We start from the raw sequence: 72,089 nt of genomic DNA, 5'->3' as shown, positions 1-72,089 counted from the left end.
TCTAGGGCACACACTTTCGCAGCATCAGGCATTGGTATCTCTGACCTTTGCCTCTCGCTAAGCCTGCCTTCGGGACAGTCCATACTATACGGTCCCTCAGTGTCCTCGATGTCCAGTATTTCTGCCTTTTGTGGGGGTATTCCCTGCTGTCTCGCCCCGGTCCTCAGAATAGCGGCCCACGCAAAAACCTGCCACATCTTGGTGCACTTTCTCCCACTCCGCTTAGCCTTCTTCTCTCCAGCAGCTGCAGTCCCACTTATACTGCACTGCTGTTCCTGTAGCTGCTGCACTCTCTGTTCCTTATTCTGTCCTCCTGGGTGTTGCTGCTGGGCCCACTCTTCTTAGAAGAACGTTGTGGGGCACAAGTAAACTGAAACAGGAAGACCTAACTGTCTTATCCCCATCGTGCCCATCCTACAATTATCTATTCCTTATCCTATATCTATAATGCCCCCTTTCTAGTGGGGGTCACTAGTTCCCCAATGTTATAGTGGCCCAGGGCACTTGCCAACAGTGTGCAAATACATGTGAACAATCAAATATATATATATATATATATATATATATATATATATGTGCAGCGCCCCAGAGTCCTGGTCGTTGCAGTACTGTGGCTCTGCCACTAAGGGGGGCTATGGTACGTCTGATGGCACTGAAGGGGTTCATCTGATCAGGTATCACAGACACCAATACATTTCACCGCCGGGCCTCCAGGGGGAGCTAAGGGTTCTATTCATTAGGCCACTCCCCACCACTGTGGGTAAACTGGGGGTCAGGCAGGAAGTTAGACAGAAAGCTGACTGGGTTGGAACCAGACAACACCTTGTGGCAGAGGGTGTTGCGGGAGAAGATTCGGTAGGGTCTCTGTCAGGGGTGGGATCCTGACAGAGGCTTGGCAACTTGAGCGAACGTAACGGGACCGTGCCTGCTCAGTATAGCGGCGGTGCCCAAGAAGGGATTGGAAGCGAGATAGATTGTGCTGAGTGAGAAACGAGATCAAAGCAACAAGGAGAACACCAGTAGGTGTCGTGCTGTAAGACCGAGGCAACATCCTACTGAGGCGCACAACCGGCGGCTGGAATGCCGAGGGAGTATTACAATATCAGCTTCAAGCAATACTCTAAACCAACGGCAGGACAGTCAGTCTAAGGCGGGCTGTCTCAACTAAATCACCTATGCAGTCTTGGGGGGCAACTTGTGGAGAGGGGCGACTCTAGGGTCCCGGAAGAGCTCCGAGCCTACCCGTCATACGGGTGCCGTTCCAACCGTAACATCAGGGAGGGACGGAGGATTAGCAGAACATCATCTAATCGAGTTGTGAGGGAACTTAAGAAACGGACACAACAGTTGTGGGGACTTTTCGTAAGCACAGCAGGGAAGGACAGCAACACATAGCGCTAGGAGGTAGGCGCAGATTTCCACCTGTTAAGAGAACTCTGGAGGTGCCATTGGACCGGCCGGACTTGCGCAGCCTGGTTATCCGGATTCCGGACTGAGGACCCAGAGATCTTCAGTAAAGAGGTAAAGAGACTGCAACCTGGTGTCCTCGTTATTTACTGCACCGCACCACTACAGCAACACCACTATCCACATCTATCATTCACTGTACGCCCCTCGGCAGGGTCACGGATCAGGCCTAGCCACCGTGACAACCCCAGAGCAGAGACTCAGAGGCCCGGTACCGGGTACCCCTCGACCCTGCGGCAGTGGGGGCGCTACATATATATATATATATATATATATATATATATATATATATATATATATATATATATATATATAGTTAGAGCAATACACATAAGGTGTAGCAATACTCTTATACACAGTGGTACTACACTTTATGTGTAGCAGTAACACCGGGTATGAACACATTAATGAAATACAATATACACTGCTCAAAAAAATAAAGGCAACACTTAAACAACAGAATATAACTCCAAGCAAATCAAAGTTCTGTGAAATCAAACTGTCCACTTAGGAAGCAACACTGATTGACAATTAATTTCACATGCTGTTGTGCAAATGGAATAGACAACAGATGGAAATTATTGGCAATTATCAAGACCCTCTCAATAAAGGAGTGGTTCTGCAGGTGGGGACCACAGACCACATCTCAATACCAATGCTTTCTGGCTGATGTTTTGGTCACTTTTGAATGTTGATTGTGCTTTCACACTCGTGATAGCATGAGACGGACTCCACAACCCAAACGAGTGGCTCAGGTAGTGCAGCTCATCCAGGATTGCACATCAATGTGAGCTGGGGCAAGGTTTGCTGTGTCTGTCAGCGTAGTGTCCAGAGGCTGGAGGCACTACCAGGAGACAGACCAGTACACCAGGAGATGTAGAGGGTGCCGTAGGAGTGCAACAACCCAGCAGCAGGACCGCTACCTCAGCCTTTGTGCAAGGAGGAACAGGAAGAGCACTGCCAGAGCCCTGCAAAATGACCTCCAGCAGGCCACAAATGTGCATGTGTCTGCACAAATGGTTAAAAACTGACTCCATGAGGACGGTCTGAGTGCCAGACATCCACCGATGGGGATTGTGCTCACAGTCCAACACCGTGCAGGACACTTGGCATTTGCCACAGAAAACCAAGATTGGGATTGGCAAATTCGCCACTGGCGCCCTGTGCTCTTCACAGATGAAAGCAGGTTCACACTCAGCACATGTGACAGACGTGACAGAGTCTGGAGGCGCCGTGGAGAGCGATCTGCTGCCTGCAACATCCTTCAGCATGATCGGTGGGTTAGTATTTGTGTGGGGTGGCATTTCTTTGGAGGGCCGCACAGCCCCCCATGTGCTCGCCAGAGGTAGCCTGACTGCCATTAGCTACCAAGATGAGATCCTCTGACCCCTTGTGAGCCCATATGCTGGTGCGGTTGGCCCTGGGTTCCTCCTAATGCAGGACAATGCCAGACCTTATGTGGCTGTAGTGTGTCAGCAGTTCCTGCAAGATGAAGGCATTCAAGCCATGGACTGGCCCGCCCATTCCCCAGACCTGAATCCGATTCACCACATCTGGGACATCATGTCTCGCTCCATCCACCAACGTCAGGTTGCACCACAGACTGTCCAGGAGATGGCAGATGCTTTAGTCCAGTTCTGGGAGGAGATCCCTCAGGAGACCATCCGCCGCCTCTTCAGGTGCATGCCAGGCATTGTGCAGTAGGGAAGTCATACAGGCACGTAGAGGCCACACACACTACTGAGAATCTTTTCCTTGTCATGAGGCATTTCCACTGAAGTTGGATCAGCCTGTAATTTGATTTTCCACTTTGATTTTGAGTATCATTCCAAATCCAGACCTCCGTGGGATATTAGTTGCGATTTACATTGATAATTGTTATGTTTTATTGTATTGAACACATTCCACTATGCAATGAATACAAATTTGAAACAGGAATATTTCATTCAGAGATATCTAGGATGTGGGATTTTAGTGTTCCCTTTATTTTTTTGAGCAGTGTATATAAACGGGGGTTGGTGAGAAGAAGGAACAATATAAATACCTCATCCCCTACATAACCTTAAATGCTATGTTGCCAAGTAGCTACAAGTAGGTTCTCGGCTGGAAATGAACTTACCACAACGTCATGTAGCATTGTCGTTGGGTGTACGGAAGCTGAATTGGACTATTAAAACAGGCATTTAAAAGTTACGATGTGTTCTTTTATAAAAGATATAAAAAAAATAACAAAAAAGATTGGATAAGAAAAGCTAGGAAGGTTCATGTCCCAACAGTTAAGGCCCTGCTACAAGCTGCGGTATTCCAGTGTAAAGTACAAGTCTAATATTGGAACATGAAACTCGGCTTCTTCCTAGAGGCCAATGTACATTGTGCCTGGACTGTGTCCTGACACATCTCACCAAAGACACTCGGCTTCTTCAAAGGCAAAGAAACATATGTAATGACATAACCCAGGCACATACTTCTTGGGCGGCTATAGAGAGGCCCAGGTTTTCTGATGAAATAGGGGCACAATCCAGGTGCATAGTACAGGGGCCCCTAGGAGGAAGCCCGGTGTCATGGTGAAACCTTCATGGGAACACAGACCCTGCACATAGCACAGGGAGAGTTCAGCTCACAGAAAGTCAGGGATTAGTTCATATTGCCAGTATGGTGAAATATTTCTACTGGGTAACGATGGTCGAAAGACAATAGAGGACGACGCGTCACTGACAGCTGAGTGAGCTGCTCATTGTGTGACCATGTGCAGAGCTGACCTGATGTACAAGCACATAACACAATGGTGGGTCGTGCTGCTCCGTCTGTCAGATGAGGGGAATTCACTTTTGTTCAGTCACATAATAAATGATATCTGGGCGTAATAACTTCCAGGTGCAGTGTGTGATGTGCCGATACATTTTGGCAGATTGCTTCTACACAAGTGCTGAACACTTCGGACCCAATAGACTGCGCATCATGCTATGGGGGTGTTTTTCAGCTGCAGGGACAGGATGACTAGTTGCCATTGAAGGAAACATGAATGCGGCCAAGTACAGAGATATCCTGGATGAAAACCTCTTCCAGAATGCTCTGCACCTCAGACTTGGCCGAAGGTTCACCTTCCAACAAGACAGTGACCCTAAGCACACAGCTAAAATAACAAAGGAGTGGCTTCAGAACAACTCTGTGACCATTCTTGACCGGCCCAGCCAGAGCCCTGACCTAAACCCAATGGAGCATCTCTGGAGAGACCTGAAAATGGCTGTCCACCAACGTTCACCATCCAACCTGACGGAACTGGAGAGGATCTGCAAGGAAGAATGGCCGAGGATCCCCAAATCCAGGGGTGAAAAACTTGTTGCATCATAAGAAGACTCATTGCTGTACTAGCTCAAAAGGTGCTTCTGCTCAATACTGAGCCAAGGGGCTGAAGACTTATGACCATGTGATATTTCAGTTTTTCTTTTTTAATAAGTTTGCAAAAATTTCTACATTTCTGGGTTTTTTTCAGTCAACTTTTTTGAATTTACCAAATGGCTGCAATGAAGCAAAGAGTGAAAATTGTAAAGGGGTCTGAATACTTTCTGTACCCACTGTATAAGAAAAGATGGAAGTGCCACCATAGTGATGTCTGCCGGCACCTTCATAATGATTCCACTACCCCCATAGACTGCATGGATGAGGATGTGAGCGTTGTGTAGGAGAGGAGTGTTAGAGCAGATCTCTAGTTATAAGAACAGATAGTTCCATGACAGTGACGTGTCCTGGAACCTCCATAATGACATAGGCTTGAGAAAGGTCTGCATCCAGGACCGAAACGTTGCCACATGGGCGAATAAAGAGCACCTTATTACTGCCTTATGGAGTGCTGCTTCAACTTTTTTTTTACTCTATTTACAAGGCTTGGTACATGCCTATGAGACTCTGAACCCAATTTTTTTGTTGTTGTGCTGTGCTTTATCTCTTTTTCTAGTTATAAGAAATAGTGATGAGTGAACGTGCTCGCCACTACTCATTACTCGCCCGAGTATCACTATGCTCATGTACTTGGTGAGCAGCGAGCATTTCCAGGATTATTCGGCGGTAACTGCAGTCTCCACCCAGCGTTTTTGGCGGACTTTAGAGACCCAATCACGCTGCAGGGATTGTCTGCCAGGCCACGAAACGCTGCAGCCATCTTTGTTGTGGTCGTGCAGTGATTGGCTGGGCCGCACAGCATCATCCTGAGTATAAGAGACCTGGCGCCGCCCTGCTCGCCGCATTCATCTCCGGATTCAGCAAGAGTAGGGAGAGCTGCTGCCGAGATAGGGTCAGAATCGTGGTTTTTAGAGGTAGTGTAGGTCTGCAACTCTTAAATCCACAACTCCTGAGAAACCAACAGTCCGGGCTAATTCGTGGGTCCCGATATTGCAGCACTAGGTAGGTAGGCAGGGCACAGCATATCCACATCAGTGCAAGGCCTGCAGGCACTGTATGTGCGTCCATTGGTCCCACTGCATCCCTCCCAAAGCTCCATAACTGCCTGCTGCTGCTGCAGCTTCTTTACTATGTACCTAGTTGGATTTTTTTTTCCTAAAAATTCACCCCCCCCAAAAAAAGCATACAGTCTGTTCTGTCAGACTGAGGCCTATTTAAAAATCATAGTTTGTCAGGCATATGTAGCATAGTTGTGTGTGCTAGCCTTGTGCCACTGTTTTTTTTTTTTTGATGTTTTAAATTCACCAAAAAAGGCCTCATATATCAGCGGGCTCCAAGTTTTGGCATTTTAGGCCGTTTTGCCACTTTTTTTGCTGTCTGTTACTCTAATTATATACAACACTAATTAGCATAAAAAAATATAAAAAGGCCACAGATTTGCCAGTGTGGTATTTCCGTGACAGCCCTCATATATCTGCGTGCTCCAAGTTTGGGCATTATAGGCCGGTGTACCCCTTTTTTTGCTGTCTGTTACTCTACTTATATACAGCACTATTTTGCATAAATTAACTTCACAAAAAAGCCCCCCAAAATTGAATACAGTCTGTTAGGTCAGGCTGAGGCCTGCCTGGTGTTCGGGTTTGAAAAATCGTAGATTTGCAGGCATACTGATCAGATATTATTTCACTACTAATAAAGACATTTGTGTTGAGCATTTGAAATAGTGCAGTAGTCCATTTAAAATGGGCAAGGCAAAGGGCAAGGGACGGGGAAGTGGACGTGATGATGGTGCTGGCATAGGACAAGGCTGTGGCCAAGGTGAAAGTGGGCAACAAAAAAGACCCACATCTTCTCGCTCGACCTTCCTGTCCCAGTTTCTAGGTGACCGCAGTACACCACTATTGAAGCCAGAGCAGTGTAAAACGGTTGTTGGTTGGATAGCGGATAATGCTTCCAGGCACTTAGTCACCACCACCATCACCATGTCTTCCACATGGTCAAGTCTGAGTAGCCGTGAGTGTAACCCGGATATTGCTCACCCTGATCCTCCTTCCTCTCACCATGCTGAGTGCCCGGAGACAACTGATCCCACACTTGGACACTCTGAAGAGCTGTTCAGTTTTCCATTTCAAGATTCAGAACTCTCGGCCGGTCAGCTTGTGGGGACAGATGAGATCGCATGTAGAGATGCCCAAAGCATTGACCAGCCCCGGTCACATGAAGGTGATGTGGGAAAGTGTCAGAAGAGGTGGACGATGATGAGACACAATTGCCAGAAAGTCAGGAGGAGGAGCAGGGTGCAGATGTGGAAGACGGTGTGGTGGATGACTATGTGACTGACCCAACCTGGCAGGAGGACATCCAGAGCAAGGGCAGCAGTACACATGGGGAAGGAGGCATATCACCCCAACAGGCAGGAAGAAGCAGTGTGGTGGCCACAGACAGAGGGCGTGCATCAGTTCCCCGTAACACCAACGGAGGATTGCTGGTCCTACGTCAATCAGGGTTGCCTCCACAGTCTACAGCTCCTGCACCTCCTCCTTCTCTTTATCCTCCATCTGTGAAATCAACACATCAGTCAGAAGCTGGAATCACTGCAGGACTGCCTCAGCCAAGCGGCAACAGGCTGTGCTGAAGCTAATCTGCATAGGTGACAAACCGCACAATGCAGAAGAGTTGTGAACAGCGCTGAAAGAGCAGTCAGATGTTTGGATGACACCGCTGAACCTATAGCCAGGCATGGTCGTGTGTGACAATGGCCATTACCTGGTGGCAGCTCTGACGCAAGGTGAGCTCACACACGTACCTTGCTTGGCCCATGTGCTTAACCTCGTGGTTTAACGTTTTCTGAAAAGCTACCCAGATCTGCCGGATCTGCTAGTGAAAGTATGCCATCTGTCTGCCCATTTTAGAAAGTCAGCTACAGCTTCAGCCGCCCTTGCCGTGCTTCAGCAGCTTTTGTAGCTTCCAGCTCACCGGCTGGTGTATGATGTCCCCACGAGCTGGAACTCTACACTGCATATGTTGGAAAGGATTTCTGAGCAGAAAAGTGCCGTTGTTGTCTACCAACATCAACAAGGCCTCAGGAGTGGACATGTATGTCCGACATATGTACCATCCTCCAAAACTTTGAGTACTGCACCAAGATGGTGAGCGGCGATAACGCCATAATTAGCATCACCATTCCGCTTCTCAGAATTCTGAAAACCTCTCTGCTCACAATTAGAGGATGCATTGCAGGCAGAGCAGGAGGACATGGAGGAAGGAACCATACAGGGGGATTACACTCAGCCCAGGCTCATGTCTTCTCAATGTGGATTGGTAGTCAATGAGGAGGAGGAAGAACAGGGCTAATTTCATGCGCTATAGATGGTACTACAAACACAGCTGTCATACCGTCTGTGCATTGGGGATGGCCTAAGGACAGGGAGGAGGAGGAGGAGGAGGACAGCATGGCCAGTCATCCTGTTGGTGAGGACATGGAAGTCTTTCCTGTTAGCAGTCTGGCATGCGTGGCTGACTTTATGTTGTGCTGCGTTTCACGTGACCCTCGCTGTTGTGAGCTCCGTTTTCAGGCTCCCTCTGGTGGTCACAGATGGTATTGTGTGACTTTGGTTTTTTGGCTCCCCCTGGTGGTTTGGTTTATTATCCTGCGGGTCTGCTGGATCAGCTGCCTCGTTATTCACCTGGGAGGCTCCTATTTAGCTCTGCTTCACTTCCACTTGTTGCCGGCTGTCAATGTATTCAGTGCTATTCTGATTACTCCTGATTATCTCGTTTTCTGCCTCTTCAGGATAAGCTAAGTTCTGTTTGAATATTTTTTGCTCATCTGCCTGCAATATGATTTCTGTGTATGATGAGTCTAGTTCAGCTTGCTAATATGTGATTTCTTTTTGCTGGTAAGCTCTGGGGTACAGAGTTGCTTCCCCCGCACCGTTAGATGGTGCGGGGGCTCGAGCAATCTCTGCGTGGATATTTTAAATAGGGTTTTTTTATTGACCGCACAGTTCCCTTCCTATTTTCTGCTATCTAGTATTAGCGGGCCTCATTTGCTAAATCTGATTTCATCTCTGCGTTTGTGCTTTCCCCTTAACTCACCGTTAATATTTGTGGGGGGCTATTCTATATCTTTGGGGTCATTCCACTGAGGCAGGAGAGGACTTTCTTTCCCTCCAGGAATAGTCAGTTTCTCAGGCCGTGAAGAGACGTCTAGGATTTTTAGGTAACGTTCCACGGCTGCCTATAGTTGTGTGCGGATAGGATCAGGTTGCGGTCAATCTAGTTACCACTTCCCCAGAGCTAGTAGTCTGTTCAGTTACTTAGCTAGTCCGACCTGCGATCCTTGCCACTAGGATCATAACAGTACAGCCGGCCGGTAAAGTGTTAATTGCATGGCAGAAGCAGGAGAAAAGAAGCTTGGAGATATATATTTTTTTTTTTGCTGCCGTGTGTCTAGCTGCTGTGTGTCTGGCTTCTCTCCTCCTCTTAATCTTGGTGTGGCTCTGAGTTCAGCTGCTGATATGGATATCCAGAGTTTAGCCTCCAGTGTAGATCATCTTGCTGCAAGGGTACAAAGTATTCAGGATTTTGTTGTGCACAGTCCTATGTCAGAGCCTAGAATACCTATTCCGGAGTTGTTTTCTGGAGATAGATCTAGGTTCCTGAATTTTCAGAACAATTGCAAGTTGTTTCTTTCTTTGAAACCTCGTTCCTGTTCAGCAAATTAAGATTATTATTTCTTTCTTGCGTGGCGATCCTCAAGATTGGGCTTTTGCATTGGCTCCAGGGGATCCTGCATTGCTCAGTGTGGATGCGTTTTTTCTGGCCCTTGGATTGCTTTATGAGGAACCTAATCTTGAGAACCAGGCTGAAAAAGCATTGTTGGCCCTCTCTCAGGGGCAAGATGATGCAGAGGTGTACTGCCAGAAATTTCGGAAATGGTCGGTGCTTACTCAATGGAATGAGTGTGCCCTGGCTGCAAATTTCAGAAAAGGTCTTTCTGAAGCCATTAAGAATGTCATGGTGGGGTTCCCTACGCCTGCAGGTCTGAATGAGTCAATGACTCTGGCCATTCAGATTGATCGGCGTTTGCGGGAGCGCAAACCTGCGCACCATTTGGCGGTGTCTTCTGAACAGACACCTGAGTCTATGCAATGTGATAGAATTCTGACCAGAAGTGAACGGCAAAATTATAGACGGCAAAATGGGTTGTGCTTTTACTGTGGTGACTCAGCTCATGTTATCTCAGCATGCTCTAAGCGCACAAAAAAGATTGATAAATCTGTCACCATCGGTACTTTACAGCCTAAGTTTATTTTGTCTGTTACCCTGATTTGTTCCCTGTCATCTTACCCGGTTATGGCTTTTGTGGATTCAGGTGCTGCCCTGAGTCTGATGGATTTGTCATTTGCCAGGCACTGTGGTTTTGTTTTGGAGCCTTTAAAATTCCCTATTCCACTAAGGGGAATAGATGCTACACCATTGGCTACGAATAAACCTCAGTACTGGACACAAGTGACCATGTGCATGACTCCTGTTCATCAGGAGGTGATTCGCTTTCTTGTATTGCATAATTTGCATGATGTTGTCGTGTTGGGTCTGCCATGGTTGCAGACTCATAATCCAGTCCTGGATTGGAAAGCAATGTCTGTGTCAAGTTGGGGTTGTCAGGGAATTCATGGCGACGCTCCTGTGGTGTCAATTGCTTCATCCACTCCTTCTGAGGTCCCTGCGTTTTTGTCAGATTACCAGGATGTATTTGATGAGCCCAAACTCAGTTCTCTACCTCCTCATAGGGATTGTGATTGTGCTATAAATTTGATTCCTGGTAGTAAGTTTCCTAAGGGACGACTTTTCAATTTGTCAGTGCCGGAGCATGCTGCTATGCGGAGTTATATAAAGGAGTCTTTGGAGAAAGGACTTATTCGCCCCTCCTCCTCCCCTCTTGGTGCGGGGTTCTTTTTTGTGGCTAAGAAGGATGGTTCCTTGAGACCTTGTATTGATTATCGCCTTCTAAACAAAATCACGGTCAAATTTCAGTATCCTTTGCCATTGTTATCTGATCTGTTTGCTCGCATTAGGGGGTCTAGTTGGTTCACCAAGATAGATCTTCGTGGTGCGTATAACCTTGTGCGTATTAAGCAGGGTGATGAATGGAAAACTGCATTTAATACGCCCGAAGGCCATTTTGAGTACTTGGTGATGCCTTTTGGACTTTCTAACGCTCCTTCTGTCTTTCAGTCCTTTATGCACGACATCTTCCACGAATATCTGGATAAATTTATGATTGTGTATCTGGATGATATTCTGATTTTTTCGGATGATTGGGAGTCCCATGTTAAGCAGGTCAGGATGGTGTTTCAGATCCTGCGTGCCAATGCTTTATTTGTGAAGGGCTCAAAATGTCTTTTTGGAGTCCAGAAGGTCTCTTTTTTGGGTTTCATTTTTTCTCCTTCTGCTATTGAGATGGACCCAGTCAAGGTTCAGGCTATTCATGACTGACCTCAGCCTACATCTGTTAAGAGTCTTCAGAGGTTCTTGGGTTTTGCTAATTTTTACCGTCGCTTCATCGCTAATTTTTCTGGTGTTGTTAAGCCATTGACGGATTTGACCAAGAAGGGTTCTGATGTTACTAATTGGTCTCCTGCGGCTGTGGAGGCCTTTCGGGAGCTGAAGCGCCGGTTTTCTTCGGCTCCGGTCTTATGTCAGCCAGACGTCTCCCTTCCTTTCCAGGTCGAGGTTGATGCTTCTGAGATTGGAGCGGGGGCTGTTTTGTCGCAGAGAAGCTCTGATGGCTCTGTGATGAAGCCATGTGCTTTCTTTTCAAGAAAGTTTTCGCCTGCCGAGCGGAATTATGATGTTGGTAATCGGGAGTTGTTGGCTATGAAGTGGGCATTTGAGGAGTGGCGACATTGGCTCGAGGGAGCTAAGCATCGTGTGGTGGTCTTGACTGATCACAAGAATTTGATTTATCTCGAGTCGGCCAAGCGGCTGAATCCTAGACAGGTTCGTTGGTCATTGTTTTTCTCTCGTTTTGATTTCGTGGTCTCATACCTGCCTGGTTCGAAGAATGTGAAGGCTGATGCTCTTTCTAGGAGTTTTGTGCCTGACTCTCCTGGTGATTCAGAGCCAGCTGGTATCCTCAGAGAAGGGGTGATTTTGTCTGCCATCTCCCCAGATTTGCGCGAGTGCTGCAGGAGTTTCAGGCGGATAGACCTGACCGTTGTCCACCAGAGAGACTGTTTGTCCCGGATAGATGGACCAGCAGAGTTATTTCCGAGGTTCATTCTTCGGTGTTGGCAGGCCATCCTGGGATTTTTGGTACCAGAGATTTGGTGGCTAGGTCCTTCTGGTGGCCTTCCTTGTCGCGGGATGTGCGTTCCTTTGTGCAGTCTTGTGGAATTTGTGCTCGGGCTAAGCCTTGCTGTTCTCGTGCCAGTGGCTTGTTGTTACCTTTGCCTGTCCCGAAGAGGCCTTGGATGCACATTTCCATGGATTTTATTTCAGATCTCCCTGTCTCTCAGAGAATGTCGGTCATTTGGGTGGTGTGTGATCGTTTTTCTAAAATGGTCCATTTGGTGCCCTTGCCTAAGTTGCCTTCCTCCTCCGAGTTGGTTCCTCTGTTTTTTCAAAATGTGGTTCGTTTGCACGGGATCCCTGAAAATATTGTTTCCGACAGAGGATCCCAGTTTGTGTCTAGATTTTGGCGGACCTTTTGTGCTAAGATGGGCATTGATTTGTCTTTTTCGTCGGCCTTCCATCCTCAGACGAATGGCCAAACCGAGCGCACTAATCAGACTTTGGAAACCTATTTAAGATGTTTTGTTTCTGCTGATCAGGACGACTGGGTGACTTTTTTGCCATTGGCCGAGTTTGCCCTTAATAATCGGGCTAGTTCTGCTACTTTGGTTTTGCCTTTTTTTTGTAATTCAGGGTTTCATCCTCGTTTTTCCTCGGGTCAGGTGGAGCCTTCTGACTGTCCTGGAGTGGATGTGGTGGTGGATAGGTTGCATCAGATTTGGAATCATGTGGTGGACAATTTGAAGCTGTCACAAGAGAAGGCTCAGCGCTTTGCCAACCGCCGTCGCTGTGTGGGTCCCCGACTTCGCGTTGGGGACTTGGTGTGGTTGTCTTCTCGCTTTGTTCCTATGAAGGTCTCCTCTCCTAAGTTTAAGCCTTGGTTTATCGGTCCTTATAAGATTTTGGAAGTCCTTAACCCTGTGTCATTTCGTTTGGACCTCCCGGCATCGTTTGCTATTCATAATGTGTTCCATCGGTCGTTGTTGCGGAGGTATGTGGTGCCTGTGGTTCCTTCGGTTGAGCCTCCTGCCCCTGTGCTGGTTGAGGGAGAATTGGAATACGTGGTGGAGAAGATCTTGGATTCTCGTATTTCTAGACGGAGGCTTCAGTATTTGGTTAAGTGGAAAGGCTATGGTCAGGAGGATAATTCCTGGGTTGTCGCCTCTGATGTTCATGCGGCCGATTTGGTTCGTGCCTTCCATGTGGCTCACCCTGATCGCCCTGGGGGTTTTGATGAGGGTTCGGTGACCCCTCCTCAAGGGGGGGGTACTGTTGTGAACTCCGTTTTCAGGCTCCCTCTGGTGGTCACAGATGTTATTGTGTGACTTTGGTTTTTTGGCTCCCCCTGGTGGTTTGGTTTATTATCCTGCGGGTCTGGCTGGATCAGCTGCCTCGTTATTCACCAGGGAGGCTCTTATTTAGCTCTGCTTCACTTCCACTTGTTGCCGGCTGTCAATGTATTCAGTGCTATTCTGATTACTCCTGATTATCTCGTTTTCTGCCTCTTCAGGATAAGCTAAGTTCTGTTTGAATATTTTTTGCTCATCTGCCTGCAATATGATTTCTGTGTATGATGAGTCTAGTCCAGCTTGCTAATATGTGATTTCTTTTTGCTGGTAAGCTCTGGGGTACGGAGTTGCTTCCCCCGCACCGTTAGTTGGTCCGGGGGCTCGAGCAATCTCTGCGTGGATATTTTGAATAGGGTTTTTTATTGACCGCACAGTTCCCTTCCTATTTTCTGCTATCTAGTATTAGCGGGCCTCATTTGCTAAGTCTGATTTCATCTCTGCGTTTGTGCTTTCCCCTTAACTCACCGTTAATATTTGTGGGGGGCTATTCTATATCTTTGGGGTCATTCCACTGAGGCAGGAGAGGACTTTCTTTCCCTCCAGGAATAGTCAGTTTCTCAGGCCGTGAAGAGACGTCTAGGATTTTTAGGTAACGTTCCACGGCTGCCTATAGTTGCGTGCGGATAGGATCAGGTTGCGGTCAATCTAGTTACCACTTCCCCAGAGCTAGTAGTCTGTTCAGTTACTTAGCTAGTCCGACCTGCGATCCTTGCCACTAGGATCATAACACCTCGCATTATAAAAATTTTGGGTGATACTCATTACTGGTTGGTGACACTTCTAGACCCATGCTACAAAGAGAACTTTCAATCTCTTCTGCCAGAGGCAGAGAGGTGTACTAAAATGTTGCAGTACCAGAGGGCCCTTGTAGCGGAATTACTTAGAAAATTCCCATGTGAGAACGCTGACAGCAGACGTCAGAATTTGTTGTACAACCAAGGAGTCCAAGCGAGAGAGACAGAAGTACAGTCCAGCTCAGGCAGGGGAACAATGGCAAAGTTCTGGGACAGTTTTCTCAGACCCTCCCATCGTGACGGCACAGAAGCAAGGGGTGCTGTCACAAGAAGTGCAATGTTTGGGAAGATGGTGAGGGAGTACCTTGCAGATCGTACAAACGTCCTCTGTGATTCCTCTGTGCCTTTTAATTATTGGGTATCCAATCTGGACACGTGGCATGAACTGGCTCTCTACGCCTTGGAGGTCCTAGCCTGCCCTGCTGCTAGTGTTCTGTCTGAGCGGGTTTTTAGTGCCTCTGGTGGAATTATAACAGATAAGCGCATCCGCCTGTCAACTGAAAAGGCTGACTCTTATAAAAATGAACATGGGCTGGATGGGAAAGACTTCTGTACACCACCAAGTGAAAACAGCGAAACATAACCTCAAATACATTGTCTTTTTTGTGGAGGTGTATTCTCATGCACCTCTTCACAACCACACATGGGTATACGCTTCCAGATTTGGTCTCTTTGCTGTTATCCTCATCCTCATCATCCAGAACCACTAGATGACCAGGGTGAACGTGCTCTGTACAGTGCATTTTGGGCAAGGGGGCTGTGATGGCACTCTTTTATTTTGTAAAAAAAGGACCCCACATTGGGGAGTTGGGCATGAATTGGGAATTGGGCACACACCACATGGCTAGCTAGGGTTGTTAAATGTTACAATGACATTTCCTAGTGAACGCATTTGTAGTGGTTGAAAGCAATGTAAAGTTGAAAAACGCTTCAAAAACACTGCATCTGAAGTAAGCCCAAGTGGGGGAGGAAATTTTCGTTCTGGGGTTAAATATTTGGCCTTACAGGCAAGTCATTAACCTGCAAAGGATGTACCTTAACATATTTCCCAGCAAAATCCGTTTTGGTTTCATTTAATGTGCTTTTGGTGGCACCGGGAAAAATGGCATGAATCTCAGAAAAAAAAGTTTACAGCTGTGAACTAGGAGTCAGGAATGCTTCCAGGGGTGATCACCATGATGTCCATGTGTCATTTGAGCAGTGTTTCCATCATTTTGAGATGTTTTTAGACCTTAAAAGGACCCCCGGGGCATTGCGGTAAAAATACTCTGGTCTCCCATAGACTTACATTGGGCTCGTTGTTCTGGCCGAGTACCCGAGTATTCCAATCTGCTCGACCCGAACAATGAGCACCCGAGCATTTTAGTGCTCGCTCATCTCTAATAAGGGCAGATAGTTCCATTATAGTGACGTCTGCCGAAACCTCCATAATGACTCCACTACCCCAATACACTGTGAGTATGAGGACGTGAGCATCGTGTCGGAGAGGAGTGTTACAGCAGATCTCTAGTTATAAGGGCAGATAGTTTCAACATAGTGACGTCTGCCGACACCTCCATAATGACTCCACTACCCCAATAGACTGTGAGGAAGAGGACGTGAGCGTCGTGTTGGAGAGGAGTGTTACAGCAGGTCTCTAGTTATAAGGACAGATAATTCCACCGTAGTGATGTCTGTTGGCACCTCCATAATGACTCCACTACCCCAATGGAATTACAGCCGGCTGAGGAGCACTCAGGGGGCTCCATATCTTCCAGAGCTCATTAGTGGGGGTCACGCTGCTCTTTTCTCCTGGATTAGGTGATCAGACTCTAGAAGATAACTCTGTCACTCTTTATCACTCAGGTTTTACATCTGTAACAATTATATGTTAATTAACTCCTTATTTTCCCTGTCCCTAATTAAAGTGTCGTCGCTTTTCGCCATGTGCACTGGATGTGATCAGTAATCATACTGCGAGACAAGCCTCATAACTTCTGTGACAAGGTAATTTGGAGTGATGAGACCAAAACTAACCTTTTTGCAACAACCATAAACGTTACGTTTGGAAAGAAGTCAACAAGGCCTATGATGAAAGGAACACCATTCCTACTGTAAAGTATGGAGGTGGTTCACTGATGTTTTGGTGATGGCACAGGAAACTTGGTAAATGTTGAAAGAAAGATGACTGCAGCACGTTATCAGAAAATACTGGAGGCAAATTTGCACTCATCAGCCCAGAAGCTGCACATGGGATGTACTTAGATGTTCCAACATGACAATGATCCAAAACACAAGGCCAATCAACCTGTCATTGGCTACAGCAGAACAAAGTGAAGGTTCTGGAGTGGCCATCTCAGTCTCCTGACCTCTATATCATTGCGCCACTCTGGGGAGATCTCAAGCACGCAGTTCATGCTAGACAGCCCAGGAATTTACAGGAACTGGAGGCTTTTTTGCCAAGAAGAGTGGGCAGCTTTACCATCTGAGAAAATTGTCATTGTTGTTAGGCTGCCGTCACACTAGCAGTATTTGGTCAGTATTTTACATCAGTATTTGTAAGCCAAAACCATTTATCACCATTTATCACCCACTCCTGGTTTTGGCTTACAAATACTGATGTAAAATACTTACCAAATACTGAGAGTGTGACGGCAGCCTTAGAAGGGGCAATACACGGTATTAAGGAATGGGGTATGTGAACTTTTGATCAGGGTCATTTAGATGTTTTGAGTTGTCATTATGATTTAAAAAGAGAAAACACAATAGTTTGACAATAAATGGCTTCACCCAACCACTGACCATGAGTGGAGAATAAGCTTTGGTGTTATCATTCAAATTCTCTGAAAAAAGGCCAAGAAAGCAAAAATTCTGCCGAGTTATGTAAACTTTTGAGCTCAACTGTAGTTCTTGAACTGTGGAGCTAAAAAAACTCAGTTTTCAAAGCACCTGCTGGCCCTCTGAAAATGTGAAGTGAAAGCTGCATAATGACATGGTGGTGGACATGGTGGTGGTGGTAAGCAAAGCCAAAAATTCAAATGGGCATGTTTTAGCTGGCATTGTAACGCTATGGGAAACATGTATTCCACTATCTTTACAAAAATTTTATTTGTACCTAATTATTTTTATTTTCTCAAGAGTAAGAGTAGAAAATTAATTGCAACATTTGTTGTGCAATTTCTCCTGAGTCCGCCAATACCACATATGTGCGGAAAACTACTGTTTGGGTGCACAGCAGGGCTTGGAAGGTAAGAAGCGCCATTTGACTTTTTCAATGGAAAATTGACTGGAATCGAGAGTGGATGACATGTCGCAGTTGGGGACCCCCTGATGTCCCAAAACAGAAACTCACAGTAAGTGACCCCATTTTGGATACTACACCCCTCAAGGAACTTATCTAGATGTGTGCTGAGCACCTTAAACCCCAAGCTGTTTCACAGAAGTGTATACCGTAGAGCTACAAAAATGATCTTTTAGTCCCCAATATTTTATTTTCACAAGAGTAAAAAGAGAAAGTGGATCCCTAAAATTGTTAAGTAATTTCTCATGAGAAGACAGATACCCCAAATGAGGGGAAAAACCACTGATTGAGTGTACAGCTGGGCTTGAAAGGGAAGGAGCACTGTTTGACTTTTGAACTCAAAATTAGCTAGAATTGAGAGCGGATGTCATCAAATCTTTGGATTGCCCCTGATGTGCCTAAACAATAGAAAACCCCCAAAGTGACCTCATTTCGGAGACTAAAATCCCCGAGGAACTTATCAAGATGTATGGTGAGCACCTTTAACCCCCAGGTGCTTCACAAATATTTATAATGTTGACCCATGAAAATAAAAAAATCACTAAATTTCCACAAAAATTTTCTTTTAGCCCCAATTTTTCATTTTCCCAGCAGTAGATAATTGACCCCAAAATTTGTTGATTAATTTCTCCTAAGTACCCTGTTACCTGAATTGTGTTGGAAAACTATTATTTGAACACACGGCAGAGCTCGTAAAGGAAGCAGTGATGTTTGGAACACAGACTTTGATGGAATGATCTACGGGAAACATGCCCTATTTGCAGAGCCCACGATGGGCCTAAACAGTAGAAACCCCCCAGAAATTACCCCATTTTGGAAACTAGACCAACCCCCCAAGGAATTTATGTAGATGTGTGGTGAGCAGCATGAACCCCTAGGCGATCACAGAAATTTATAATGTTGAGCCGTGAAAAAAAAAATCACTTTTTTTCCACAAAAATGTTGTCTTAGCTCCAATTTTTGTTTATTTTCACAAGGGTAACAAGGGAGAATGGACCCTAAAATTAGTTTATTAGTTGTTTGATTTCTCTTGTTTTAGTAATGTCATTATAGTCCGGATCAGCCCACAACTGCCACTTGATCAACAGCAACTAAGAGTATCGTCTGCTGCTACAATATTTTTTCCTGAAATCATGTGGATCATCTGAAATTGTAGGCCGGACAACTGAGACATGTTTTCTTCTGTCTAGTCTGCATCAATGTGGGATAGCTGCGGAGACACCATCACGTGTTTCTCAACGCAAGCAGTGAATAGCCAGGCCTTTCTCCGGGAAGGAACAACCACGGGAAGGGCAGCATCCAATACAGGAAAACCACCTATGCCAAGCATGGTATCCATCCACAGACAGCTGTTTCGGGGTGTTTGCCCCTCATCAGTGTGGAGTAGGAATCTGGCTATTAGGAGCAGTGCCTAGTAAAAGGCTGTAAAGGCACAGATGATTGGCCTCGGGGAGACCAAAACATCCAACACCGCGGAGACACCATCACGTGTTTCTCAACGCAGTGATCCAGAACACTGCCCCCATCCCTTATGGGAAATATGCAAATGCATGTAGGATAGCTGCGGAGACACCATCACGTGTTTCTCAACGCAAGCAGTGAATAGCCAGGCCTTTCTCCGGGAAGGAACAACCACGGGAAGGGCAGCATCCAATACAGGAAACCCACCTATGCCAAGCATGGTATCCATCCACAGACAGCTGTTTCGGGGTGTTTGCCCCTCATCAGTGTGGAGTAGGAATCTGGCTATTAGGAGCAGTGCCTAGTAAAAGGCTGTAAAGGCACAGATGATTGGCCTCGGGGAGACCAAAACATCCAACACCGCGGAGACACCATCACGTGTTTCTCAACGCAGTGATCCAGAACACTGCCCCCATCCCTTATGGGAAATATGCAAATGCATGTGGGATAGCTACGGAGACACCATCACGTGTTTCTCAATGCAAGCAGTGAATAGCCAGGCCTTTCTCTGGGAAGGAACAACCACGGGAAGGGCAGCATCCAATACAGGAAAACCACCTATGCCAAGCATGGTATCCATCCACAGACAGCTGTTTCGGGGTGTCTCCGCAGTGTTCGATGTTTTGGTCTCCCCGAGGCCAATCATCTGTGCCTTTACAGCCTTTTACTAGGCACTGCTCCTAATAGCCAGGCCTTTCTCCGGGAAGGAACAACCACGGGAAGGGCAGCATCCAATACAGGAAAACCACCTATGCCAAGCATGGTATCCATCCACAGACAGCTGTTTCGGGGTGTTTGCCCCTCATCAGTGTGGAGTAGGAATCTGGCTATTAGGAGCAGTGCCTAGTAAAAGGCTGTAAAGGCACAGATGATTGGCCTCGGGGAGACCAAAACATCCAACACCGCGGAGACACCATCACGTGTTTCTCAACGCAGTGATCCAGAACACTGCCCCCATCCCTTATGGGAAATATGCAAATGCATGTGGGATAGTTGCGGAGACACCATCACGTGTTTCTCAATGCAAGCAGTGAATAGCCAGGCCTTTCTCCGGGAAGGAACAACCACGGGAAGGGCAGCATCCAATACAGGAAAACCACCTATGCCAAGCATGGTATCCATCCACAGACAGCTGTTTCGGGGTGTTTGCCCCTCATCAGTGTGGAGTAGGAATCTGGCTATTAGGAGCAGTGCCTAGTAAAAGGCTGTAAAGGAACAGATGATTGGCCTCGGGGAGACCAAAACATCCAACACCGCGGAGACACCATCACGTGTTTCTCAACGCAGTGATCCAGAACACTGCCCCCATCCCTTATGGGAAATATGCAAATGCATGTCTCCAAACTCCAGAATTAGTTTTTTTTGGTCGCCGTGACATTCCATTAAATGCAATAATGGGCGATCAAAAGAACATATCTGCTCCAAAATGGTATCATTAAAAACATCAGCTTGGCGCACAGAAAATAAGCCCTCACCCGACCCCAGATCACGAAAAATGAAGACGCTACAGGTATCGGAAAATTGCACAATTTTTTTTAGCAAAGTTTGGAATTTTTTTTTCACCACTTACATAAAAAACAACAGACATATTTGGTGTCTATGACCTCGTAATGACCTGGAGAATCATAATGGCAGGTCAGTTTTAGCATTTATGGAACCTAGCAAAAAACCCAAACAAAAAACTTTTTTTTGCAATTTCACCACACTCGGAATTATTTTGCCATATTCTAGTACATAACATGGTAAAACCAATGGTGTTGTTTAAAAGTACAACTCGTCCCACAAAAAATAAGCCCTCACATCACCATATTGACGGAAAAATAAAAAAGTTATGGCTCTGGGAAGGAGGGGAGCGAAAAATGAAAACGCAAAACCGGAAAAAGCTCCGGGGGCTAAGGGGTTACTGGTACAGAATAAAGAGCCCCATGTATTGCTCCATACAGAATAATGAGCTCTTATATTGCTTCACTGACTGGTGTCAAATTGGATTTCTGATTGTGCCACAAAAACAGAAATCTGCAGCTTATAATTTTCAGGAAGTGAGGTCCATACTGTATATAGGCAGCTATATGCGGGCTCATACTGTATATAGGAGGCTATGTGGGGGTCATACTGTATATAGGATGCTATGTGGGGGCTCATACTGTATATAGGAGGCTATGTGGGGCTCATACTGTATATAGTAGGCTATAGGGGGTTAATACTGTATATATGGAGCTTTGTAGGTCTCATACAGTGTAAAGAGAGCTGTATGGGGGCTCATACTGTATACAGGAGGCTATATGGAGACTCATACTGTATATACTAGGCTATAGGGGGTTAGTACTGTATATACTAGGCTATAGGGGGTTAATACTGTATATATGGAGCTTTGTAGGTCTCATACAGTGTAATGAGAGCTATGTGAGGGCTCATACTGTATATAGGAGACTCATACTGTATCTAGAGGGCTATGTGCGAGCTCATGATTTTTATTCCAAAATCCGACTTTATGATTTGCCAGTTGGACCCCTGTAGGCGCCATAGAAATTATGAAGTTTTGGGGCCTGGTTCTTTACATGGGGTTAGTAATGAAGCCAGAAATCTGATGGTGAACTGCCATGATGTCACTTAGGTCAGCGCAGTTCATGGGCCCGCTCTCGCAGCAGTGAGTCATTCTCCTCTGCTCTTCCACGTGAGCTTTCACCTCAGGCCACCGCTCATGCTGATGAACAAATGCCGCACAGATGGATTACAGCATGTAATACTATGGATTCTTTCAGCTTTGGACAGGTGAGGGTTATTGTTGTTTTTTATTTTTTATTTTTCTACAGGGGACAATGGCTTCAGGAGATTAGGTGTTAAAGGGCCACTGTCACCCCCCCCCAGCCGTTATAAACTAAAAGAGCCACCTTGTGCAGCAGTAATGCTGCAGTCTAACAAGGTGGCTCTTTTAGTTTTTGATTCATTTATTACCTCAAAAAAGCGTTTTAAAAATTGGCCACACATACCAGATATTATACCGGGAGGCGGTCCGAAGCGTCCTGTATGAATCCCCCAACTGCCGTCACTCATCTCTTCAGGGCCGATGGTCCCCGCCCCCTGAGCGCTGTTATCGTCTGAAATCCGGCGCCTGCGCTGTGCGTGCCTGCCTGGGGCCTGCGCAGTGTTCATTGTCAGTGCGGCCACCTGAATCCCCCGCCCCGCACTGTTATTCATTATGCACAGTGCGGGGCTGGGGTTCCTGGGCATGCGCACTGCGCTGTTTAGACGCTCCCCAGCTCCGACGCTCCCCAGCTCCCCCGCCTTCCCAGGAACCCCAGCCCCGCACTGTGCATAATGAATAACAGTGCGGGGCGGGGGATTCAGGTGGCCGCACTGACAATGAACACTGCGCAGGCCCCAGGCAGGCACGCACAGCGCAGGCGCCGGATTTCAGACGATAACAGCGCTCAGGGGGCGGGGACCATCGGCCCTGAAGAGATGAGTGACGGCAGTTGGGGGATTCATACAGGACGCTTCGGACCGCCTCCCGGTATAATATGTGGTATGTGTGGCCAATTTTTCAAACGCTTTTTTGAGGTAATAAATGAATCAAAAACTAAAAGAGCCACCTTGTTAGACTGCAGCATTACTGCTGCGCTGCACAAGGTGGCTCTTTTAGTTTATAACGGCTGGGGGGGGGGTGACAGTGGCCCTTTAAGGTGAGTAAAATGTGATTCTTAATTTTATTTTTCACTAGCTGAAGAGCCCGGCGTTGCTCAGGCATAGTAAGTAACTGTGGTTAGTTATAACAAATTATAATGATGATATTGCAAATTTCACATCATATATTCAACACTACAGATTTGCAACACAAATTAATTGAATGATTACCCAAGTATTGATAGTATTTTATTTTCAACTCATTCATGAGCCTTTACAATCAGAGGAAAAGTATATTAGAAACACGTCATCACGTCTGTACTTTTCTCCCATTCGTGGTTTTGGCTTATAAACACTGAGGTAAGATACTAACCAAATATTGAATGTGTGAATGTGGCCTTATACACAGCACCTCACTCTTCTCTATACACAGCCTCATACTGCAGCAGCACCTCACTTCTCTCATTTTCCCCTCACTCCTCTCATTTTTCCCCCTCACACCTGTCATTTTGACCTCACACCTATCATTTTCCGATCACTCCACTATTTTCCCCTCACTCCTCTCATTTTGCACTCACACCTTTTCAATTTTCACCTCACACCTCTCATTTCCCCCTCACACCTGTCATTTTGACCTCACACCTATCATTTTCCGATCACTCCACTATTTTCCCCTCAATCCACTATTTTCCCCTCACTCCTCTCATTTTCACCTCACACCTCTTCATTTTCACCTCACACCTCTCATTTTCCCCTCACTCCACTATTTTCCCCTCAATCCACTATTTTCCCCTCACTCCTCTCATTTTCCCCTCACTCCTCTTATTTTCCCCTCACTCCACTATTTTCCCCTCACTCCACTATTTTCCCCTCACTACTCTCATTTTCCCCTCGCATCTCTCATTTTCCCCTCACTCCTCTCATTTTGCCCCTCATATCTCTCATTTTCCCCCTCACACCTGTCATTTTCCCATCACTCCACTATGTTCCCCTCAGTCCTCCCAGTTTTGCACTCATACCTCTTCATTTTCACCTCACACCTCTTCATTTTCACCTCACACCTCTCATTTTCCCCTCACTCCTCTCATTTTCCTCTCACATGTGCACAATGTCTTCCTGTTATGAGTACAGCGGTGTAATCCACGAGGCTCCTCCCTTTCCCTTGACGCAATGCCTCACAGGAGCAACTCAATTCTAGGTAAGACTGAGCTAGATATGACCTGTGCCTGCCACGCACTGATACTCTGAAGGCAGCGGCCCTGATTGCAGCTGGCAGCGGCTGGGACGTCACAGCCAGTGAGTTTTGCAGGGTGGATTTCAAGGTGAATGTGTCTCCGTCTGTGTGCTCTAACAATGTGGGCTGTGGGGATGGGGCTTTGCGTGTGGAGTGAGTGTGGCTATGCGGAGTGGGCGTGGCTTGATACATACCCACACACACATACATACACTGAGCTTTATATATATAGATTTTACACTCAATGTAGCCAGCGGGAACTGGCTCAACATTGTCCCCTGTTCATGCTGATTGCAGGGAAAGCGGGAGACAATTATGTGCACTGTCTTCAGCACACAGCGCCTGAGAACAGTGCAGACTGTGGCGGCTTTTCTCAGGCACTGGTATGTGTGATACTGATGCAGCACACTGGCGCCACACGTATGCCACAGACACGGATATCTCTGGTAAAGGTTTCTCCAGAACTGGAAATATCAGTACCTAAAGAGGCCTAAAATGATGGTTCACCAATAAGTTGACCAACAGCTGTGTCTCCAGAGTCCCTCATACTCAAGAGTGCTCAATCGCTGTGTGAGAGCGCAACTGACAGTCTCTTCTGGAGTCAGTGTATTTGAGAACAAAAGGATTGGCAGTCGAAAATCAAATGTGCCTGAACCCTGACATCACCTCTTAGGCCGGGATCACACACAGCGAGATACGGCTGAGTCTCGCAGGTTAAAACCAAGCTCTGGCACTGGCACTCCAGAGCGGAGCGTGCGGCCGCATAGCAATACATGGAGCCGCACGCTGCACTCTGGAGTGCCGGTACCAGAGCTGGGTTTTAACCTGCGAGACTCGGCCGTATCTCGCTGCAGTGTGACTCCGGCCTTAGAGGAGAATCAGGAGAAACACTGGACTGACTCACCAAAAAATCGGGGGATCCCCCAGTGGGCCCCAACAACTGGATCTGCTGTGGAATGTCAGCCTGCAGAACCTTGCACCTTATACTCACCTCCCATGTGGTCCAACAACATAAATTCTATTATATCATGTGAGTGCTGCAGCCAATCAGCAGCCATGGACCACCTGCCACCATCTGTTTCAGAGGGACTCAGAGATTAAGGCTATGTTCACACGATGCGGTTTTTGCTGTGGATCCGCAGCGGATTTGCAGCTGCGGATCCGCAGCCGTTTTCCATGCAGGGTACAGTACAATGTTACCCTATGGAAAACAAAAACCGCTGTGCCCACTTTCCTTTTTTTCGCTGGAAAATCCGCGCGGATTTTCTGCAGAAAAAAAGAAGTACCATGTCAATAGGAAAGTGCAGTGGGAAACCCGCAGTGGAATCCGCAGTAGAAACCGCACAAAAAACCGCAGGGAAAACCACCGCAGTTTTGCACTGCGGATTTTCCAAATCCGCAGCTGAAAAATCCGCAGCAAAAAAAGGACAGTGTGAACAAGCCCTTAGGAAGGGGATGTTCAAGCTTTGGACAACTCCCTTAAGAGACACTTGTAGCTGCATGGTTTGCTGTTGGTGCCGTCCCTGTGGCACCTTAACCACCTTCTTACTTAGCACCTGCCCACACCTGGAGCTTTGGGACTGATATTGTGAGGTGGATGTGAGCAGTGACCCGAGTCTGCAGCTGCTGATACTTCACCGCACAGCGATTCTGCAGAACGTAAGGTATCTGTGTGAATATGTGTAATATGCCTGCGTATACATGTGTATACTGTGCGGGCGTGTGTATTATATACCTGTGCACATGGTAGTAATAATAATAATCTTTATTTATTTAATCTTTTATTTATCAACTGTATGATGGTCTGTAGGTCATCTGTATGGTGGTCTGTAGATCATCTGTATGCTGGTCTACACATGATCTGTTTGGTCTGTAGGTCACCTGTATGGTGATCTGTAGGTGATTTGTGTAGCGGTCTGTAGGTCAACTGTATAATGGTCTGTAGGTCACTGGTGTCGTGGTCTGTAGGTCATCTGTATGCTGGTCTACACATTATCTGTTTGGTCAGTAGGTCACCTGTATGGTGGTCTGTAGGTCATCTGTAGGTGATTTGTGTGGTGCTCTGTAGGTCTCCGGTGTGGTGGTCTGTAGGTCATCTGTATGCTGGTCTACACATTATCTGTATGGTGGTCAGTAGGTGATTTGTGTGGTGGTTTGTAGGTCATCTGTATGGTGGTCTGTAGATCATCTGTATGCTGGTCTATACATGATCTGTTTGGTTTGTAGGTCACCTGTATGGTGATCTGTAGGTGATTCGTGTGGCGGTCTGAAGGTCAACTGTATAATGGTCTGTAGGTCACCGGTGTTGTGGTCTGTAGGTCATCTGTATGCTGGTCTAGACATTATCTGTTTGGTCTGTAGGTCACCTGTATGGTGGTCTGTAGGTCATCTGTAGGTGATTTGTGTGGTGCTCTGTAGGTCACCGGTGTGCTGGTCTGTAGGTCATCTGTATGCTGGTCTACACATCATCTTTATGGTGGTCTGTAGGTCATCTGTATGCTGGTCTACACATCATCTTTATGGTGGTCTGTAGGTCATCTGTGTGGTGATTTGTGTGGTGATCTGTAGGTCAAATGTATGATTGTCTGTAGGTCACCGATGTGGTGGTCTGTAGGTACGTGCGTACAAAAGCAGGCAGCACTTTGGACGGAGCGTGTATCTGCTGCGTCCAAAGCACTGTCTTTACGGAACATGGAAACATACCCTAAAAAATACGAGTGAGAAATTGGATGACAAAGACTCACATAATCTAGAAGATAGACTCAAAACAACTTCAAACTCAGATCTCGGCTGCTGTGTCATGTTTGTAAAAAAACAACAACAAAAAATATTTAACCCCTTAAGCCCCAAGGGTGGTTTGCACGTTAATGACCGGGCCAATTTTTAAAATTCTGACCACTGTCCCTTTATGAGGTTATAACTCTGGAATGCTGCAACGGATCTTAGCGATTCTGACACTGTTTTCTCGTAACATATTGTACTTCATGATAGTGGTAAAATTTCTTCGATATAACTTGCATTTATTTGTGAAAAAAATGGAAATTTGACGAAAATTTTGAAAATTTTGCAATTTTCCAACTTTGAATTTTTATGCCCTTAAATCACAGAGATATGTCACACAAAATACTTAATAAGTAACATTTCCCACATGTCTACTTTACATCAGCACCATTTTGGAACCACAATTTTTTTTTTTTTGTTAGGGAGTTATAAGGGTTAAAAGTTGACCAGCAATTTCTCATTTTTACAACACCATTTTTTTTTAGGGACCACATCTCATTTTAAGTCATTTTGAGGGGTCTATATGATAGAAAATACCCAAGTGTGACACCATTCTAAAAACTGCACCCCGCAAGGTGCTCAAAACCACATTCAAGAAGTTTATTAACCCTTCAGGTGTTTCACAGGAATTTTTGGAATGTTTAAATAAAAATGAACATTTAACTTTTTTTCACACACAATTTATTTCAGCTCCAATTTGTTTTATTTTACCAAGGGTAACAGGAGAAAATGGACCCCAAAAGTTGTTTTACAATTTGTCCTGAGTACGCTGATACCCCATATGTGGGGGTAAACCACTTTTTGGGTGCATGGCAGAGCTCAGAAGGGAAGGAGCGCCATTGGAAAGGAACTTATCTAGATGTGTGGTGAGCACTTTGACCCACCAAGTACTTCACAGAAGTTTATAATGCAGAGCCGTTAAAATAAAAAATCATATTTTTTCACAAAAATGATTTTTTCACTCCCAATTTTTTATTTTCCCAAGGGTAAGAGAAGAAATTGACCGTAAAAGTTGTTGTGAAATTTGTCCTGAGTACGCTGATACCCCATATGTGGGGGTAAACGACTGTTTGGGCGCAGGGCAGAGCTCGGAAGGGAAGGAGCGCCATTTGACTTTTCAATGCAAAATTGACTGGAATTGAGATGGGACGACACCATGTCGCGTTTGGAGAGCCCCTGATGTGCCTAAACATTAAAACCCCCCACAAGTGACCCCATATTGGAAACTAGACCCCCTAAGGAACTTATCTAGATGTGTTTTGAGAGCTTTGAACCCCCAAGTGTTTCACTACAGTTTATAACGCAGAGCCGTGAAAATAAAAATTCTTTTTTTTCACAAAAATGATTTTTTAGCCCCCAGTTTTGTATTTTCACCAGGGTAACAGGATAAATTGGACCCCAAATGTTGTTGTCCAATTTGTCCTGAGTATGCTGATACCCCATATGTGGGGGGAACCACTGTTTGGGCGCATGGCAGAGCTCGGAAGGGAAGGAGCGCCATTTGGAATGCAGACTTAGATGGAATGGTCTGCAGGTGTCATGTTGCATTTGCAGAGCCCCTGATGTACCCAAACAGTAGAAACCCCCCACAAGTGACCCTATATTGTAAACTAGACCTCCCAAGGAACTTATCTAGATGTGTTATGAGAACTTTGAACCCCCAAGTGTTTCACTACAGTTAGCAACGCAGAGTCATGAAAATAAAAAATATTTTTTTCCCACAAAAATGATTTTTAGCCCCCCAAATTTTTATTTTCACAAGGATAAGAGAATTTGGACCCAAAAAGTTGTTGTCCAATTTGTCTTGAGTACGCTGATACCCCATATGTTGGGGTAAACCCCTGTTTGAGTGCACGGGAGAGCTCGGAAGGGAAGGAGCACTGTTTTACTTTTTCAACGCAGAATAGGCTGGAATTGAGATCGGACGCCATGTCGCGCTTGGAGAGCCCCTGATGTGCCTAAACAGTGGAAACTCCCCAATTCTACCTGAAACCCTAATCCAAACACACCCGTAATCCTAATCCCAAAGGTAACCCTAACCACACCCCTAACCCTGACACACCCCTAACTCTAATCCCAACCGTAAATGTAATCCAAACCCTAACCCTAACTTTAGCCCCAACCCTAACCCTAACTTTAGCCCCAACCCTAACCCTAACTTTAGCTTCAACCCTAGCCCCAACCCTAACCCTAGCCCTAACCCTAATGGGAAAATGGAAATAAATACATTTTTTTAATTTTATTATTTTTCCCTAACTAAGGGGGTGATGAAGGGGGGTTTGATTTACTTTTATAGCGTTTTTTTAGCGAATTTTTATGATTGGCAGCTGTCACACACTAAAAGACGCTTTTTATAGCAAAAAAAGTTTTTGCGTCTCCACATTGAGAAGTATAATTTTTCCATATTTTGGTCCACAGAGTCATGTGAGGTCTTGTTTTTTGCGGGACGAGTTGACGTTTTTATTGGTAACATTTTCGGATGCATGACAGTTTTTGATCGCTTTTTATTCCGATTTTTGTGAGGCAGAATGACCAAAAACCAGCTATTCATGAATTTCTTTTGGGGGAGGCGTTTATACCGTTCCACGTTTGGTAAAATGGATAAAGCAGTTTTATTCTTCAGGTCAGTACGATTACAGCGATATCTCATTTATATCATTTTTTTATGTTTTGGTGCTTTTATACAATAAAAGCTATTTTATAGAAAAAAAATTATTATTTTGGCATCGCTTTATTCTGAGCACTATAACTTTTTTATTTTTTTGCTGATGATGCTGTATGGTGGCTTTTTTTTGCGGGACAAGATGACGTTTTCAGCGGTTTCATGGTTATTTATATCTGTCTTTTTATTTGAGTGTTATTCCACTTTTTGTTCGGCGGTATGATAATAAAGCGTTGTTTTTTGCCTCACTTTTTTTCTTACGGTGTTCACTGAAGGGGTTAACTAGTGGGAAAGTTTTATAGGCTGGGTCGTTATGGACACGGCGATACTAAATATGTGTACTTTTATTGTTTGGTTTTTTTATTTAGATAAAGAAATGTATTTATGGGAATAATATTTTATTTTTTTTGTTTATTTAGGAATTTTTTTTTTTACACATGTGGATTTTTTTTTTTACTTTTTCCCGGGGGGACATCACAGATCGCTGATCTGACAGTTTGCACAGCACTCTGTCAGATCAGCGATCTGACCTACAGTGCTGCAGGCTTACCAAGCGCCTGCTCTGAGCAGGCACTTGGTAAGCCACTCCCTGCAGGACCCGGATGCAGCCCCGCGGCCATTTTGGATCCGGGGCCTGCAGGGATAGGAGGCAAGAGATGCTTGGAGCAACGAGACCACATCGCGTTGCTCCGAGGGTCTCGAGGAAGCACGCAGGGAGCCCCCTCCCTGCGCGATGCTTCCCTATACCGCCGGAACTCTGCGATCATGTTTGATCGCAGTATGCCGGGGGTTAATGTGCCGGAGGCGGTCCATGACCACTCCTGGCACATAGTGCCGGATGTCAGCTGCGATAGTCAGCTGACACCCAGCCGCGCTCCCCCCCGTGAGCTCGGCCGATTGCATATAAAGTACTATCCCGTCGGTGGGAATTAAATCCCACCCCACCTGAAAAGGTTGGATATAGCAGGCTGTATCACATTTATCAACAGGAAAAATTATATTTTTTTTAATGTGCATTAGGTCTGCAGATAGCTTCATATCACCGCCACAACAAGACAATGTGTGATATGGCGGGTTGTGTCACATTCAGGAACAGAAAAAATTCTGTTTTTTCTATAATATGCCTTAGGTCTGAAGACAGTTTTATATCACCACAGCAATAAATGACAAGGTGGGATACAGCAGGCTTTTTCACATACTCGTGCATGGAGCACAATAGAAGCAGTGCACAACACACTTGTAGGACATGTGCCCTGACGGCTTTGTCTGTGGACCATCAGAAATGCCCCCCGCCAAAAAAAAATATATATATATATATATACACTCACTGGCCACTTTATTAGGTACACCTGTCCAACTTCTTGTTAACACTTAATTTCTAATCAGCCAATCACATGGCGGCAACTCAGTGCATTTAGGCATGTAGACATGGTCAAGACAATCTCCTGCAGTTCAAACCGAGCATCAGTATGGGGAAGAAAGGTGATTTGAGTGCCTTTGAACGTGGCATGGTTGTTGGTGCCAGAAGGGCTGGTCTGAGTATTTCAGAAACTGCTGATCTACTGGGATTTTCACGCACAACCATCTGTAGGGTTTACAGAGAATGGCCCGAAAAAGAAAAAAAATCCAGTGAGCGGCAGTTCTGTGGGCGGAAATGCCTTGTTGATGCCAGAGGTCAGAGGAGAATGGGCAGACTGGTTCGAGCTGATAGAAAGGCAACAGTGACTCAAATCGCCACCCGTTACAACCAAGGTAGGCCTAAGAGCATCTCTGAACGCACAGTGCGTCGAACTTTGAGGCAGATGGGCTACAGCAGCAGAAGACCACACCGGGTACCACTCCTTTCAGCTAAGAACAGGAAACTGAGGCTACAATTTGCACAAGCTCATCGAAATTGGACAGTAGAAGATTGGAAAAACGTTGCTTGGTCTGATGAGTCTCGATTTCTGCTGCGACATTCGGATGGTAGGGTCAGAATTTGGCGTAAACAACATGAAAGCATGGATCCATCCTGCCTTGTATGGAGCATCTTTGGGATGTGCAGCCGACAAATCTGCGGCAACTGTGTGATGCCATCATGTCAATATGGACCAAAATCTCTGAGGAATGCTTCCAGCACCTTGTTGAATCTATGCCACGAAGAATTGAGGCAGTTCTGAAGGCAAAAGGGGTCCAACCCGTTACTAGCATGGTGTACCTAATAAAGTGGCCGGTGAGTGTGTATATATATATATATACAGTACAGACCAAAAGTTTGCACACACCTTCTCATTTAAAGATTTTTCTGTATTTTCATGACTTTGAAAATAGTACATTCACACTAAAGGCATCAAAACTATGAATTAACACATGTGGAATTATTATATACTTAACAAAAAAGTGTGAAACAACTGAAAATATGTCTAATGTTCTAGGTTCTTCAAAGTAGCCACCTTTTGCTTTGATGACTGCTTTGCACACTCTTGGCATTCTCTTGATGAGCTTCAAGAGGTAGTCACCGGTAGTCACCAACAATCTTGAAGGAGTTCACAGAGATGCTTAGCACTTATTGGCCCTTTTGCCTTCCCTTCACTCTGCGGTCCAACTCGCCCCAAACCATCTCGACTGGGTTCAGGTCTGGTGACTGTGGAGGCCAGATCATCTGGCGCAGCACTCCATCACTCTCCTTCTTGGTCAAATAGCCCTTACACAGCCTGGGGGTGTGTTTGGGGTCATTGTACTGTTGAAAAATAAATGATGGTCCAACTAAACGCAAACTGAATGGAATAGCATGCCGCTGCAAGATGCTGTGGTAGCCATGCTGGTTCAGTATGCCTTCAATTTTGAATAAATCCCCAACAGTGTCACCAGCAAAGCCCCCCCACACCATCACACCTCCTCCTCATGCTTCACGGTGGGAACCAGGCATGTAGAGTTCATCCGTTCACCTTTTCTGCATCGCACAAAGACACGGTGGTTGGAACCAAAGATCTCAAATTTGGACTCATCAGACCAAAGCACAGATTTCCACTGGTCTAATGTCCACTCCTTGTGTTCTTTAGCCCAAACAAGTCACTTCTGCTTGTTGCCTGTCCTTAGCAGTGGTTTCAAAGCAGCAATTTTACCATGAAGGCCTGCTACACAAAGTCTCCTCTTAACAGTTGTTGTAGAGATGTGTCTGCTGCTAGAACTCTGTGTGGCATTGAACTGGTCTCTAATCTGAGCTGCTGATAACCTGCGATTTCTGAGGCTGGTGACTCGGATAAACTTATCCTCAGAAGCAGAGGTGACTCTTGGTCTTCCTTTCCTGGAGCGGTGCTCATGTGAGCCAGTTTCTTTGTAGCGCTTGATGGTTTTTGCCACTGCACTTGGGAACAGTTTCAATGTTTTCCCAATTTTACAGACTGACTGATCTTCATTTCTTAAAGTAATGGTGGCCACTCTTTTTTCTTTACTTAGCTGCTTTTTTCTTGCCATAATACAAATTCTAACAGTCTATTCAGTAGGACTATCAGCTGTGTATCCACCAGACTTCTGCACAACACAACTGATGGTCCCAACCCCATTTATAAGGCAAGAAATCCCACTTATTAAACCTGACAGGGCACACCTGTGATGTGAAAACCATTCCCGGTGACTACCTCTTGAAGCTCATCAAGAGAATGCCAAGAGTGTGCAAAGCAGTCATCAAAGCAAAAGGTGGCTACTTTGAAGAACCTAGAATATAAGGCATATTTTCAGTTGTTTCACACATTTTTGTTAAGTATATAATTCCACATGTGTTAATTCATAGTTTTGATGCCTTCAGTGTGAATTTACAATTTTCATAGTCATGAAATTACAGAAAAATCTTTAAATGAGAAGGTGTGTCCAAACTTTTGGTCTGTACTGTATATATGTGGAAGGTAAATTTTACAGCCACACTGTACACTATCGAGCTTCACTATCTGACTGATATACAACCACCTATCTATCTAGCTACAATGTGGGATACAGCAGGCTTTTCCACATTTAGCTACTGATATATTATTATTTAGAATGCTATACTCGTGCATGGAGCACTATAGATGCAGTGTACAACACACTTGTAGGCCATTTGCCTGCCGGCTTTGTCTGAGAACCTCAGTAGTGCCCCCTCCAAAAAAAAATAAAAAATCCGGAAGGTAAATTTTACAGCCACACTGGACACTATCTAGCTACACTATCTGACTGATATACTGTACAACCGCCTAACTAAATAGCTCAAATCTTGATGCAAACAGTGGCAGCGCCAGGAGCAGCATCACTGCACTGTATCGGTGTCAAAATGGCGCTAAAATCATATGTCAGATATTGATATGAAGAGGAACATGTGAATTCAGCAGCCAATGACACAAGCCGTGGTGTCAGGATATTGTGGGTGTTTCCTGCAACCTGATTGGCTAGCCACAATGTGCAAATGTAAGGAGGTCGACAAGATGATGGGTACCTGTGTGCTGGGTCCAGAACTAAAAGGGCTGCATCCTCTGTTTCCAGGGGGAAGCTTGCGAGAGCCGGACCTTGCCCTAGTGAGATGGAGTTTCCTGCTGTCCCAGGGTGGAGGGGAGAACCAAAAAAGGGTGCGCAGCGTCAGAAGGGGAGGAGGAAAAGGTGCGTGAAGCAGGAGAGCCTGATGCCGGCAGATTGGAGTGCAGAGGGCAGCACAGAGAGGAGCGCACAGAGTGGTGAGCGGCGCGCCCTGCTTCCCCTACCAGAGGGTACCGGTGTGGCGATGGGCCATATATAAGGAGCCCCGGTCGTCAGCAGAGTGAGCCGTGCCAGTGGAGAGAGTGAGAGCTCCTGCTTCAGGGCAGCTAGCAGCTAAGGCTCACGTCCGGGCGTGAGAGAGACAGGCGGCAGAGATTCTGACGAGAAGCCCGTCGTCTGCCTAATTCTGACAGGACTTTGGCATATGCCTTGCTGGCCACCGAAGTCTCTTTACTGTGGACTCCACGGGACATTTCAAAGACTAAGGCCATGTGCACACGTTCAGTATTTTTCACGTTTTTTCCGCATTTTTTCGCTATAAAAACGCGAAAAAAACGCTAACATATGCCTCCCATTATTTTCAGTGTATTCCGCATTTTTTGTGCAAATGTAGCCTTTTTTTCCGCGAAAAAATCGCATCGCGGAAAAAAAAGCAACATGTTCATTAAAATGCGGAATTGCAGGGGATTCCGCACACCTAGGAGTCCATTGATCTGCTTACTTCCCGCACGGGGCTGTGCACACCATGCGGGAAGTAAGCAGATTATGTGCGGTTGGTACCCAGGGTGGAGGAGAGGAGACTCTCCTCCACGCACTGGGCACCATATAAATGGTCAAAAAATAAGAATTAAAATAAAAAATAGTCCTATACTCACCTTCGATGTCTTCCCGCCTCCACTGCACGCTGTCGCTTCGGTTCCTGTAGCTGGTGTGCGGTGAAGGACCTGTGATGACGTCACTGTCTTGTGATTGGTCGTGAGCAGTCATGTGACCGCTCACGTGACCGCGACGTCATGGAAGGTCCTGCGCGCACACACCATCTATACGGAACGGACGCCGGTGAGGAGATCAGCTGTCTGCGGGTGAGTATAAGCATTTTTTTTATTTTTTTTATTATTTTTAAACATTCTATCTTTTACTATAGATGCTGCAAAAGCAGCATCTATAGTAAAAAGTTGGTCACACTTGTCAAACACTATGTTTGACAAGTGTGACCAACCTGTCAGTCAGTTTTCCAAGCGATGCTACAGATCGCTTGGAAAACTTTAGCATTCTGCAAGCTAATTACGCTTGCAGAATGCTAAAAAAACGCGAAAAAAACGGGAAAAAAACGCAAAAAAAAAATGCGGATTTCTTTCAGAAAATTTCCGGTTTTCTTCAGGAAATTTCTGCAAGAAATCCGGACGTGTGCACATACCCTTCAAAGTTGCCAGCCGGGAACGGATCATCGCTTTCTTCAGGACCACAAAGGATCCATGTTGCGTCAACAGCTGTTGGCGTCATCATCTATTCTGGAACCATTCCTGTTAGGAAGACGCCTGATGGATAAGTGACTTTATTGAGAACGACTTTCTTTGTTTTACCTGCGTTGATTTTTTTCCCCAACCAAACCCCTGTATTCCCTATTCTGCCTACATTTTACCTCAGGTTTTCCCTATTCTGCCTACATCTTACTTCATGTTTTCTCTATCTCTCTGTGTGGAGCAATACCTTGTTTATTAAAACCTGTTAACCCTTGGACTGCCTCCTGTCCATCACTGCATCCCACAACCTGCTAACACACAAAGTTAGGAGGAAAAAAATGACTGCTGTGTTTCCAAGAACGCGGCGCCTCTGAGCTCTGCAACCCCCCTCCCCTCATCAAACACATGCCAAACGCTCATGATACACCACCAAGCTAAAGTGCTGAAAATATTTTTGTGGCAACGCAAATATTTTCCTGCACTTTTACAGAATGTAACCGATTTTTACCGATTTTATAAAATTTTTACTCTGGTTTCCGATCACAAATCCGAATGTGCCATATTCATGCCGAATTTATGTTTGGCGATTGTTTTCTGATCAAATTCGCTCATCTCTAGTCATAACCTTGCTTTAGTATTCACTATCGACTATGAAATGGCTTATAGATGTTACAATTATGTACAGCCATGACACAGAACATTGTGAAAACATGAGAAGACTGTTGTCAAATGCTGCCTTATCCCTGAACAGGTTCTGCCATGTTCTCCCTTTGTCACTTACTTTTCTGATTGGTACAGTGTATATATACCAGACACCTAACAAATGTCTCTTTAATGTCTCCAGCTTTCTTCCATGTCTCCTGTAACCAGCCTCATCTTGTTGCTCACCTTCAGCTACCTGAGCTCTTCAGTAGTACTGGAGTACGACTCGGACCCCACAGTACTGGGACATGGCACATATGAGGGAAGTACACGTGGTGAGTAGCCAAACTGCAAGTAGACTCCCTGGACCATGGTGAGTAACCAATGTGCAGGTAGACTCCCTGGACCATGGTGATTAACCAATGTGCAGGTAGACTCCCTGGACCATGGTGAGTAACCAACATACAGGTAGGCTCCATGGACCACAGTGAGTAGCCAATGTACAGGTAGACCCCCTGGACCATGGTGATTAACCAACATGCAGGTAGACTCCCTGGTCCATGGTGACTAACCAATGTGCAGGTAGACTCCCTGGAACATGGTGAGTAACCAATGTGCAGGTAGACTCCCCGGACTTCTTCATAGAACATCTAATCCATGGTCACCAGACCTGGAGAAGACCACATTATGTTTGGTTTAAGTTCTCCATTTAGCTTAAAAAGGATTCCCTTCCTTAGAACTCACTCAGACATTAGTGATTTTTTCATTCTCGAACGCTTGCATCTTCATCAGTGTTTTTTTTTATCAGAGTCATCATAACAGAGAACGTATGGAGGTTTCTCCAGCTTCTCCTACCAGTCTGTGAAAAATGGTCAAATCTCTTTTATGCAGATCACTTGGTCAGAGGAAATACATTGGTCATGTAAACTGCCCATAGACTGTCAGAAATACGATAACAATCTGTGAAAAACAGTGACATCTGAATGAGCCCTAAGACGCGTGTAACTCCAAATGCAAATATGAGGAAGACGTGGTACAGGCACTCACCGTCCCATTTATGTCCTTTATTTGGAAATCACATAAAAACATCAAGGAAGTGTGAAGAGGAGACGCAACAGATGACGGCCGTTTCACGCCGGTGTGCACTTCTACGAGTCCCCTGGAAGCGCACACCGGCACGATATGGCCAAATAAAGGACATACCGGTAAATGGGACAGTGAGTGCCTGTACCACTGCTTCCTCATGCTTGCATTTGGCGTTACACTCTTGAAATTTACATGGAGTGGCACCCGAGGTCCTGGAGCAGTGCCGCTGTGCCTGGCCATTCTGATCACTCCTACTAAGATGCATATAAGGCTATGTTCACACTAGATGTTTTGTTCAGCATTTTTTTTCTGCAGCAAAACCTGCTCTCTAGGCATTAAAAAACTTGCCTCAAAAAAGCAGGTTCCGCTTGGTTTTTGTTGCATTTTTGACGTGCTACATTTGTGTCTTGTGCATTCCAATAAAGTGCAAAAAAAACGAAAAAAAAACTTAAATATGCGTTTTTTGCAGGTTTTTTTTCTCATCAACCACTCCTAGTGTGAACCTAGCCTTAGCGTTCTGTGACACTTCACCACCTTTGATGTTGATGTATGTCAGGTAGAGCCCACATCTTTCTCCGCATCTGTGGAGACATCTTACAATCGCTGTTGGGAGAAGACGTCTTCCCATATGAGAGGACGGGAGCAAATTGTAAGAAGGGTCCAAGGTCCCGGCTGAGAGGAGGAAGAAGCTTGTGGATGGTTATAGGGAGCGATTGATCGCAGTGGTTTGTTCCAAAGAGTGCAACCAAATATTAAGGAAGGTACCAACAATTTTATCCGGCCCATTTTGTTTTTTGTTTTTGGTGAAATTATGTCCAATTTGCCTTTTTTTCTCAGTTTTTGTGCTGTTCCAAGAAACAGAAAGGAAATAAACCTGAGTATAACAAAACAAGGGAAATTGTGATCATTTTTTGGGAGAAATATACAATTTTCTGAATCAATTTCAAGGGTGCCGACACTTTTAGCCACTGCTGTATGTGGTACCATGTGGTTCAAAAGTACAGTACAGAGAGAAAGCAAAATCACTTGAGTTCTGCAGATTTAACCCCTTCGATGGAAGCCCACAAGAGGTGATAGTGATAGGGGGTCTTTGTTATTCCATTAGCACCCGCAGAATACAACCAGGTGATGAGTTAGGCTACTTTCACACTAGCGTTTTTGCCTACGTTGCAATGCGTCGTTTTGGAGAAAAAAACGCATCCTGCAAAGTTGCCCGCAGGATGCGTTTTTTCTCCATTGACTTGCATTAGCGACGCATTGCGACGTATGGCCACACGTCGCATCCGTTGTGCGACGGATGCGTCATGTTTTGGCGGACCGTCGGCACAACAAAAGTTCCATGTAACTTTTTTTGTGCGTCGTGTCCGCCATTTTCGACCGCGCATGCGCGGCCGGAACTCCGCCTCCTCCTCCCTGGACCTTACAATGGGGCAGTGGATGCGTTGAAAAACTGCTTCCGCTGCCCACGTTGTGCTACATTAGCACACTGTCCGTCGGTACGTCGGGCCGACGGTTTGCGACGGCCCGTACCACAGACTAGTGTGAAAGTAGCCTTACTATGGGAGCTGGGAGCCAAACAAAGACCCTCCCCACAGGTAGTCATGGATGTGAAGCCAGTGGGATGCCTTACAGGGTACAACTGACAGACATGACTCGCACGAGTAATACAATGTCAAATGTTGCCCTGTAATGGGGTTAAAACATTTGCAAAAAATTCATTTAATTTTACAGAGAACGTAAAATAAAAAAAATAATTTTCCAGTATGAAAAATGGGGAATGGTGGCATCCACAATGGTGGCATCAACAATTATGGCATCCATAATGATGACATCTACAATGATGGCGTCCACAATCATGACGCACACAATCATGGCGCCCACAATGGTGGGATTCACAATAATGGAATCCACAATGATGGCGTCTACAATGATCGAGTCCACAATGATGGCATCCACACTGGTGGCATTCACAATGATAGTGTCCACAGTGATGCCATTCACAATGATGGCGTCCACACTGATGCCTTTCACAATGATGATGTTCACAATGATGGCGTCCACAATGATGATGTTCACAATGATGGCGTCCACAATGATGATGTTCACAATGGTGGCGTCCACAATGATGATGTTCACAATGATGGCGTCCACAATGATGGCGTCCACACTGATGCCTTTCACAATGATGATTTCCACACTGATTGCGTCCACACACAATGATCACATTTCTCGTCATCTCTCATGTGGATGTTTGTAAGTAAAACATTCCCGTTTTGCAATCATTCCTAAAAAATAGAATGAAAAGAAATCACAAAATCTTATGCACAAGAAAATTGTAAAATAGAAGTGGGGGCACCATTAAAAAAATCAGTAAAACCTTTTTTTTTGGGGGGGGGGCATATTTTCTGTCTAATATTAGGAAGATGATCTCTATCTAGGTGTCTCTTGCAGGATGGAAGCTTTCAGCAGCTCCTGGTTGCCATTTTTTTTGCATGTTGGTTTAACTCGCTCATCTTCTGAGTTATCTATACAGTCATGGTTGAAAGTGTTGGCACCCTTGATATTGTTCCAGAAAATGAAGTATTTCTCCCAAAACATTAATGCCAGTACACGTTTTCTTATACATAGGTTTATTTCCTTTGTGTGCATTGGAACGACACAAAAAAACTGAGGAAAAAAAGGCAAATTGGATAGAATTTCACACAAAATTCCAAAAATGGGATGATCAAAATTGTTGTCACCTTTCCAAAATTGTGGGTAACTGGCTTTGTTTCAATCATGTGATGCTTGTTCACACTCACCTGTTGCAAGTAACAGGTGTGAGCAGCATGAAAATCACACCTGGAACCAGATAAAAATGGAGAAGTTTTCTCAATCTTTGAAATCGTGTCTGTGTGCGCCACACTAAGCATGGAGAACAGAAAGAGGAGACGAGAACTGTCTGAGGACTTGAGAACCAACATTGTGGGTAAACAACTTTTGTTAAATGTCGCAGTCAAGCATCACATGCTTGAGACCCTTGCCAGCAGGGTGGCGTGTCATTCTATGTGCCCATTGATGTGCCTTTGACGTGATCATGGGAGGCTGTGACAGCTGGGGGTCTGCTAATGATCAGACAATCACAGCTGCAAGGCCCACAGGGACCAACAAAGAGAGAAAAGCAAGTGTTTTTAAGAATAAGACAAAGAAAAATTGAAAAAATAAAAGCTCAAATTACCCCCATTTTTGCCCCATGAAAAATTAAAGCAATTAATAAAAAAATAAAAACACACATTTGGTTTTGCTGCACTCGTAAATTAATTGAATCAGTAAATGGCATAATAAGAAAAATAATCAAAACTCAGCAATATTTCTACACGATGTAATAACGGGCGATCAAAACATTGTATCCACCCCAAAAAGGCATTAATATAAATGTCGGCTCGGGGCCAAAACTTAATCCCTCACCAGCCCCAGATCCTGAAAATATTACGTCTTGAAGAATGTCGACACAAGCAAATTTTTATTTTTTGTTTTTGTTCTTAATTTAAAAAAAAACTATACATGTTTGGCCAATGCGTACTGGTTCTGACCCGGGGAATCATATTACCAGGTCGGTTTTACCATACAGAGAGTATGGTAAATAATAATAATTAAAAAAAAAAAACTATTGGGAATTGAGCTTTTATGCAATTTCATCGCAGTTGGATTTTTTTTCCCGTTTTCCAGTGCGCTGCATGGAGTCATTCAAAAGTACAACTCGTCCCGTGAAAAAAACGAGCCCTTATACGGCTATGAGGACTGAAAAATAAAAAAAAAGTTATGGGTCTCGGAAGAAGGGGAGGGAAAAACGAAAACAAAAAATGGAAATTGGTCATGTCATAAAGCAGTTAAAATAAAAAATACAACTCTTTATGACTTACCAGTTGTTATATTGTCATGGTGCTATAACCACGGCAGCCACAACCTCCGCTGACACCGCCGTCTGACTCTCACCGTGCCTTGGCTTTCAGAGAAGCCGGGGACTTGCCCCCTCGATGTGGACTACCCAACCTGCAATCCCTCAGTTGACTTCGTGCCTGATTGTAGAACAGACAAAGACTGCAGCGGGCTGAGGAAATGCTGCTGGTCGGGCTGTAGAAAGCGCTGCCTGCTGCCTATACAACGTAAGTACAAGACATGGAAGCCATAAAATACGTGACCCCTCACTGGGTGAGAGCTTCTTATATTCAGGGTGTAAATTAGTGGGCAGAATTTTAGGGATTAACCACAGGACGCAGTGTTGGTTTAGACCAGTGGGGACCAGGTGTTAAAGACTAAGTTTCATGACAATTTTTACCAAAGATGGAAGAGGTCAGGTTGTATTTACTATTGGTGACCACAGGGGGCAGTATTGGAAGGGATACTATTACAAGAGGTGATCACAAGGAATAATCCGCCATCTACTACACCAGTAATCACTGTCTGTTGTCTCTCTGCAGCTAAACTCAACCCTTGCCCGTATTTCGACCATTCGACATGTATCCTTGTCAAGCCCTTGCCCTCAGAGTGCCACAATGATAATCAGTGCCAAGGAACCGACCGCTGCTGCTGCTGTAACTGCCGGCATCAGTGCACCCCGACAGAGAAAGGTGAGGGGGCATGGCTGCTGTAATGGGACCTCACTGCCTGACAAGATGGGTGATATATGTCGTTAGTGGAGACACAGTGGGGGAAAAAGAGGTAAAGTAGAAGATTTGTGATATTCCCATGCTGCTGAAAGTACCTGGACAGAGAGGCATGGAACGGTGTGGATGAGGTCCATATGGAGGTAGGTTGCCCATTTTGCACCCCTATTATCTGGTATACTGGCAGGCAAGTCTATGTTGTCATATCGTGAGATTATTGACTTAAATGTACTAGATGAGTTCTCCTAATACGACTGTGGTGCTATTTTACCAATATCTTCCTTGGCGTTAATGAATTTTTAAAAGTCATCTTCGTAACAAATCTAATCCTGGCTCCTTGTATAGTGATGGCCAGACGGGCGCCCCACAACGCTCCTACCTGTCGGCATCACTTCTGATGACTAGGCTTCTTATGTATCTCCCACCACAACGGAAAAGTCTCAGTGGGGCTACGAATTAATAGGCACTGGGGGTCCTTGCAGGTAGGAGGCAGTTTGCAGGGCTCCCACAACTACTGATGATGACCACTGGACCAGAGTAATGCGAATAGACTTGCTCATTTCTAGAGGCTTCTCCTTACTGTGCTGCTAAGGTTAAGGGAAATATTGTATCTACAGAAAACTGCAACGTACTAGATGTGTTCTATGAAACCTAAATCCGACCCTTTTCTCCTAAGATTGCAGAGATCACACTCTTGTAAAAAGCCAATTTCTGGCCTCCGTGGCCATGTGCCATACTTTGGGTATCATGGCTTTCATATTGCAGTATGTGGAGATGAAAGCATCCAAGTGTTCAAGGAGGACAGATCAGATACCTGTAGATAGGGTGGGAAGAGAACCGATCACAGAAGGTGGAGAGGAAATCATATAGGCTGTGTAGAAGTACGGAGGGTTCAGACTCTTGTGGAAAGGAAAACGTGCTCCTCACCATCAGTGCTTTTCAGGGGTCTTAAAATAAATTTATTGATAAAGGGTAATGCTATGGGTTCTTTTATTCACTAATTAATGGGTTTGCTGAGCTTTCTCTAATGATCCAATGAGGTTACGCTGGGAGTTAGTCTCCCTATAGCTGGGGATCCCCACACTCAGCACAGATGAGGACTGAAGAGTCATCATGAGATGCTCCTGGGGCCTCCATTCAGAAGGTAATCTGCATCATATTGGGGTATGACAGTGATAACCAGTGCCTGGTTGTCTCTAAATCTAGTTAAAGTCATGTAATGTCCAGATGATGGGTCAATGCTAGAGAAGAGGAAATCCATTCAAACTAATCAAATACAATATGAATCTTCATAAAAACTCAGATTCTAATTTAATCCAAACATTTGCGGATTCTATCTGAACTTATCCAGTAAGATGGTGGCTTTATCTCTCCAAGCAGTGTTCCACTAGACAACTTCTCCTAGGATGTCCCACATGGTCATGTTTGGTGGAATACGCATCAGTGACATTAGTGTGTTCCACATCCCACATGACCACTAGAGCATTGTCTGCAACAGGTCTCATTAGAAGACCGTAGAGAGAAGGACGATGAGTGGTATCGCGACAGGTCTGAGGAGACCACCTGCCTAATTTGAGTTTAGGAAGTTTAGCTGAACTATAGTCAGGCCATCACTCTGACCGGGCGCTGCACTTTATCTTGTAGTGAAGCCCGGACAATGTCCAGCACCGAAGAAGAAAATCATTGCAACGTCATGTACAAAGGACCATGACTGCATCGGGAATAAGAAATGCTGCAAACAGAAAGGACTAAAATGTGTGAAGCCAGAACAAGGTAAGGCCAGATACACGAATGACCAGATATAACCAGGAATGACTGTCATAGCTGACATAGGACAAGCCTTCTTCAATGTTGGAACTTGCTATTCTTGTAATAAAGTACCCAGATCTACAAACTCCAACAACCGCACTGTTCTCTCATCCATTGATATCTGTTGTATGGAAATGGCCCTCGGTCCTTTACTTCAAATTGTTCTTAGTCTTAAATCTAGGATCTCTCTCCATCTCTACACACATTTATGGCAGCTTAGCGAGATGTCAAGGATAATGGAGTAATCTGTGGTTTGTCATGTGATTCCTCTTAAAGCGAAGACAATCTTAGATCAATCTTGGCTCCACATTACTTCCTTGAGGTACAGAATTGTTGGCGGTTAGGACAGTCCGATTCCGGACACTCTAAATGTCTTCAATACACACAAAGTTGTGCTGATGTCCACTATTACAGAACTGTAGACAGAATATATCCCTCAACTGCATTATCTCCCACCCAGGTCCTCACCAACTGTGCGGAGGCTCCAACGCCGGACTGTGGTGGTAAATGCAGGTGTCCACATAAAATACATATCTTGTACTTCCTATAGTGTAATGAGTGGAGTTTACTTTATAACCTATACTTTGGTCTTAAAGGCCACTAACCCCTTCTCTGCAGCCAAAGTGTTCTTTACTCATCTACACCCAAAAGTTATGAAAATAAAACAGGTTCCCCAAAATGGTACCAAGAAAGACGTCAGTGCCTTTGCTCTATATCTGCAGAACACCCTGGGGTTTGCCCCATCAGTCTGGAGCAGTTGTCCTGCATCTACCTCAATATGACACTGTGCCAGCGAGACTCCGACTGTCCACCGAATAAGAAGTGCTGCCTGACCGAGGACAACAACCTGCAGTGCCAGAAAGTGAAAAACGGTAAATATGAGCTTCTCCATATCTACAGCCTCACACTTCTAATTCGGCATAAGAGAATCTGACGAAATTCAGATTCACCAGTTCTGTTTAATTGCAATTCTGTTTCCACCGATGTTCTTAATCAAGCACTTCCAAGTCACATTATGTTGTGGTGTCTCTCCAGACTTCGGAGTATAAGGAGCAAAACATTTACTCACCTTGAGGATCCATTTTGTTGCCACTGCCACTTCCCACCTGGTCTTCTGATGGCTCCTTCAGACTCTGATCCCTTTTAGTCTTCATGATAGGTCATGTCCTATACCTCGCCTTCCTTCTCATTGTGCCGTCAATACAATATGACAGGAGTCTCCTGAAGCCTCCTGAGCTTGGTGCAAAGTGAAGGAAGATGTAAAAGAGAATGTGACCTGCCGTGAAGAGCAGAAGAGCGAGCCAGTTGAAGACTGGGAAGGAAGCTGCGGCGTTAGGACAGGTGAGTGGTGGGATGAGAAAATTTTTTTTGGCCCTCTTTTTTTTTTCTCTGCCTTCTACAATCACTTAGGCTGGTTTCACACTTGCGTTTTTGTCTGCAGCGTTTTTTGCACAAAAAACGCATGCGTTTTTTTCTCCTATATTTAACATTGAAAACGCATGCGTTTTTTTGCACATGCGTTTGGTCGCGTTTTCAAACGCATGCGTTTTTTGTCTGCATGCGTTCATTTTCAAAAATGCTACCTGCAGTATTTTCTTGCGCGTTTTTTGGCGGCAAAAAAATGCATTGCTGTCTATGTAAACGCATGCGTTTTAAGCACATGCGTTTGCGCTAAAAACGCATGCGTTTTTATAGAAAAAAACCAGAAAACACACTGAAAAGCCACCCACCACCATCAAGGTGATAAAGGGATCTAAACCCTAACCCTAACTCTACCCCTAACCTCACCCCTAACCGTTTAATGAACATTTTCTGACAGTCATATTGCCACGTATTTAAGTGCCACGTATCACGTATTTCAGTGCCACGTGCCACGTGCCACGTATTTAATACGTGGCACTTAAATACGTGCCACGTGGCACTTAAATACGTGGCACGTGGCACTTAAATATGTGGCACGTGGCACTTTAATACGTGGCACGTGGCACTTAAATACGTGGCACGTGGCATACGTGGCACTGAAATACGTGGCACGTGGCACTTTAATACGTGGCACGTGGCACTTAAATATGTGGCACGTGGCACTTTAATACGTGGCACGTGGCACTTAAATATGTGCCACGTGGCACTTAAAGTGCCACGTGCCACATATTTAAGTGCCACGTGCCACGTATTAAAGTGCCACGTGCCACGTATTTCAGTGCCACGTATGCCACGTATTTAAGTGCCACGTGCCACGTATTAAAGTGCCACGTGCCACATATTTAAGTGCCACGTATTAAAGTGCCACGTGCCACGTATTTCAGTGCCACGTATGCCACGTGCCACGTATTTAAGTGCCACGTGCCACGTATTAAAGTGCCACGTGCCACATATTTAAGTGCCACGTGCCACATATTAAAGTGCCACGTGCCACGTATTTCAGTGCCACGTATGCCACGTGCCACATATTTAAGTGCCACGTGCCACGTATTTAAGTGCCACGTATTTGAGTGCCACGTATTTAAGTACCACGTATTTCAGTTGCACGTATTTCAGTGCCACGTATTTCAGTCACGTTTAGGGTTAGGGTTAGGGGTAGGGGTAGGGTTAGGGTTTTCTTGTTTTTTCTTGTGTTTTCTTGTGTTTTCTTGTGTTTTCTTGTGTTTTTCTATAAAAACGCATGCGTCTAAAAAACGCATGCGTTTTACCGCATTTACATGTGTTTTTCACACATGCGTTTTTTTAAAAAAACGCATGCAGACAAAAACGCAAGTGTGAAACCAGCCTTAATCAGCTGGCTGAATGTTTTTGCCCGATTTCTATGTAGGAAATCACAAATTTGGAATTTGACAATATTTTAAGTGTAATGATCCAAGAGAACCAAAAGGCTAAAACATGGTAACGGCGTGTATAATTGTGCTTGGATTCTTTAATCTGAATGGAGTTCCACCCTCAGGTGTCCTGTGCTGGGAACTGACATAGGGTTCCCGATGCCCTACAAAATGCTCAGCCCTTTGTGCTCTGCATGGAGCTTCACATCTGAACACAGGCGTCAGACCCTAGACATTTCTAACATAGACGTAGACGTGTCATCTTTTGATTTTGGATCTGATCAGAGAATTGACCTCCTCTTGGGAAATTGCTTCTCACAACCACTCCATGTAGTCTAATATGTAGGCAAAACATCCAGGTGATGGATATGAAGCGATGGCCGGGGGACCACCACAGTGCAGGAAGACTCCTGTACACAAGATGAGGTGCAAGGCAAGCAGGGCCGGTTTTAGGCAAAGTGGGGCCCTAGGCAAAAGTTTAAAATGGGGCCCCAAATGCTAACATATTGCACCAACAGAAACATTTTGGTTGTAGCTACATGCGCTGATTTCAGGCCACTAAACGAGCGTGATCAACAATATTGAAGTCATTCGCCGCTTGTTTCCAGCCTCTTAACAGTGGCTGGGGACAGAATGATCACTAGTAAATCAATCTGTCCCCATACAGTATCATCTTAGCAGAATATCTGCAGTTTTAACTGGGCGATGTGCTGATGAGAACAATGATTTTTGTTCCGGCATATACTGTACATACATACACCGTACATACAAACACAGACATATACCTTACATGCATACACACATACAGTTATATACACATATAGTATACACATACCGTACATACATATACCATACATACACACAAATACACATACATACACCGTACGCACACACAGATACACATACAAATACAGTATATGCAAACACATACATATATCATACATAAAAACAGATACACATACATATACCATCATACATACATACCGTACATACACACAGATACACACACAGATACCGTACATACACACAGATACACACACAGATACCGTACATACACACAGATACACACACAGATACCGTACATACACAGATACAGTTATATACTGTACATATAGTACACACATACCGTACATACACACATATACCGAACATACAGATACACGTACCGTACATACAAACATACAGTATATACACATACCGTACACACATATACATACACATATACTGTATGTACATGCACATAAACATACATATATACCATATATCCATACAAATTTATTGCACATACACAGATACACACACATACTGTACATGCATACACACATAGCCATACAAATATACCATACATACACACATATACCATACATACATACAGATACACACACAGAAACATACACATAGATACACACAGATGCACACATACATGTACAAGCATATACATATACACATACTAATCTTGTATAGATGATCAGATGAGCCCTGCAGGAGGTCACTTCAACTGGAGAGGGCTGCAGACCCCACTGTGGCGGATGGGGCACAGAGCAGGCAGCACTGATATCAGCCCCCTGGTGCTGTCCCGTGCAGTGAGCCTCCTCCCCCATCTCTTCTCTGTGAGGAGACGCTGCAGCCTGCTCTGAACAGAACAGTGGAGGGAGCAGAAGCCCCCCTGTAAGTCCTGCTCTCCCTCCACTGATGTCTCTATGTGCTGTGCTGCCCTGGGGCCCCTGACTGTAGGTGAGCACTCACCATTGGGACGCTCCATGCAGCGGGACAGATGGCAGCCAGTGAGCGCTCTCCTCAGTCTGGTCACTGTGAGGTAAGGAAAGCGTTCATTGGCCAGCTTCTCTCCCTGCATGACACGCCCCCTTTTTGATCTCCTGCACTTCGCGCCCCGCTCTCTCCCAGGCACCCGGTGTTCCATGATTACAGGAGGGAGTGAGAGGGGCCCGATCCTGCATGATACCAGGCCTGCCTGCAGGGGCCCCCCTCCACCTCTGGGCCCCGGAGCAGTGCCATCAGCAGTATGTCTGCCCCTGGCTGGGGGCCCCTAGTGCAGGGGGGCCCCAGGCAGCTGCCTAGTCTGCCTGCCCCTAACGCCGGCCCTGAAGGCAAGGAATGAAGTGGGTGAGGAAGATGCAAACGGGTATGCAATGGCAGGAGACACTTTACAAGACTTATACACTTTATCTTGTCCGTAAAATAGCAAGGTGCTCCAACTATTACAGAATCAGAAAAAATCTCTCACAAGCAACTTTAAACAATACACAAATAACGATGCTACTCTACGTATAACCTCCCTGGCCCTTACTAAGCAGGCCACACGGCTGCCGTGTACTGACTACTGAAGCCTACACTAGGCCCTAACAGGTGCATCAAACAGGAACAGACTCATGGTGATGTTGGGGACTCAGGTCCAGTCCCAGGTGGGCCCCCAGCAGTCTATACGGTGGTGTGCATGGCTTTCTGTCAGCTCTGTGAAGCGTGGTCTTCTCCTTGCTTCTGGATCCTAGGGATGCTCCTGGAAACTGTAAGTCCCTTTCTCAGCATCTTCGTGGCTTCACAAACTAGCACAGAACAGCCACCTTTGCTGTACCCAGAAAAGTCTTGCAAATTTCACAAGTACACTCTGTCCCAGCCTGGGACCTTTCTTGTAGCAAACAGCACACAGTTCTCTCTAGCAGCTTCCGCTCACACACACAGTTCAGGCTCAACTCCTCCCCTAATTCTAGGGCAGTTCATCTTCACAGCCTAAAGCAGGGGGAAGCAGGACATTCCATCACACCAGACAAGGGGGTGCTGTCTCTTAAAGTGGCAGCGTGTTACTGTCCATAACAGCACCACCCTCTTACAAATATGTGCAATACAATGTCAGCAGTCTCTGTTGAAGCAGCTGCGTAGTCACTATGACTCATACTGGAGGTCCATTCTGTAAGGAAGTCTTTTCTCTTTCTCTGTATCTACAAGTAGTTGTGAAGAGTCTCCAGTGACATGTGTGGAGAGAGGGATCACATTATATGCTCCTATGTAGAAGCCTTTTCCTGCCTGATTCATCCCATCAGTGAGCAGCTCCTCCAGAATCAGGACTGAGCTGCTCACATGACTAAGTGTGACATCTAGGACTCCATGCAGAATGCTGACAGGGAGTATACTACAAACTGTCAGCATTCTGCAGCCTAGGCACACACACAAATTATACAGAAAGCCCAAACAATAAGAATACAGAAGGCGATCTACTCAATGGATAAAAAAAGAGGTCAGCACTTCTGACTTAGGATTGGAGAAATCTTGGCCTGACCCAAAACCAGAAGGGATAAAAGCCATTAGCTTGTGGCGGGTGTCAGCCCAGACTTTCTGCTGTACACTAATGTTACCGGAGTATTACATCCGAGTCTCAGCTGTGACTTGTCATTTATAGTAAAGCCTGGATCCTGCCCCGTTCCGGTCACTCAGTGCAGAAATCACCATCGAAAACCTCTATGTACCTGTGATGAAGACTGTCCTGGAAACAAGAAGTGCTGCGTCTTAATGTGCAGCCAGGAGTGCATAGACCCCGAATGTGGTACGTTCACACTAATTCCTTTATATGTGCAAGAATTCTCTTCTCATCGCTCTGTGATGTGAATCTGAACACGTGTCTTAGGGAGTAACGTCATGAGATTCTGTCGTCCCCAAAATTCAATAGAAACTACTTCTAGGGAACCACTCCCCCTATAGGACAGTACACGTAGTTTGCATTGAGTTTTGGGGGGGTGACAGACTCCCTTTAACTTATTCCATCCAAACAACCCCTCTTATTGCTTGTAGATTGCCGAGACCCCCCCACTGATTGGGCCACTTTTACCCCCATTAGAGTTTAGTCAGGTCACTTGCTCATCCATCGCTCCAATTATTGCCTATGGAGCTGCCGGAGAAGGACTGATGCAGACGTCCAGCAATCTGGGAAAGAATGAATGTAGTGTTGGGTGAATGTGCCGACTCCATTCTAATTGGGATAGAAGTGTCTTGTCCCAGCGTAAAGACCCCACAATTTAAAAGTTATCATGGGGATAGATAATAACTTGTTCCGACCAGACACGCCTATATAGAGCCCTATATAGAACCCTACTTCCCTGTCTGCCATTTATAACACTGGTGTCTTGCTGTGGCTGAAGGCTCTTTGGGCGCCGCTCGGTCACAAGTGTTTGCTGGGACTTCTGGGATCCATTGACTCTCTGGCCACAAGTGCAGGATACTCGGATGTTGGCCCTCGTAGAAGCAGGACAAGGCAAACACTTCTCTGTGAAATGGAGCCGAAGTCTCCTCCTTGTGTACGTCTGGTCCCCGAAGAACCTCTCATTTTTCATCCTTTCATTTCAGAGATCCCAGAGAAGGAATGCCCAGTGGTGGCCACCTTGGTCAAATGTGAAGAATCTTACCGTGCTCCTGAATGCCGCAGTGACTGCGACTGCCGCCCCGGACAGAAGTGCTGCGATGTCGGCTGCAGAATGACTTGTACGGACGTGTAAAGTCCTCGTCCCCTGCTAACTGGGATGACACATTAGACAATGTGCAAAAGTCTTTACTGCAAAATAAAGACAAAAACGACCCTGCAGAGCCGGGTGCCACGCAATAAATCTGTAATAAATCTGCAATAAATCTGTAATTAATCTGCAATAAATCTGTAATAAATCTGCAATAAATCTGTAATAAATCTGCATTATATCACCCTCTGTGCACTCTCATATGTGACCCTGAAAACATTATGGAGGCGAGGTCTACCGGTCTGAAGTGTCGCAGAATGACCCAGATCCGCATACAATTATGTATTGTTGAGCTGCTCACGTCCCATCTCTGGTCACTAAATACTCCCTGTTATAGGTACAAAAACCATCCCAATCACCAGAATGCCCCCCCAGCTCCAGCAGATTCAATTTGCGTTAACTATTTTTTTTAGAATTATGGGAGATCTTCTCAACTCTAGAACAGACCTGACAACTTTGATGGATTCTTGAGGTTAGACATTGAGATGAGAAGATGTTAGGAATAGAACTCGGGCTTTTAAGGGCAGTTCCCAGAATCAATAGGTATTTCCTACCCATAAAACAGGAGACTAACTCGCAGGTTCCTGAGCCTCCAACGAGGAGGAGCATATCTAGGGGAAGCAGGCAAGAAATCTGTCCAGGTGCCCCACACAGGGGGTGCTACTGAGCCACCTATTGTAGCGGACAGAGGGGTCTCCCAGGCAGGAGCATTTTCCACAAAGTAGGATTGGCCCGTTCTTAGAGCTGGTTGTAAAACTGAAAATGAAAAATGCCGGTCCCACCGCTCAACTATACTTATGTCTTTGCAGTGCAGGTATAATGCAGTCCTGACCACCAGCACTTTGGGGGTCAGGACGACATCACCTGACCCCATGCCTCCGACCCCTCGCCTCTGATCTCCACTTCTCTGATCCCCACACCTCCAGCCCCACGCCTCTGATCCCCACACCTCTGAAGCCCACGCCTCCGATCCCACGCATTCACCACAGATCAGGTATAACTGGCATACACAGAAGTAAACGGTGGCACTACTGGATGAGGTGCTCAGGTAGGGTCCCAAACCGTGACATAGTACAATAAACCCAACACTCTAGTGGATGCTTTGAAGATAATTTTAATGCAGTCCACAATAGTACAAAAACAACAGATGTTTTGGTCGATAAGAACACAGCTGAATACTACTTTCGGGCTAACGCACCCCCGCACCACTTCCTGTAAGGTGATATCCGGTCTCCCAATATCAGTAATACTATTGGTTGTGCTGCTTGTGTAGCCCTGCCCCTGTTTCCTAAAGTGACATCCTCAACACATGCACAGCCCGCACAACTAGCGCTGGATACGGTGTTGACACTGGGACCTCCGCTTCTTCCTCTACAGGTAGGCACTACATCACTACTGTTATTACTACACCATGTTCCAAATTATTATGCAAATTATATTTTTCTCGAATTTTCCTAACTGGTCGGTGCAAATGACAGTCAGTCTAATAAAAGTCATCACCCGTTAGATTATACAAAGAATTTTATTGAAGAAACCTCCCAATGATAACAGTATAATCTCCATAATGAATAAAACCCCACAATGCACTGTTCCAAATTATTAGGCCCAGTAGAATTTCTAAACATTTGATATAAAGAACTGAAAAGTCTCATTTGTGGAATTTGCAGCATTAGGAGGTCACATTCACTGAACAAAAAAGCTATTTAATTCCAGAACCTCCTAACAGGCCAAGTTACATGTAACATAGGAGCCTTCTTTGTTGTCACCTTCACAATTCTTGCCTCCATTGAACTTGTGAGTTTTCGGAGAGTTTCTGCTTGTATTTCTTCCCTCCCAGAGCTGCTGTTTTGATGTGAACGGCCTCCCACCCTCATAGATCTTTTGCTTGATGATCCTCCAAAGGTTCTCTACAGCAGTGATTTTCAACCTTTTTTGAGCCGCGGCACACTTTTTATACTTAAAAAATCCCGGGGCACACCACCAACCAAAATGGCACAAAATGACACTAAAACAGTACATATTCTACATATAGTTAATAATATAGATTCTAAATGTATTTATACTCACTCAGTGTGAAACCTGGGCCTGTTTCGATAAACACAAAAGGGATATCCTGGCAGGAATGGTGGAAAGACACACACGAAGCTCTTCCTCAACAGTTCTCAGTCTCTCCCTGTTTTTAGTTTTTATCGCAGTCAAGCTTGAGAAGCCCAGCTCACATAGCTATGTGGTCGAAAATGGGAGCAATGTCAAAATAGATTTGTTGGCCAGAATGGGGAACTCCTTGGAGTGGTACTGTGCGGTGTATATATACAGGGGAGAGGTACTGTGCGGTGTATATATACAGGGGAGAGGTGCTGTGCTGTGTATATATACAGGAGGAGAGGTACTGTGTGGTATATATACAGGGGAGAGGTACTGTGCAGTGTATATATACAGGAGAGAGGTACTGTGCGGTGTATATATACAGGGGAGAGGTGCTGTGCTGTGTATATATACAGGAGAGAGGTACTGTGCGGTGTATATATACAGGAGGAGAGGTACTGTGTGGTATATATACAGGGGAGAGGTACTGTGCAGTGTATATATACAGGGGAGAGGTACTGTGCGGTGTATATATACAGGGTAGAGGTGCTGTGCAGTGTATATATACAGGGAAGAGGTACTGTGCGGTGTATATATACAGGGGAGAGGTACTGTGCGGTGTATATGTACAGGGGAGAGGTACTCTGCAGTGTATATATACAGGACAGGAGGAGTGGTACTGTTCAGTGTATATATACAGGGCAGGAGGAGTGGTACTGTGCAGTGTATATATACAGGGCAGGAGGAGTGGTACTGTGCAGTGTATATATACAGGGCAGGAGGAGTGGTACTGTGCGGTGTATATATACAGGGGAGAGGTACTGTGCAGTGTATATATACAGGGGAGTGGTACTGTGCGGTGTATATATACAGGGGAGAGGTACTGTGCAGTGTATATATACAGGGGAGTGGTACTGTGCGGTGTATATATACAGGGGAGAGGTACTGTGCGGTGTATATATACAGGGGAGAGGTACTGTGCGGTGTATATATACAGGGGAGAGGTACTGTGCGGTGTATATATACAGGGGAGAGGTACTGTGCGGTGTATATATACAGGGGAGAGGTACTGTGCAGTGTATATATACAGGGGAGTGGTACTGTGCAGTGCATATATACAGGAGGAGAGGTACTGTGCAGTGTATATATACAGGAGGAGTGGTACTGTGCAGTGTATATATACAGGAGGAGTGGTACTGTGCAGTGTATATATACAGGAGGAGTGGTACTGTGCGGTGTATATATACAGGAGGAGAGGTACTGCGCAGTGTATATATACAGGAGGAGTGGTACTGTGCAGTGTATATATACAGGGGGAGTGGTACTGTGCAGTGTATATATACAGGACAGGAGGAGTGGTACTGTGCAGTGTATATATACAGGGCAGGAGGAGTGGTACTGTGCAGTGTATATATACAGGAGGAGTGGTACTGTGCGGTGTATATATACAGGAGGAGAGGTACTGTGCAGTGTATATATACAGGAGGAGTGGTACTGTGCAGTGTATATATACAGGAGGAGTGGTACTGTGTGGTGTAAATATACAGGAGAAGAGGTACTGTGCAGTGTATATATACAGGAGGAGTGGTACTGTGCGGTGTATATATACAGGAGGAGTGGTACTGTGCAGTGTATATATACAGGGGGAGTGGTACTGTGCAGTGTATATATACAGGGCAGGAGGAGTGGTACTGTGCAGTGTATATATACAGGAGGAGTGGTACTGTGCGGTGTATATATACAGGAGGAGAGGTACTGTGCAGTGTATATATACAGGAGGAGTGGTACTGTGCAGTGTATATATACAGGAGGAGAGGTACTGTGTGGTATATATACAGGGGAGAGGTACTGTGCAGTGTATATATACAGGGGAGAGGTACTGTGCGGTGTATATATACAGGGTAGAGGTGCTGTGCAGTGTATATATACAGGGAAGAGGTACTGTGCGGTGTATATATACAGGGGAGAGGTACTGTGCGGTGTATATATACAGGGGAGAGGTACTGTGCAGTGTATATATACAGGGCAGGAGGAGTGGTACTGTGCAGTGTATATATACAGGAGGAGTGGTACTGTGCAGTGTATATATACAGGGGAGAGGTACTGTGCGGTGTATATATACAGATGTGAGGTACTGTGCAGTGTATATATACAGGGGAGAGGTACTGTGCGGTGTATATATACAGGAGGAGTGGTACTGTGCAGTGTATATATACAGGGCAGGAGGAGTGGTACTGTGCAGTGTATATATACAGGAGGATTGGTACTGTGCAGTGTATATATACAGGGGAGAGGTACTGTGCGGTGTATATATACAGGGGTGAGGTACTGTGCGGTGTATATATACAGGGGAGAGGTACTGTGCGGTGTATATATACAGGGGAGAGGTACTGTGCGGTGTATATATACAGGGGAGAGGTACTGTGCGGTGTATATATACAGGGGAGAGGTACTGTGCAGTGTATATATACAGGGGAGAGGTACTGTGCGGTGTATATATACAGGGGAGAGGTACTGTGCAGTGTATATATACAGGGGAGTGGTACTGTGCAGTGTATATATACAGGAGGAGAGGTACTGTGCAGTGTATATATACAGGAAGAGTGGTACTGTGCAGTGTATATATACAGGAGGAGTGGTACTGTGCGGTGTATATATACAGGAGGAGAGGTACTGTGCAGTGTATATATACAGGAGGAGTGGTACTGTGCAGTGTATATATACAGGGGGAGTGGTACTGTGCAGTGTATATATACAGGACAGGAGGAGTGGTACTGTGCAGTGTATATATACAGGACAGGAGGAGTGGTACTGTGCGGTGTATATATACAGGAGGAGAGGTACTGTGCAGTGTATATATACAGGAGGAGTGGTACTGTGCAGTGTATATATACAGGAGGAGTGGTACTGTGCGGTGTATATATATAGGAGGAGAGGTACTGTGCAGTGTATATATACAGGAGGAGTGGTACTGTGCAGTGTATATATACAGGAGGAGTGGTACTGTGCGATGTAAATATACAGGAGAAGAGGTACTGTGCAGTGTATATATACAGGAGGAGTGGTACTGTGCGGTGTATATATACAGGAGGAGTGGTACTGTGCAGTGTATATATACAGGGGGAGTGGTACTGTGCAGTGTATATATACAGGACAGGAGGAGTGGTACTGTGCAGTGTATATATACAGGGCAGGAGGAGTGGTACTGTGCAGTGTATATATACAGGAGGAGTGGTACTGTGCGGTGTATATATCCAGGAGGAGAGGTACTGTGCAGTGTATATATACAGGAGGAGTGGTACTCTGCGGTGTATATATACAGGAGGAGTGGTACTGTGCGGTGTATATATACAGGGGGAGTGGTACTGTGCAGTGTATATATACAGGAGGAGTGGTACTGTGCGGTGTATATATACAGGAGGAGTGGTACTGTGCAGTGTATATATACAGGAGGAGAGGTACTGTGCGGTGTATATATACAGGGGGAGTGGTACTGTGCAGTGTATATATACAGGACAGGAGGAGTGGTACTGTGCAGTGTATATATACAGGGCAGGAGGAGTGGTACTGTGCAGTGTATATATACAGGAGGAGTAGTACTGTGCGGTGTATATATAAAGGAGGAGAGGTACTGTGCAGTGTATATATACAGGAGGAGTGGTACTGTGCGGTGTATATATACAGGAGGAGAGGTACTGTGCAGTGTATATATACAGGAGGAGTGGTACTGTGCGGTGTATATATACAGGAGGAGTGGTACTGTGCGGTGTATATATACAGGAGAGGTACTGTGCAGTGTATATATACAGGAGGAGTGGTACTGTGCGGTGTATATATACAGGAGGAGTGGTACTGTGCAGTGTATATATTGTTGTGAATTCTGTTCTCGAACTCCCTCCTGTGGTCATGAATGGTACTTCGGCGAGTTCTGTCCACGGACTCTCTCTGGTGGCTGTGAGTGGAGCTGCTGGTTCTGAGGTTCCTTCCACAGCTGACCTAGGTTATTCCTAGGCTGGATTCTCTATTTAACTCCACTCAGATCGTTACTTGATGCCAGCTGTCAATGTTCTAGTACTGGTTCAGATCTCTCTTGGATCTTGCTGATGACCTGTCTACTCCAGCAGAAGCTAAGTCCCTGCTAGTTTATTTGTTGTTCATTGTTTTCTAGTCCAGCTTGCTATCAAGATTTTGCCTTGCTAGCCGGAAGCTCTGGGATGCAGAGTGGCACCTCCGCACCGTGAGTCGGTGCGGGGGTCTTTTTGCACACTCTGCATGGTCTTTTTGTAGTTTTTTGTGCTGACCGCAAAGATATCTTTTCTATCCTCAGTCTGTTTAGTAAGTCTGGCCTCCTTTGCTGAAACCTGTTTCATTTCTGTGTTTGTGACTTCCATCTTAACTCACAGTCAATATTTGTGGGGGGCTGCCTTTTCCTTTGGGGAATTTCTCTGAGGCAAGGTAGGCTTTATTTCCTATCTCTAGGGGTAGTTAGCTCTTAGGCTGTGAAGAGGCGTCTAGGCAGAGTTAGGTACGCTCCACGGCTATTTCTAGTGTGTGTGATAGGATTAGGGGTTGCGGTCAGCAGAGCTCCCACATCCCAGAGCTTGTCCTGTGTCAGTTTAACCATCAGTTCATTCCGGGTGCTCCTAACCACCAGGTCCATAACAGTACAGCTGGCCAGAAAGTGTTAATGCATCTCAATAGAGGGATAAGAGAAGTTCTGAGACCATTTTTTTTTTCTCTGCAGTGTGTTTTGTCTTTCTTTTCCCCTTAACCTCTGGGTGGTTCAGGACACAGGTGTAGATATGTACATTCAAGGTCTGTCCTCTTGTATGGATCAACTCACTGCAAGGGTACAAAGCATTCAAGATTTTGTAGTTCAGAATCCGATGTTAGAGCCTAGAATTCCAATTCCTGATTTGTTTTCTGGGGATAGATCTAAGTTCTTGAATTTCAAAAATAATTGTAGACTGTTTCTTGCTTTGAAACCCCGCTCCTCTGGTGACCCCATTCAGCAAGTAAAAATCATTATTTCTTTGTTACGTGGCGACCCTCAAGACTGGGCATTCTCCCTTGAGCCAGGAGATCCTGCATTACGTAATGTAGATGCGTTTTTTCTGGTGCTTGGATTGTTTTATGATGAACCAAATTCAGTGGATCAGGAAGAGAAAATCTTGCTGGCTTTGTATCAGGGTCAGGATGAAGCGGAGGTATATTGTCAGAAGTTCAGAAAGTGGTCTGTGCTTACTCAGTGGAATGAGTGTGCCCTGGCGGCAATTTTCAGAAAGGGTCTTTCTGAAGCCCTTAAGGATGTTATGGTGGGATTTCCCACGCCTGCTGGTCTGAATGAGTCTATGTCCTTGGCCATTCAGATCGATCAGCGCTTGCGTGAGCGCAAAACTGTGCACCATTTGGCGGTATCTTCTGAGCAGAGTCCTGAGCTTATGCAATGTGATAGGACTTTGACCAGAGCTGAACGGCAAGAACACAGACTGGGTGTTTTTACTGTGGTGACTCCACTCATGCTATCTCCAATTGTCCTAAGCGGTTCGCTAGGTCTGCCACCATTGGTACCGTACAGCCTAAATTTCTTTTGTCCGTTACTCTGATTTGCTCTTTGTCGTCCTATTCTGTTATGGCATTTGTGGATTCAGGCGCTGCCCTGAATTTGATGGACTTGGAGTTTGCCAGGCACTGTGGTTTTTTCTTGGAGCCCTTGCAGTATCCTATTCCATTGAGAGGAATTGATACTACGCCTTTGGCCAAGAATAAGCCTCAGTACTGGACTCAATTGACCATGTGCATGGCTCCTGCACATCAGGAGGATATTCGCTTTTTGGTGTTGCATAATCTGCATGATGTGGTCATTTTGGGGTTGCCATGGCTACAGGTCCATAATCCAGTATTGGATTGGAAATCAATGTCTGTGTCCAACTGGGGTTGTCAAGGGGTACATGGTGATGTTCCGATGTTGTCAATTTCATCTCCCACTCCCCCTGAGTTTTTGTCGGATTACCGGGATGTATTTGATGAGCCCAAATCCAGTGCCCTACCACCTCATAGGGATTGCGATTGTGCTATTAATTTGATTCCTGGTAGTAAGTTTCCTAAGGGCCGACTGTTCAATTTATCTGTGCCAGAACACGCCGCTATGCGGAGTTATATAAAGGAGTCCTTGGAGAAAGGGCATATTCGCCCGTCGTCATCACCGTTGGGAGCAGGGTTCTTTTTTGTGGCCAAGAAGGATGGTTCTCTGAGACCTTGTATTGATTACCGCCTTCTTAATAAAATCACGGTCAAATTTCAGTACCCTTTGCCGCTACTGTCTGATTTGTTTGCTCGGATTAAGGGGGCTAGTTGGTTCACCAAGATAGATCTTTGAGGGGCGTATAATCTTGTGCGTATTAAACAGGGCGATGAATGGAAAACAGCATTTAATACGCCCGAGGGCCATTTTGAGTACCTGGTGATGCCATTCGGGCTTTCTAATGCTCCATCTGTGTTTCAGTCCTTTATGCATGACATCTTCCGAAAGTACCTGGATAGATTCATGATTGTATATTTGGATGATATTTTGGTCTTTTCGGATGATTGGGAGTCTCATGTGAAGCAGGTCAGAATGGTGTTCCAGGTCCTTCGTGCGAATTCCTTGTTTGTGAAGGGGTCTAAATGTCTCTTTGGAGTTCAGAAGGTTTCATTTTTGGGCTTCATTTTTTTCCCCTTCTACTATCGAGATGGACCCTGTTAAAGTTCAGCCTATTTATGATTTGACTCAGCCTACATCTGTGAAGAGCCTGCAGAAATTCCTGGGCTTTGCTAATTTTTACCGTCGCTTCATCGCTAATTTTTCTAGTGTTGTTAAACCGTTGACTGACTTGACCAAGAAAGGTGCTGATGTGGTCAATTGGTCCTCTGCTGCCGTTGAGGCTTTTCAGGAGTTGAAGCATTGTTTTTCTTCTGCCCCTGTGTTGTGTCAGCCAGATGTTTCGCTCCGGTTTCAGGTCGAGGTTGATGCTTCTGAGATTGGAGCAGGGGCTGTTTTATCTCAAAGAAGTTCTGATGGCTCGGTGATGAAACCTTGTGCTTTCTTTTCTAGAAAGTTCTCGCCTGCTGAGCGCAATTATGATGTTGGCAATCGAGAGTTGTTGGCTATGAAGTGGGCATTCGAGGAGTGGCGACATTGGCTTGAGGGAGCCAAGCATCGCGTGGTGGTCTTGATGGATCACAAGAATCTGACTTATCTCGAGTCTGCCAAGCGGTTGAATCCTAGACAGGCTCGATGGTCGCTGTTTTTCTCCCGTTTCGATTTTGTGGTTTCATACCTTCCGGGTTCTAAGAATGTGAAGGCTGATGCCCTTTCGAGGAGTTTTGTGCCTGATTCTCCGGGAGTTCCTGAGCCGGCTGGTATTCTCAAAGAGGGGGTAATTTTGTCTGCCATCTCCCCTGATTTGCGGCGGGTGCTGCAGAAGTTTCAGGCTGATAGACCTGACCGTTGTCCAGCGGAGAAACTGTTTGTCCCTGATAGATGGACTAGTAGAGTTATCTCTGAGGTTCATTGTTCGGTGTTGGCTGGTCATCCTGGAATCTTTGGTACCAGAGATTTGGTGGCTAGATCCTTTTGGTGGCCTTCCTTGTCACGGGATGTGCGTTCTTTTGTGCAGTCCTGTGGGACTTGTGCTCAGGCTAAGCCCTGCTGTTCTCGTGCCAGGGGGTTGCTTTTGCCCTTGCCGGTCCCGAAAAGGCCCTGGACGCATATTTCCATGGATTTTATTTCAGATCTCCCTGTCTATCAAAGGATGTCGGTCATCTGGGTGGTTTGTGATCGCTTCTCTAAGATGGTCCATTTGGTACCCTTGTCTAAATTGCCTTCCTCCTCTGATTTGGTTCCATTATTTTTCCAGCATGTGGTTCGTTTGCATGTCATTCCGGAGAACATCGTGTCGGACAGAGGTTCCCAGTTTGTTTCGAGGTTTTGGCGGTCCTTTTGTGCTAAGATGGGCATTGATTTGTCTTTTTCTTCGGCTTTCCATCCTCAGACAAATGGCCAAACCGAACGAACCAATCAGACTTTGGAGACATATCTGAGATGCTTTGTTTCTGCTGATCAGGATGATTGGGTGTCCTTCTTGCCTTTGGCTGAGTTCGCCCTTAATAATCGGGCCAGCTCGGCTACTTTGGTTTCGCCTTTTTTCTTTAATTCTGGTTTCCATCCTCGTTTTTCTTCAGGGCAGGTTGAGCCTTCGGACTGTCCTGGTGTAGATTCTGTGGTGGACAGGTTGCAGCAAATTTGGACTCACGTAGTGGACAATTTGACATTGTCCCAGGAGAAGGCTCAATATTTCGCTAACTGCCGTCACTGTGTTGGTCCCCGACTTCGTGTTGGGGATTTGGTTTGGTTGTCGTCTCGTTATGTTCCTATGAAGGTTTCCTCTCCTAAGTTTAAGCCTCGTTTCATTGGTCCTTATAAGATTTCTGAAGTTCTCAATCCTTTGTCATTTCGTTTGGCCCTTCCAGCTTCTTTTGCCATCCATAATGTGTTCCATAGGTCATTATTGTGGAGATATGTGGCGCCTATGGTTCCCTCCGTTGACCCTCCTGCCCCGGTGTTGGTCGAGGGGGAGTTGGAGTATGTGGTGGAGAAGATTTTAGATTCTCGTATTTCGAGACGGAAACTTCAGTACCTGGTCAAGTGGAAGGGTTATGGTCAGGAAGATAATTCCTGGGTTGTTGCCTCTGATGTTCATGCTGCCGATCTAGTTCGTGCCTTTCATTTGGCTCGTCCTGATCGGCCTGGGGGCTCTGGTGAGGGTTCGGTGACCCCTCCTCAAGCGGGGGGGTACTGTTGTGAATTCTTTTCTCGAACTCCCTCCTGTGGTCATGAATGGTACTTCGGCGAGTTCTGTCCACGGACTCCCTCTGGTGGCTGTGAGTGGAGCTGCTGGTTCTGAGGTTCCTTCCACAGCTGACCTAGGTTATTCCTAGGCTGGATTCTCTATTTAACTCCACTCAGATCATTACTTGATGCCAGCTGTCAATGTTCTAGTACTGGTTCAGATCTCTCTTGGATCTTGCTGATGACCTGTCTACTCCAGCAGAAGCTAAGTCCCTGCTAGTTTATTTATTGTTCATTGTTTTCTAGTCCAGCTTGCTATCATGATTTTGCCTTGCTAGCTGGAAGCTCTGGGATGCAGAGTGGAACCTCCGCACCGTGAGTCGGTGTGGGGGTCTTTTTGCACACTCTGCGTGGTCTTTTTGTAGTTTTTTGTGCTGACCGCAAAGATACCTTTTCTATCCTCAGTCTGTTTAGTAATTCTGGCCTCCTTTGCGGAAACCTGTTTCATTTCTGTGTTTGTGACTTCCATCTTAACTCACAGTCAATATTTGTGGGGGGCTGCCTTTTCCTTTGGGGAATTTCTCTGAGGCAAGGTAGGCTTTATTTCCTATCTCTAGGGGTAGTTAGCTCTTAGGCTGTGAAGAGGCATCTAGGCAGAGTTAGGTACACTCCACGGCTATTTCTAGTGTGTGTGATAGGATTAGGGGTTGCGGTCAGCAGAGCTCCCACTTCCCAGAGCTTGTCCTGTGTCAGTTTAACCATCAGGTCATTCCGTGTGCTCCTAACCACCAGGTCCATAACAATATATACAGGAGGAGTGGTACTGTGTGGTGTATATATACAGGACAGGAGGAGTGGTACTGTGCAGTGTATATATACAGGGCAGGAGGAGTGGTACTGTGCAGTGTATATATACAGGAGGAGTGGTACTGTGCGGTGTATATATACAGGAGGAGAGGTACTGTGCAGTGTATATATACAGGAGGAGTGGTACTGTGCAGTGTATATATACAGGAGGAGTGGTACTGTGCGGTGTATATATACAGGAGGAGAGGTACTGTGCAGTGTATATGCAGCGCCCCAGAGTCCTGGTCGTTGCAGTACTGATGCTCCGCCACTAAGGGGGGCTGTGGTACGTCTGATGGCACTGAAGGAGTTCACCTGACCAGGTATCACAGACACCAATACACTTCACAGTCTGGCCTCCAGGGGGAACTAAGGGTACTATGTATTAGGCCACTCCTCACAATCTGGTAAAACTGGGGGTTGGATAGGAAGTTAGACAGAAAGCTGACTGGGGATTGAACAGGCAACATCCCGTGGCAGGGGGTGTTGCGGGGAGAGACTCAGGGGGGTCCCTGTCAGGGGTGGGTGTTGTGAATTTGATTTTTTGGCTCCCTCTTGTGGTCACTAGCGACATGACACTTTGAGTTTCTTTCCTCTGCTTGGTACCCACCTGGCTCGTTAGTCCAGGGGTGTTGCTATTTAAGCTTCCTGGATTTTCAGTCTGGTGCCTGGCATCGTTGTAATCAGTTCCTTTCTGTTTGCTCCTGTCTGCTGGTCCTGGTTCTTGCAAAATAAGCTAAGTCCTGCTTCCTTATTTTTTGGTTATTTGCATTGCTCTTATTTTTTGTCCAGCTTGTACTAAATGTGATTCCTGATTTTGCTGGAAGCTCTAGGGGGCTGATATTCTCCCCCCGGGCCGTTAGAGGGTTCGGGGGTTCTTGAATATCCAGCATGGAAATTTTGATAGGGTTTTTGCTGACCGTATATGTCTTCTTCCTATATTCTGCTATTAGTCAGTGGGCCTCTCTTTGCTAAAAACCTAGTTCATTCTTACGTTTGTCTTTTCTTCTTACCTCACCGTTATTATTTGTTGGGGGCTTGTATCCAACTTTTGGGGTCTTTTCTCTGGAGGCAAGAAAGGTCTATCTTTTCCCTTCTAGGGTTAGTTAGTTCTCCGGCTGGCGCGAGACGTCTAGAACCAACGTAGGTACGTTCCCCGGCTGCTGCTATTTGTGGTGCTAGGATCAGGTATACGGTCAGCCTAGTTACCACTGCCCTATGAGCTGGTTTTTGTGTTTGCAGACTTGGTTATCACTTCTGAGACCCTCTGCCATTGGGGTCATAACAGTATGCCAGGCCAAAGGTGAATGTTTAATGCATTGCAGAAGTGGGATAATAAGAAAGGAAATTCTGAGTTTTTTTTTTTTTTTTTCTTTAGAGAACTCTTTCTTCCTCCCCTTTACCTCTGAGTGGCTTGAGCTTGCTGCAGACATGAATGTCCAGACTTTGATTACTAGTGTGGATCAGCTTGCTGCTCCTGTGCAGGGCATTCAAGATTTTGTTACCAGTAGTCCTATGTCTGAACCTAAAATACCTATTCCTGAACTGTTCTCTGGAGACCGATTTAAGTTTAGGAATTTCAGGAATAATTGTAAATTGTTTCTATCTTTGAAACCTTGTTCGTCTGGAGACTCAGCTCAGCAAGTTAAAATTGTTATCTCTTTCTTGCGGGGCGACCCTCAGGATTGGGCCTTCTCGTTAGCGCCAGGAGATCCGGCATTGGCAAATATTGATGCGTTTTTTCTGGCGCTCGGGTTGCTTTACGAGGAACCCAATCTTGAAATTCAGGCAGAAAAAGCCTTGCTGGCTATCTCTCAGGGCCAGGATGAAGCTGAAGTGTATTGCCAAAAATTTCGGAAATGGTCCGTGCTTACTCAGTGGAATGAGTGTGCTCTGGCCGCAAATTTCAGAAATGGCCTTTATGAAGCCATTAAGAATGTGATGGTGGGTTTCTCCGTTCCTACAAGTCTGAATGATTCCATGGCGCTGGCTATTCAAATTGACCGGCGTTTGCGGGAGCGCAAAGCCGCTAATCCTCTGGTGGTGTTGTCTGAACAAACACCTGATTTAATGCAATGTGATAGAATTCAGACTAGAAATGAACGGAAAAATCATAGACGTCAGAATGGGTTGTGTTTTTACTGTGGTGATTCTACACATGTTATATCAGCATGCTCTAAACGCCTAACAAGGGTTGTTAGTCCTGTCGCCATTGGTAATTTGCAACCTAAATTTATTTTGTCTGTGACCTTAATTTGCTCATTGTCTTCCTACCCTGTTATGGCGTTTGTGGATTCAGGTGCTGCCCTGAGTCTTATGGATTTGTCATTTGCCAAGCGCTGTGGTTTTGTTCTTGAGCCGTTGGTAAATCCTATCCCTCTTAGAGGTATTGATGCTACGCCATTGGCGGAAAATAAGCCGCAGTTTTGGACACAGGTAACCATGTGCATGACTCCTGAACATCGGGAGGTTATTCGTTTTCTTGTTCTGCATAAAATGCATGATTTGGTCGTTTTGGGTCTGCCATGGTTACAGACCCATAATCCAGTCTTGGATTGGAAGGCAATGTCTGTGTCAAGTTGGGGCTGTCAGGGAATTCATGGTGATTCCCCGCCGGTGTCTATTGCTTCCTCTACTTCTTCGGAAGTTCCTGAGTATTTGTCTGATTATCAGGATGTATTCAGCGAGTCCAGGTCCAGTGCTCTTCCGCCTCATAGGGACTGTGACTGCGCTATAGATTTGATTCCAGGTAGTAAATTTCCTAAGGGAAGATTATTTAATCTGTCTGTACCTGAGCATACCGCAATGCGTTCGTATATCAAGGAGTCTCTGGAGAAGGGGCATATCCGTCCATCCTCTTCCCCTCTTGGTGCGGGATTCTTTTTTGTGGCCAAGAAGGACGGATCTTTGAGACCTTGTATAGACTATCGGCTTCTGAATAAAATCACTGTTAAATTTCAGTATCCTTTGCCTCTGTTGTCGGACTTGTTTGCCCGGATTAAGGGTGCCAAGTGGTTCACCAAGATAGATCTTCGTGGTGCGTACAACCTTGTGCGCATTAAGCAAGGAGATGAATGGAAAACTGCATTTAATACGCCCGAAGGTCATTTTGAGTACTTGGTGATGCCTTTTGGGCTCTCTAATGCTCCTTCAGTGTTTCAGTCCTTTATGCATGATATCTTCCGGAAGTATCTGGATAAATTTATGATTGTTTATCTGGATGATATTCTGGTTTTTTCTGATGATTGGGACTCCCATGTAAAGCAGGTCAGGATGGTGTTTCAGGTTTTGCGTGAGAATGCTTTGTTTGTTAAGGGCTCAAAGTGTCTCTTTGGAGTACAGAAGGTTCCCTTTTTGTGTTTTATTTTTTCCCCTTCTGCGGTGGAGATGGACCCAGTCAAGGTCCGAGCTATTCATGATTGGACTCAACCCACGTCAGTTAAGAGTCTTCAGAAGTTCTTGGGTTTTGCTAACTTCTACCGTCATTTTATCGCTAACTTTTCTAGTGTTGTTAAACCTTTGACGGATATGACCAAGAAAGGTTCTGATGTTGCTAACTGGGCTCCTGCAGCCGTGGAAGCTTTCCAAGAGCTGAAGCGCCGGTTTACTTCGGCGCCTGTTTTGTGCCAGCCTGATGTCTCACTTCCCTTTCAGGTTGAAGTGGATGCTTCTGAGATCGGGGCAGGGGCCGTTTTGTCGCAGAGAGGCCCTGGTTGCTCGGTAATGAGACCATGTGCTTTTTTTTCTAGGAAGTTTTCGCCTGCTGAGCGGAATTATGATGTTGGCAATCGGGAGTTGTTGGCTATGAAGTGGGCATTTGAAGAGTGGCGTCATTGGCTCGAGGGTGCTAAGCATCGTGTGGTGGTCTTGACTGATCACAAAAATCTGATGTATCTCGAGTCTGCTAAACGCCTGAATCCTAGACAGGCCCGTTGGTCATTGTTTTTCTCCCGTTTTGACTTTGTGGTCTCGTATTTACCAGGTTCAAAGAATGTGAAGGCTGATGCTCTTTCAAGGAGCTTTGTGCCTGACTCTCCTGTAGTCTCAGAGCCAGCTGGTATTCTTAAAGAGGGAGTAATCTTGTCAGCCATTTCTCCGGATTTGCGACGTGTGTTGCAGAGATTTCAGGCTGGTAGACCTGACTCTTGTCCACCTGACAGACTGTTTGTTCCTGATAAATGGACCAGCAGAGTCATTTCCGAGGTTCATTCCTCGGTGTTGGCAGGGCATCCGGGGATTTTTGGCACCAGAGATTTGGTGGCTAGGTCCTTTTGGTGGCCTTCCTTGTCACGGGATGTGCGGTCATTTGTGCAGTCCTGTGGGACTTGTGCTCGAGCTAAGCCTTGCTGTTCTCGTGCCAGCGGGTTGCTCTTGCCCTTGCCTGTCCCGAAGAGGCCTTGGACACACATTTCCATGGATTTCATTTCAGATCTTCCGGTGTCTCAGGGCATGTCTGTCATCTGGGTGGTATGTGATCGCTTTTCCAAGATGGTCCATTTGGTGTCTTTGCCTAAGCTGCCTTCCTCTTCCGATCTGGTTCCTTTGTTCTTTCAGAATGTGGTTTGTTTGCACGGCATTCCTGAGAATATCGTGTCTGACAGAGGATCCCAGTTTGTTTCCAGGTTCTGGCGATCCTTTTGTGCTAAGATGGGCATTGATTTGTCGTTTTCGTCTGCCTTTCATCCTCAGACTAATGGCCAAACGGAGCGAACAAATCAGACACTGGAGGCTTATTTGAGGTGTTTTGTTTCTGCAGATCAGAATGATTGGGTGACCTTCTTGCCATTGGCTGAGTTTGCCCTTAATAATCGGGCTAGTTCCGCTACTTTGGTTTCGCCATTTTTCTGCAACTCTGGTTTTCATCCTCGTTTTTCCTTGGGACATGTTGAGCCCTCTGACTGTCCTGGGGTAGATTCTGTGGTGGATAGGTTGCAGCGGATCTGGAATCATGTGGTGGACAACTTGAAGTTGTCACAGGAGAAGGCTCAGCGTTTTGCCAACCGCCGCCGCGGTGTGGGTCCCCGACTTCGTGTTGGGGATTTGGTGTGGCTGTCTTCTCGGTTTGTTCCTATGAAGGTATCCTCTCCTAAATTTAAGCCTCGCTTCATCGGTCCTTATAAGATTTTGGAAATCCTTAATCCAGTGTAGGGTTGAGCGACTTTCATTTTTTTAAGATCGAGTCGGGTTTTGTGAAACCCGACTTAGTCCAGAGTCGAGTCGAGTGAAGTCGGCCGATTATCGCTAAAAGTCGGGGATCGACCGAAACACGAAACCCAATGCAAGTCAATGGGGAAGCATAGCCGGCAGTGAGTGGAGGACAGGAAAACACCTACAGTGCCCATTTTAATGCCAAAATCATCCATTCTTGTTTTCTGAAGCTTGTCAATCTAAATTAACTTTATAATAATAGTTGGGCACTGGAAATTGGGGGTGATTTGGCAAAAGTTGTGGGGGGTAGGGCTGGTTCAAGGTTTTAGTGGGCACAGGAAACATGGACTACGTCACGGCGGTGGAGCAGTGAGAGGTAAGTATGGCAAGTTTGCAAGTGCTGTGATCCTAAGCAAGCAGGGGGGCCCACTCGTTGGCATTGGCACTGGCACAGGGCCCCTCAAAGTACAGCGGTGTGTTTGCACGGCGGGGGCGCCTCCCACCAGCAGCGACACTTTTGCGTACTCTGAGGGGCCATGTGCCAGTGACGTCGCCAACGAGTATGCCCCCCCCACCTGATGAAGGAACCTGCACTTTCATCTGCACCTTCCTCTTTGTCCCTGTGTAAGGTGGTATAACATGCGGGAAGGGGAACCTGACTTTCAGCAGGGTCAGATTCTGGCTGTGTAGAGTGCAAGGGGAATGTAGTGGTCTAGGTCAATGTACCAGCAGACTCATGTAGCAGTGGCTGGGCAGTGGGCAGGATGAGGAGGAAACAGATATAGGGCCAAAGAATAAAGTAGGCTAAATGCAGTTCAAAATTGGTAACAGGACTAAACAGGCGGCATTGCTTTGTTGAGTGGAGTAGCAAACCCAGGAGCAGCAGACACTGTTTTAAGGGCCCAAACACACTAATAGGCCAAATGCAGTTTAATATCTGATACTATAGGCTGAAAGCCATAAGGTTGAAGCTCAGCTTTTTTTAGTTGAGGACAAACACCAGGGAGGAGCAAACAGAGCTATTAGGCCCCATCCAGCAATTTAAAAAAAACAAAAACTCAGCTTTGTTCAGTGGAGGACAACACCAGGCAGGGGCAGACACCGTTAGTAGGCCCTAACCACCAATTTTTAAAAACACAGCACTTAATGAGAGCCAGAAGGTTGAAGCACAGCTTTATTCAGTTGAGGGCAACACCAGGGAGGGGCAGACACCGTTAGTAGGCCCTAACCACCAATTTTTAAAAACACAGCACTTAATGAGAGCCAGAAGGTTGAAGCTCAGCTTTATTCAGTTGAGGGCAACACCAGGGAGGGGCAGACACCGTTAGTAGGCCCTAACCACCATTTTGTTTATTAAAAAACACTTAATGAGAGCCAGAAGGTTGAAGCTCAGCTGTATTCAGTTGAGGACAACACCAGGGAGGGGCAGACACCGTTAGTAGGCCGTAACCAAAGTTGAAGGCCAAATGCAGTTTAATATCTGATACTGTAGGCCGAAAGCCAGAAGGTTGAAGCACAGCTTTATTCAGTTGAGGGCAACACCAGGGAGGGGCAGACACCGTTAGTAGGCCCTAACCACCAATTTTTAAAAACACAGCACTTAATGAGAGCCAGAAGGTTGAAGCTCAGCTTTATTCAGTTGAGGGCAACACCAGGGAGGGGCAGACACCGTTAGTAGGCCCTAACCACCATTTTGTTTATTAAAAAACACTTAATGAGAGCCAGAAGGTTGAAGCTCAGCTGTATTCAGTTGAGGACAACACCAGGGAGGGGCAGACACCGTTAGTAGGCCGTAACCAAAGTTGAAGGCCAAATGCAGTTTAATATCTGATACTATAGGCCGAAAGCCAGAAGGTTGAAGCACAGCTTTATTCAGTTGAGGGCAACACCAGGGAGGGGCAGACACCGTTAGTAGGCCCTAACCACCAATTTTTAAAAACACAGCACTTAATGAGAGCCAGAAGGTTGAAGCTCAGCTTTATTCAGTTGAGGGCAACACCAGGAAGGGGCAGACACCGTTAGTAGGCCGTAACCAAAGTTGAAGGCCAAATGCAGTTTAATATCTGATACTATAGGCCGAAAGCCAGAAGGTTGAAGCACAGCTTTATTCAGTTGAGGGCAACACCAGGGAGGGGCAGACACCGTTAGTAGGCCCTAACCACCATTTTGTTTTTTAAAAAACACTTAATGAGAGCCAGAAGGTTGAAGCTCAGCTGTATTCAGTTGAGGACAACACCAGGGAGGGGCAGACACCGTTAGTAGGCCGTAACCAAAGTTGAAGGCCAAATGCAGTTTAATATCTGATACTGTAGGCCGAAAGCCAGAAGGTTGAAGCACAGCTTTATTCAGTTGAGGGCAACACCAGGGAGGGGCAGACACCGTTAGTAGGCCCTAACCACCAATTTTTAAAAACACAGCACTTAATGAGAGCCAGAAGGTTGAAGCTCAGCTTTATTCAGTTGAGGGCAACACTAGGGAGGGGCAGACACCGTTAGTAGGCCCTAACCACCATTTTGTTTATTAAAAAACACTTAATGAGAGCAAGAAGGTTGAAGCTCAGCTGTATTCAGTTGAGGACAACACCAGGGAGGGGCAGACACCGTTAGTAGGCCGTAACCAAAGTTGAAGGCCAAATGCAGTTTAATATCTGATACTATAGGCCGAAAGCCACAAGGTTGAAGCACAGCTTTATTCAGTTGAGGGCAACACCAGGGAGGGGCAGACACCGTTAGTAGGCCGTAACCAAAGTTGAAGGCCAAATGCAGTTTAATATCTGATACTATAGGCCGAAAGCCACAAGGTTGAAGCACAGCTTTATTCAGTTGCAGCTTCTTTGCAATAATATAAAGAAGACGCGACAGGACAACACTCGGTGGATGCCATATCTGTGTTTTCAATGGAAAAAAACCTTTCAGTTAACTACTTGCAGGAGAAAGTTTTTGTAGCTGGTGGCCAATTTTGGTACTGTACCAGTTTTTGGTTGTATGTGTTTTTGTTTTTAATGTTAAAATGTATGCATTTGATATCTCTCCAGTATTTTCTTTATTATAAGCAAAATACTTATTTTTATATTTTCTGATGTTTTATACCGGAGTGTTCCTTGGGACACGCTTATAAACTTGATCATTGGTTCCAGGGGTACACGGGCAGCAGTGATCTGGTCAGTGGAGGCCTAGTGGAAGGAGGGACCGCAGACAGGCTTCGGAGGCCTAACACAATAAAATGGGCTGGCTGTAGGCACTTTATAATTGGTTCCAGGGGTACACGGGCAGCAGTGGTCTGGTCAGTGGAGGCCTAGTGGAAGGAGGGACCGCAGACAGGCTTCGAAGGCCTAACATAATAAAATGGGCTGGCTGTAGGCACTGTAAAATAGGTTCCAAGGGTACACGGGCAGCAGTGGTCTGGTCAGTGGAGGCCTAGTGGAAGGAGGGACCGCAGACAGGCTTCGGAGGCCTAACACAATAAAATGGGCTGGCTGTAGGCACTTTAAAATAGGTTCCAGGGGTACACGGGCAGCAGTGGTCTGGTCAGTGGAGGCCTAGTGGAAGGAAGGACCGCAGACAGGCTTTGAAGGCCTAACATGATAAAATGGGCTGGCTGTAGGCACTTTATAATTGGTTCCAGGGGTACACGGGCAGCAGTGGTCTGGTCAGTGGAGGCCTAGTGGAAGGAGGGACCGCAGACAGGCTTCGAAGGCCTAACATAATAAAATGGGCTGGCTGTAGGCACTTTATAATTGGTTCCAGGGGTACACGGGCAGCAGTGGTCTGGTCAGTGGAGGCCTAGTGGAAGGAAGGACCGCAGACAGGCTTCGAAGGCCTAACATAATAAAATGGGCTGGCTGTAGGCACTGTAAAATAGGTTCCAGGGGTACACGGGCAGCAGTGGTCTGGTCAGTGGAGGCCTAGTGGAAGGAAGGACCGCAGACAGGCTTTGAAGGCCTAACATGATAAAATGGGCTGGCTGTAGGCACTTTATAATTGGTTCCAGGGGTACACGGGCATCAGTGGTCTGGTCAGTGGAGGCCTAGTGGAAGGAGGGACCGCAGACAGGCTTCGAAGGCCTAACATAATAAAATGGGCTGGCTGTAGGCACTTTATAATTGGCTCCAGGGGTACACGGGCAGCAGTGGTCTGGTCAGTGGAGGCCTAGTGGAATGAAGGACCGCAGACAGGCTTCGAAGGCCTAACATAATAAAATGGGCTGGCTGTAGGCACTGTAAAATAGGTTCCAGGGGTACACGGGCAGCAGTGGTCTGGTCAGTGGAGGCCTAGTGGAAGGAGGGACCACAGACAGGCTTCGGAGGCCTAACACAATAAAATGGGCTGGCTGTAGGCACTTTAAAATAGGTTCCAGGGGTACACGG

At 45.8% G+C, this 72,089-nt stretch overlaps 1 protein-coding gene across 2 annotated transcripts; it reads left to right on the top strand.

The window, feature by feature from the left end:
- Positions 1 to 23,083: 23,083 nt before the first annotated feature.
- Positions 23,084 to 51,003, top strand: LOC143808833 (uncharacterized). 2 transcript variants are annotated; one of them, XM_077291930.1, is made up of 8 exons: positions 23,084 to 23,871; positions 36,143 to 36,275; positions 41,019 to 41,171; positions 41,487 to 41,636; positions 43,317 to 43,445; positions 44,204 to 44,353; positions 49,710 to 49,853; positions 50,651 to 51,003. In XM_077291930.1, exons 2-8 carry the CDS (start codon positions 36,152 to 36,154, stop codon positions 50,797 to 50,799), a joined length of 999 nt encoding a protein of 332 aa, XP_077148045.1. In that variant the 5' UTR covers positions 23,084 to 23,871; positions 36,143 to 36,151; the 3' UTR covers positions 50,800 to 51,003. The 2 variants fall into 2 exon arrangements, with proteins under 2 accessions (XP_077148045.1, XP_077148044.1); XM_077291929.1 differs by lacking the exon at positions 23,084 to 23,871 and adding an exon at positions 25,418 to 25,571.
- The last annotated feature ends 21,086 nt before the right edge of the window (positions 51,004 to 72,089 follow it).

This window comes from Ranitomeya variabilis, chromosome 2, assembly GCF_051348905.1.
Source record: "Ranitomeya variabilis isolate aRanVar5 chromosome 2, aRanVar5.hap1, whole genome shotgun sequence".
NCBI lineage: Eukaryota > Metazoa > Chordata > Amphibia > Anura > Dendrobatidae > Ranitomeya > Ranitomeya variabilis.
This window is presented reverse-complemented; position numbering and strand designations above follow the sequence as displayed.

Excerpts from the sequence above, each read along its gene's own strand:
- LOC143808833 (XM_077291930.1), top strand. The coding sequence starts at position 36,152 with ATGTCTCCTGTAACCAGCCTCATCTTGTTGCTCACCTTCAGCTACCTG. Across the intron at positions 44,354-49,709 it reads GTGCCAGAAAGTGAAAAACG|TAAAGCCTGGATCCTGCCCC; the intron begins GTAAATATGAGC and ends TGTCATTTATAG. Across the intron at positions 49,854-50,650 it reads GTGCATAGACCCCGAATGTG|AGATCCCAGAGAAGGAATGC; the intron begins GTACGTTCACAC and ends CTTTCATTTCAG.